The sequence below is a fragment of the Bufo bufo genome, chromosome 5 (genome assembly GCF_905171765.1).
Source record: "Bufo bufo chromosome 5, aBufBuf1.1, whole genome shotgun sequence".
Taxonomy (NCBI): Eukaryota; Metazoa; Chordata; class Amphibia; order Anura; family Bufonidae; genus Bufo; species Bufo bufo.
Genome location: NC_053393.1, coordinates 95,307,026 through 95,379,114, shown reverse-complemented (window position 1 = coordinate 95,379,114; position 72,089 = coordinate 95,307,026). Strand labels below are relative to the sequence as shown.

At 46.9% G+C, this 72,089-nt stretch overlaps 1 protein-coding gene across 1 annotated transcript; it reads left to right on the top strand.

The window, feature by feature from the left end:
- Positions 1–18,015: 18,015 nt before the first annotated feature.
- On the top strand, positions 18,016–47,969 carry LOC121000978 (fatty acid-binding protein, adipocyte-like). Its single transcript, XM_040431828.1, has 4 exons — positions 18,016–18,118; positions 35,862–36,034; positions 45,459–45,560; positions 47,787–47,969. The coding sequence occupies exons 1-4, from the start codon at positions 18,043–18,045 to the stop codon at positions 47,835–47,837; spliced, it is 402 nt and encodes a 133-aa protein (XP_040287762.1). The 5' UTR covers positions 18,016–18,042; the 3' UTR covers positions 47,838–47,969.
- The last annotated feature ends 24,120 nt before the right edge of the window (positions 47,970–72,089 follow it).

The following is a 72,089-nucleotide window of genomic DNA, read 5'->3' as shown; positions in this document are numbered from 1 at the left end:
GGTCCGGAACAGTTACACGTCTCCTGTCAGCCATTCGTTTATACCTCTCACCCATCCTCTCCAAATTCCCTTGAATCCTCCGCCAGATGGAGGATAAGGCAGAAGAGAATCTCTCCTCCTCTGGCATCCCAGAGGAACCAGACCCAGAAAAGGTACCAAACTGAGGATGGAAACCGTATGCGCCACAAAAGTGCGACTTACCTGTGGACTCCTGCCTACGGTTATTCAATGCAAATTCTGCTAAGGACAAGAATGAGGACCAGTCCTCCTGATTCTCAGCCACAAAGCACCTCAAGTAGGTCTCCAGGTTTTGATTAGTACGCTCCGTCTGACCATTCGACTGCGGATGAAAAGCCGAAGAGAATGAAAGTTGAATGCAAAGCTGAGAGCAGAACGCCCTCCAAAACCTGGAGACAAACTGCGTGCCCCTATCAGAGACCACGTCTGAAGGAATACCATGCAATTTCACAATATTATCCACAAAAATCTGCGCAAGAGTCTTAGCGTTAGGCAGATTCGTTAGTGGTATAAAGTGAGCCATTTTACTGAAACGGTCAACTACCACCAAAATCACTGTTCTCCCGGAGGAACTCGGCAGATCCGTAATAAAGTCCATAGACAAATGCGTCCAAGGACGAGACGGAATAGACAATGGAAGAAGTGAACCAGGCGGTCGAGTATGAGCAACCTTTGACCGAGCGCAGGTTTCACAAGCTGTCACGTAATTCTCAATGCTCTTACGTAACCCTGGCCACCAGAACCTCCGGGATACTAGATCACAGGTGGACTTACCACCAGGATGCCCAGCGAGAACAGTATCGTGATGTTTCTTGAACACCTTGTATCGTAGACCCTCAGGAACAAACAACCTCCCTGGGGGACAAGAACCAGGAGCCCCCTCCTGGGCTCCCAACACCTCCATCTCCAATTCAGGGTACAGAGCAGAGGCCACCACCCCATCCGCCAAAATCGGAGCAGGATCTTCTGAATCACCTCCCCCAGGAAAGCTGCGAGACAAGGCATCTGCCTTGACATTCTTGACCCCTGGGCGAAAGGTAACCACAAAATTGAACCTGGTAAAAAACAGTGACCATCTGGCCTGCCTAGGGTTCAGACGCTTGGCAGATTGCAGGTAAGCCAAATTCTTATGGTCAGTATACACCGTAACGGGGTTAGACGCCCCCTCTAACCAGTGATGCCATTCCTCAAAGGCCAACTTGATAGCCAACAACTCTCTATCTCCAACATCATAATTCCTCTCGGCGACCGAGAGCTTCTTGGATAAGAAGGCACACGGGACCCACTTGCCAGGAGATGAACCCTGAGACAGCACCGCCCCGACCCCCACCTCTGATGCATCAACTTCCACTACGAATGGTTGAGACACATCCGGCTGGACCAGAATGGGAGCAGACACAAAACGCTCCTTAATAGCCGAAAAGGCCTGCAATGCCTCATCTGACCAGACAGAGACATCGGCGCCCTTCTTGGTCATATCAGTAAGAGGTTTTACTATGGTAGAATATTTCAAAATAAATTTTCTATAATAATTTGTAAACCCCAAGAACCGCATCAAAGCTTTCTGATTCTCAGGTCGGTCCCACTCCAGAACCGCCCGGACCTTTTCGGGGTCCATACGAAAACCGGAATCAGAAAGCATGTATCCCAAGAACGGAAGCTCTTGCACCGTAAACAAACATTTCTCTAATTTGGCATACAACTTATTCCCCCGAAGGATCGTCAAAACCTGTCTCACATAATCCTGATGGGTCTTCAAATCAGGAGAATAAATCAAAATGTCATCCAGGTAAACCACCACGAACCTCCCCACCAAGTGATGAAAAATGTCATTGACGAATCGCTGAAACACTGCTGGCGCGTTCGTCAACCCAAAAGGCATCACCAGGTTCTCAAAATGACCCTCGTGCGTATTGAAGGCCGTTTTCCACTCATCCCCTTCCTTGATTCTGATCAGATTGTAGGCCCCCTCAAATCCAACTTAGAGAACACCTTGGCTCCAACAATCTGATCAAAAAGAACAGAGATCAAAAGAAAGGGGATATGGATCCCGGACTGTAATACGGTTCAATTCCCGGAAATCCAAACACGGTCTTAGTGATCCATCCTTTTTCTTTACAAAGAACAAACCTACTGCCACTGGAGACTTAGATGGTCTAATATGACCCTTTGCCAAACTCTCGGCGACATACTTTCGCATGACCTCTCTTTCGGGTTGAGAGAGATTGTAAAGCCGAGATTTTGTCAACTTAGCCCCCGGAATGAGATTAACTGGACAATCATAGTCTTGATGAGGCGGCAATTCCTGAGCCCCACCCTCCGAAAAGACTTCCGCAAAATCCGAGAGATACTGAGGTAAAGCCGTAATGGACACACCAGAGATAGATGTGCCAAGACAATTATCCGAACAAAACTCACTCCAACCAATGATTTGTCTCGCTTGCCAGTCTATAATTGGGTTATGTCTAGTCAACCATGGCAACCCCAAAACTAAAGGAGCTGGCAAATCCGTCATGACCAAACAAGAAATAATTTCAGCATGTGAATCACCCACCCTTAAATGAATACCATGAACAATGTGAGTAAGGCTCCTTTGAGAAAGAGGGGAAGAATCAATTGCAAAAACACGAATCTCATTCTCCAAAGTGCAAGTACTTAGTCCTAGGTTTTGAAGGAAAAGAAATTTCAATTAAGTTTACCCCAGCACCACAATCAAGGAATACATCAACAAACACATCTTTTGACTCTAGCGCCACCGTAGCTGGAAGGAGAAAACGGGAACTGCAGGGAGCTTGCATACCTGTCTGCTCCACCACCCCATTCATACTACCAAGTGTGAGGGAAGTTTTTCTTCTCTTTTCTTTTTCTCTTCCACCTGTGGTTTAACATAAGGACAAGAAAAAATAAAATGACCCCTCTTTCCACAGTAGTAACATAGATTGTGCACTTTCCTAAAGTCTCTACTATCAGAATGGCAAGATATCTGACCTAACTGCATGGGTTTCTCCACTACCCCAGAGTTATAAGTAATATCCCCCTGGGAAGCAGGTAAGACAAAACCACATGCAGGAGGGATCCCCTGCACGGAGGAACCCTTACACCTCTCTCTGATACGTCTATCCAACCGTATAGCCAAAGACATTGCATTCTCCAGAGTATCCGTGTACTCATGTAAAGCCAGGGCATCTTTCAACCTTTCAGACAACCCTTGACAAAACTGACTACGTAACGCGGGGTCGTTCCACCTCGACTCAGTAGCCCATCTCCTAAACTCTATACAGTAAACCTCTGCAGTACGTTTACCCTGTAGTAAGTTACGCAATATCGATTCTGCCATCGAGACCCGATCCGGATCATCGTAAATCAATCCCAGGGCTTTGAAAAATTCCTCCACCGCCCGGAGGGCCAGAGAAACAGGCGGCAGAGAAAAAGCCCAGGATTGCGCGTCCCCTTTAAGCAGAGACATGATGATATCAACCCTCTGATCTTCATTACCTGACGAAAATGGACGCAGTCGAAAATACGATTTACATGACTCTTTAAAACGGAAAAAATCATCCGTACCCCCTGTAAATTTCTCGGGAAGAGCGACTTTAGGCTCCCCACCAATTTGACCTGTACCTGATGCCAGAAACCTCTGACACTGTGTGACCGAACTACGCAGATCCGCAACCTCTAGGGATAAACCCTGCATGAGGTCAACCAGTGCATCAATTGACGCCATCACAAAACCACTGAGTGATGGCAGTCACAGTATGGCGGATTATAATGTCACGGCGGGCGTGCACTCAGAATAACAGAAAACCTACCAACCAGGCTCTGGGCGAGAGACAGGGGAAGGGTCACCTCCCAGCAACTCCCTGACCTCTTTCCCTGCACTGCTCAACCCACCTACAGACCTTTAAGGTAGGTATGAGGTGTCCCCGTGCCTGGGCTGACAAAACCCTAACTTCCCTGAGATGGTGAAAAGGGGAAATAGGAGCAGCCTGCTCGCACAGAACCAGGATGGAAAAGATGACACAAAATAACTAAACCAGAAATAACACTTATCTCTCTGAGCAGGAACAGACAGAGAACCTTCCTTCCTACCACAATGATTTGTATAATCCGCTCAGAGCACTGGGCTGGTGAGCCCTTAAAACTAATGACCCCACCCAGTGCACCTGATGAGAGGCGGATCCAGCACGGCTCCAAAACAAACACTAAACTCGTGCTGCAATCCTGGCCAACCTCCGCACATCGTCAGAGTGGGGCATGACAGTAATACGATTGAGCTCACGGAAGTCCAGACATGGTCTCAGGGTACCATCCTTTTTCTTTACAAAGAAAAATCCCACAGCCACTGGGGACTTGGATGGTCTAATATGTCCCTTTGCCAAACTCTCGGTGATATACTCTTGCATAGCCTTTCTTTCGGGTTCCGAAAGATTATACAACCGAGATTTGGGCAATTTAGCTCCGGGAATAAGATTGACGGGACAGTCATACTCCCGGTGCGGAGGCAACTCCTGATTACCACTCTCAGAAAACACATCAGAAAATTCAGAAATGAACGAGGGTACAGTTTTAGTGGTAACCATAGAGAACGATGCATTAAGACAGTTGTCCATGCAAAAATCACTCCACTCGAGAATCTGTCTCGCTTGCCAATCGATGTTAGGGTTATGTTTGCTTAACCATGGTAAGCCCAACACCAACGGAGCAGGCAGACCCTCCAACACATAACAGGAGATAGATTCCTGATGCAAATCACCCAATCTTAAATGAATGTCATTCACTACCTGCGACAGGCATTTTTGGGCGAAAGGTGCTGAGTCAATTGCAAAGACAGAAATACTATTCTCTAATGCATTAGTAGTCAACACGTGAATGTGTACAAACTGTCCATCAATCAAGTTAACTCCTGCCCCACTGTCGATAAAAGCTTCAATTTTCACAGTTTTGGACTCTAGCGCCACCTCGGCTGACAGGAGAAAACGGGTACTACCAGTAAAAGACAAAAGTAGGTTTTCTTGCTGCCCACCCACACTACCAATAGTAATTAATGCTGCAAGTACGGTCAAATATTCACAAAATGTCCCTTCTTGCCACAACAAAAGCAGACTCCTTTCACATGACCCAAGCTTTTGCCAGTAGTTCCAGGAGTAGCTCCTCCTAACTGCATAGGCTCATCACAAGGCACAACCACCCGAGTCTCTCCACCATAAGTGTCAAAGGAAGCAGTACCCTTATTGGACAGTACGTTCTGAAGGTGAGGATCCCTAGATCTCTCCCTCAGGCGTCTATCAAGACGTACAGCAAGGGACATAGCTGCTTCCAATGACTCAGGATTTTCATGAAAAGCCAATGCGTCCTGCAGTCTCTCAGAGAGACCCTGGCAGAATTGGCTACGGAGAGCAGAATCGTTCCACTCTGTATCCGTAGCCCATCTCCTAAATTCAGAGCAAAAGGTCTCCGCAGAACGTTCTCCCTGCTGCAAACCCCATAACTTGGTCTCGTCCTGAGAGATCCGATCCGGATCATCATAGATAAGACCCAAGGCTCTAAAGAATTAATCTACCGACCGGAGGGACGGTGATCCAGTCGGCAGAGAAAAAGCCCAAGATTGGGCGTCCTCTTTAAGTAATGAAATAATCATACCCACACGTTGACACTCATCACCAGAAGAGTATGGACGAAGCCTACAGTATAATTTACATGACTCCCTGAAACGGATGAAATTGTCACTACGCCCGGAAAACCTGTCCGGGAGAGCTACCTTCGTTTTGTCTTTTACTTTTTACTAAATAAAAAGAATCTTATTTACCTAAAGGACTGATTTCTATGCCTGCAGCGCCGGATAGTGGTCTGACATTTTTAAGAATTTCTGCATACCTATTTCCCTGGAACCTTTGGATAGGAAAAGACCCAGGCAGCAGCACGGCATCCCCTAATGCTGGTGGGGAAATATACCAGCTAAGGCACATCCAGCTGTTGTGACTATTCACAACAGAATCCGGTAAGCGCAATACGCACCATAATTTTATATTTTATATAAGGCGGTACCGCACATGAGGCGCTGTGTTTTTTGTCTTTTCTCCTTTCTACCTTCGTTTTAGAGCAGGTCTGGAACCCACCACCGGAATCAGCAGCCTGTAGGCTCTGAATCTGCAAAACCATCGCATGGAGGTCTGCTGCCTCCAAAGTCAGATTCTGCATCTGTTCGACCAGTGCAGTCATAGCATCCATAGCTGCACAGTTCAGAACAAAAAATGGCGGTATGGGCTCTGGATAATGTCACGGATGTAGTAGGGGAGAACACCAAAAGACAACAAGACAGATGGGAAAAGACACTAGGCCTCACCGCTAGGGAAGGAAAAGCGTCACCACCTATGGAACCCTGCTCTTGGTTCTAAATCCTATCCATATGGGCACCTCTCGATGGTAGAGATGCCCATACACAGGAACCTAGAAAACCCTGGTGGCCCTCAGATGCCCTAGACTTAATGACAGGGCAGAGACAACCTGCTCCTTCCCTGGTGAAGGAACCAGCATCTCACTGAGGCCTAGTAAACAACAGAGGGGGGGGGGGGGAATACAAAACACATCAAGCAGAACACTTAACTTCTAAGGATGATGGATGATGGATGATCAGGACTTGAACTAGAACCACACTCCAACTCTTCCAACACCAAATGAAGCTATCCAGAGCAAGGAGTGATGGGTGAAGTCTAACTAAATAGGGGGAGGTAAAGGTCACATGATCCACACCTGAACAGGAGGTGTGGACATACAAGCAACACACAGACAAAGTGAAACCAAATGATGCTGTCAGATCACTAATGAGCAGATAATCTTTCAGACCTTCTCAAACCTGTCACCGGTGGGACAGTGGTATCCTGATGCTGCTGCTGCCATATCCACACTATGTCACCTTGCCACTCTGTGGTATCCTGATGCTGCTACTGCTGCCATATCCACACTATGTCCCCTTGCCACTCTGTGGTATTCTGATGCTGCTGCTGCCATATCCACACTATGTCACCTTGCCACTATGTGGCATCCTTATGCTGCTGCTGCCATATCCACACTATGTCACCTTGCCACTCTGTGGTATCCACCTGATGCAGCTGCTGCCACCAACTCCATACTCTGTCATTGTGCCACTCTGTGGCCTTCTCCTGATGCTGCTGCCGCCACCTCCAGGCTCGGTCATTGTGCCACTCACTGGCCTCTTCATACTGCCGCCACCTCTAGACTCCAAACTCCAACTCCAGACTCGGTCAGCTACTGCCCAGCCAAGATCTGGAGGAGACATCCGCCGCTTCCTCCGCTAGGCGGGCAAGTAGTGATGAGGAGAGTGGCGTGGGAGGTGGTGGTGCGAGTGGTCAGGCTCCTGACCCAGAGACAGTTGAGGAGGACATCAGTGACGTGCAGACACTACTCGATAATGATGAAGCCGATCGCTTTTGGGAGCCGGGTGAAGAAGGGACTTCATCAACATCAGGAAAAGAGGGTGGCAGCTTCCCCGTGAGGCATCGGCTGAGCCAGCAAGTCGCTAGCGTGGCCGGGAATCAGCAGAATGGCAGCAGTGGGAGGTTGGGCACCAAACGGGCATGGGGTAGACCACCCGCTTTGCAGCAGCCTACCTGCCCGGAAAGGAGTGGTGCACGGGTTCATGGAAGCAGCGGCGGTAGCAGTCATTCAGTGCGTACTGTTGGGGGTAAAATCCCCTACTTAGCGGTATGGCAGTTTTTTGTTAAAGGGAACTGGTCACAGGGATTTTGGGTATAGAACTGAGGACGTGGGTTGCTAGATGGCCACTAGCACATCCGCAATATCCAGTCCCCATAGCTCTGTGTGCTTTAATTGTGTAAAAAAAACTATTTCATACATATGCAAATTAACATAAAAGAGTCATATCTTACTTGTGTGACCAGAGAAGAGTCATATTTTCAAGCTATGACTCATCTCAGGTTAATTTGCATATGTATCAAATCGGTTTTTATACACAATAAAAGCATAAAAGCACACAGAGCTATGGGGACTGGGTATTGCGGATGTGCTAGTGGCCATCTAGCAACCCATGTCCTCAGCTCTATACCACAAATCCTGGTGGCAGGTTCCCTTTAAGTTGCCGGAGGAGGTGAACGTGGCCATATGTAGAATCTGTGGGCAGAAGGTGAAGCGTGGCCAGGGTGCCAATGTTGGCACTACGGCCCTGCATCAACATATGCAGCATCGCCATCCAGTGGCCTAGGAGAACCGTGGCTCCGATGTGGTAGTCCTGCCTGTCGCAGCAACCGCTGCATCCCCCAGTGGCACGCATTGTCTGCTGTTCTTGATGCTCCTGCTCCTCCTACTCCTTATCAGTCATTCCCTCAGCAAGCAATCACCAAAGCGATTACCAAGAGAAAACAGTATGCGTGCACGCATCCAACAGCGCAGAAGCTGAACGTGCAACTGTCCAAGTTGCTAGTGCTGCAGTCCCTCCTTTTCCAAGTGGTGGACTCTGCACCTTTCAGAGAACTGATGCTTGTGCCGAGCCGAGGTGGAGAGTCCCAAGCTGTCATTTCTTTGTGAAAAAGGCAGTACCAGCCCTGCACAAATATGTAGAACAGATGGTGGTCCAGTCCTTGAGCCTGTCTGTGTCTGCCAAAGTGCATGGCAGCGCCGACGTGTGGAGCTGTAACTATGGTCAGGGACAATACATGTCCTTTACGGCCCACTGGGTTAATGTGGTTCCTTAACAGCCACACCACCAACTTGACCAGGTCACCCCACTTCCTCCTCCAAGTTCTTACGCCGTTGGTCCTGCGACAATGTCCGCCTCTGCCTCCTCATCCTACACCATGTCCTCAGCCTCCACTGCAGGGACAAGTCACAGTGCCCCTCCAGCATACCACATGTGCAGGGCACGACGGTGTCACTATGTTCTGCACCTAGTTTGCCTTAGCGAACGGAGTCACACAAGATTCATCAAGAAATTGAATCCTGGCTTTCTCCGCGACAACTGAAAATCTGAACCATGGTGACCGACAACAGGAAGAACATGGTGTCGGCGCTGCGTCAAGAAAGGCTGAGCCATGCGCCCTGCATGGCACACATGTTTGATCAGGTTGTCAAGTGGTTCCTGAAGTCTTCCACTCATCTGCAAGACATCCTAAAAATGGCCAGGAAACTTTGCATGCACTTCAGCCACTCATACACTGCAAAGCAGCAGTGGCAGAATGACATCCCCCAACATAGGCTGATATGCGACGTTTCCACCCGTTGGAATTCCACCCTCCATATGTTGGACCGACTATACGAACAGAAAAAGGACATCAACGATTTCTTGATGATGCAAGCGTATAGGAGTACTCCCCTGTGTCAGCCAGTGGCAGCTCATGCGTGACACCTGCCATTTGCTCAGGCCCATTATTTGTCAGTCGCCAGGACAACGGGATGAACAACGTCATTCCACTGCTTCATGTCCTGGAACAGATGGTGGTAACAATGGCTGGTCAGGGCACTGGAGACGTGGCGCCTAGATCTCATGGCCACATGAGCCATGTGGGGGCTGAACTGGAGGAGGAGGAGAAGGAGGACATTAATGCACAAGCAATGTGTAACGAAATGGGTGTTTTTTCTACTCAGGTGACAGGAGAGGAGGATCCGGAGCAGCCAGAGGAGCTATAGGGTGATGAGGAAGACGAGACAGAGGACCCAGACACACCGTGGCAGTATGCAGTGGAGATGGAGGCAGGGAGTCCCTCCGAGTCATTTGCACAAATGGCCCGATGCATGCTCACTTGCTTGCGTAGTGACAGCTGAATTGTCACAATTCACCTTGTTGGACCCTCGCTACCGGTCCAAAATGGGGTCTTTCTTACACCCACTGAGAGGGAGGACAAACTGAACTACTACAGAGACATCCTATATAGTCAGTTGGCCACTGCCTATTTGCGCCAGCATCCATCCACTCGCAGGTCTGACCGGGGGGACCCTCTGCGCTCACTTTCCACTGCCATGGCTGCTGGGGAGGAGTGGGGTGGCAGGAGCAGTTCCAGCTCCATCAGCAGCAGCCTGAGTCTACAGTCGCTGATGAGTAGCTTTCTTCACCCGCATAGTGAAGAAACTACTCACCAGCAGCAGCAGGTAGACCTGGAGCAGGACCTGACCCAGCAGGTGGTGGCATACTTCGACAGCACCCTGCCAACTCACATTAAAGATCCTCTGGACTACTGGGCAGCCAAACTGGATTTGTGACTGCAACTAGCTGAGTTTGCCTTGAAAAAGCTGGCCTGCCCGGCCAGTAGTGTGGCATCAGAGCGGGTGTTTAGTGCGACGGGGTCCATAATTACCCCAAGGAGAACTCGCCTGTCCAAAATGTGGAGAGACTGACCTTTGTCAAGATGAATCAGACGTGGATCAGCCAGGATTTCAACCCACCAGTGCCTGATTGTCACGGCCTTTGGTTTGCGCTGTGACACTGTTGCCACACTTGCGGTTGTTCGCGGCATCGTGTTGCTGTGAGAGCATGCGGTGGCAGTGTCTTGGCCTTCTGGGTGATTGCCGTGCCATGGTTGCCACGCATGCTGTTGCCGTTGGTAACATGTGGTTTTGTATGCTTGTGTGTGCACTTCCCCTTTAAGTTGTAGCCTCCCTCTGTCTGGTGCTGTAAGGGTTAACTCCCTGACTGGGTGTGGTCACTTGGCTTATATCTTCTGTGGTTTCCTGGCTGAAGTCAGTTGTACTTCAGCTGTCGTTGGTGCTGGAGCTCTGCTCCAGTCCAGGGTGTTCCATCTGTCCAGTGAGGGCCACCCTTGTGGTCATCAATGTTATCCCAGTGTCTCCTTCCCTTCCTGTCCCTATTTGTATGGAGTGGGTTATGTTCAGGGTGTTTGTATGTCTAGTTTGGTGTTACATGTCTGGTGGTGTTTGGTGTCCAGCATGTTTACTAGACATTCCCATGTCTCATGTTTATTGCAGCTATGGGGGTCCTGGGTCCCTGTGTGGTTTGTGGTGTGTGCTGTGTCCTTTAATGTTGGTGTGGACACCATCACTTGTGCACGGGTTCCAGTCAGTGTGTCTGTGGCAGGTAAGTGTGTTATGGGTTTCGCATACCTGCTATCTCCATATGCTGTATGTGTTCCCCTCTCCTTGCAGCCTGGCCTCAGATAGAGACTACTGTTCCTCCATTACTGGGATGAACAGGTCGTCTCTTCCCTGCTCCTTGGTGAGGGATTACCAGGGCGACTTATGGTTTCTAGAAATCCTGAGTATAAGTCGTCCTACCATCGGGGTCCGCTCATACGGTGAGGAGTCAGGGAGAGGATTAGGGAAGCTGTAGGAGGTGACCCGCTCCCATATTTCTCCTTTTGGCCAGGCTGATCCCCTTTTACCCTTGGACACCACACGGTGGGGGGGTTTCCCCCACTCCCCACTATGACACTGATGCATCTGATTAGATTATCCATGCCGCCTCACCCAAACCTTAAAAAAACTGATCGGTTTCTACTGGCTACCTGCCTCAGCTACTACTATAATGCTGCCCACCGCCTGATGCCACACATCTGATGCCAAGTGCTCCTTCTTTCACACACCTTCGTCAGCGAGTACTGGTATTGACACCCACCGCCCCACTCTGTCACCGGGTCACTTTGTGGTCTCCTGATGGTGCTGCTGCCATATCCACACTATGTCACCTTGCCACTCTGTGGTATCCTGATGCTGCTGTCATATCCACACTATGTCACCTTGCCACTCTGTGATATCCTGATGCTGGTGATGCTTCCATATCCACACTATGTCATCTTGCCACTCTGTGGTATCCTGATGCTTCTGCCATATCCACACTATGTCACCTTGCCACTCTGTGGTATCCTGATGATGCTGATGCTGCCATATCCACACAATGTCATCTTGCCACTCTGTGGTATTCTGATGCTGCTGCCATATCCGCACTAAGTCACCTTGCCACTATGTGGCATCATAATGCTGCTGCTGATGCGGCCATATCCACACTATGTCACCTTGCCACTCTGTAGTCCTCCTGATGCTGCTGCTGCTAGCATATCCACACTATGTCACCTTGCACTCTGTGGTGTCCTCCTGAATGCTGCTGCCAACTCCAGACTCTGTCATTGTGCCACTCGGTGGCCTTCTCCTGATGCTGCCAACTCCATACTTTGTCATTGTGCCACTCGGTGGCCTTCGCCTGATGTTGCTGCTACTGCCGCCACCTCCAGACTCGGTCATTGTGCCTCTTGGTGGCCTCATACTGCTGCCACCTCCAGACTCGGTCATTGTGCCACTCGGTGGCCTCCTCATACTGCTGCCAATCCAGTTTCTGTCATTGTGCTTTTTAGTGGCCTCCCCATACTGCTGCCAACTCCAGATCCGGTCATTGTGCCACTCGGTGGCCTTCTCCCGATGCTGCTGTTGCTGCCGCCACCAAAAGACTCCGTTATTGTGCCACTCTGTGGCCTCCTCATACTGCTGCCAACTCCAAACTCTGTCATTGTGCCACTCGGTGGCCTTCTCCTGATGCTGCCAACTCCATACTCTCACCAAAACACCTATTAGAAAGGCCGGGCAATTATATACATGTGTAATAATGTCGGGAGGACACATACATAGTCACTAAACCAAACAGACATTGGTGTCACGGATGATATTGCAGATAGCTGGAAGTTATGGATAAACATCCAACTGGCTTGATCCCAAACTAAGGAGCATAAAGGTGACCCCTGGAAAACCCTAAGAGCTCACCCTGACTGCTAAGCTAATACAAAGGTCTCAGAGGTAGACGATTGCATGCCCTCGTACCTAGACTGTATGACACCTGAAAACCCTATAATAGTGAGGGGACACGACCACCGGCTCCCTGCACTTAATACGGAGGGAGTCAGGGTCACCTAGAATCAAGCCAGAAAATAAACACAATACAAGAAAGGACTTATCTGAACAAGCAGTAACAGAAGTCTCCAGCAGTGATCACTTCAATCCAGGAAGTAATATAAACCGCAAAGTGAGGCAATATGGGAGGGAATATAAAGGGAGGCAATTAGTGTGAATAGGTGACAGCTGGAAGAAGGAAAGGAGATGACACAGTGAAACCAAAACAAAGAAAATCATGCAAGAGGTAAAGAAGAACGTCTGCCCACCTTCTCAGAGAGCTGGCGGTGACAATTGGACACCTCTACACATAGATATTTTACAAAAATTAGTAATTTATTGAAGATGATATCATAAAAAATATCTGCAACAGCAGACTGTGGTACACAGTGCAAATATCTAAGCAAAATTTTACTTAAAGAATGATATCATATATATAGAGCAGCATAATTAAATATTAGAGTAAGCAGCAGATAAAAACAAACAGTAAAGGACTGATGGACTCAGGGGAGGGCCGAGGGGTCGGCCACAGCAAATATTCTGGCTGAAAACAGAGTGAAAATAATAAACAACATTGCCAGCAAGAGGAAAGAAAACCGAGTTTAAGTAAACCTGTTTCAAAGAAACTAGGAACAAGAATCCACAAGCTGGCAGTCAAAAGTAAACTAACAAAAGAGAATAAAAGTGTATTACCAGATGCTGCGTGTCGGCCCCTCGGTCAAACCCTGCCCAACGTCGTTTCGCCTGTGAAGGCTTCTTCCGGGGATCTCTGTAATTGTGCCACTCGGTGGCCTTCTCTTGATGCGGCTGCTGCCTCCACCTCTAGGCTAGGTCATTGTGCCACTCGATGGCCTCCTCATACTGCTGCCAGACTCTGTCACTGTGCCACTCGGTGGCCTTCTCTTGATGCTGCTGCTGCCTCCAACTCTAGACTAGGTCATTGTGCCACTCGTTGGCCTTCTCCTGATGCTGCCAACTCCAGACTCGAACATTGTGCCACTCGGTGGCCTCCTCATACTGCTGCCAAATCCAGATTCTGTCATTGTGCTACTTGATGGTCTCCCCATACTGCTGACAACTCCAGATTCAGTCATTGTGCCTCTCGGTGGCCTTCCCCTGATGCTGCTGCCGCCACCTCCAGACTCAGCCATTGTGCCACTTGGTGGCCACCTTATATTGCTGCCAACTCCTGACTCGGTCATTGTGCCACTCGGTGGTCTTCTCCTGATGCTGCCAACTCCATACTCTTTCAATGTGCCACTCACTGGCCTTCTCTTGATGCTGCTGCTGCTGCCACCTCCAGACTAGGTCAATGTGCTACTCGGTGGCCTCCTCATACTGCTGCCAACTCCAGACTCAGTCATTGTGCCACTCGGTGGCCTTCTCCTGATGCTGCTAACTCCATACTCTGTCATTGTGCCACTCCTGATGCTGCTGCTACTGCCGCCTCCTCCAGTCTAGGTCATTGTGCCACTCGGTGGCCTCCTCATACTGCTGCCAACTCCATACTCGGTCATTGTGACACTCGGTGGCCTTCTCCTGATGCTGCCAACTCCAGACTCGGTCATTTTGCCACTCGGTGGCCTCCTCATACTTCTGCCAACTCCAGACTGTTATTGTGCCATAGTCGGTGGCCTCCTCATACTGCTGCCAAATCCAGACTCTGTCATTGTGCCACTTGGTGGCGTCATCATTCTGCTTCCACCTCCAGACCCTGTCATTGGGCCACTCTGTGGTCTCCTGATGCTGCTTGATCCTCACCACTACGTCATAGGTCCACTCTGTGGACTTCTCATGCTGTTCCCACGCTCCCCACTTCATGACTGGTCCACTATTTTGGCTTTCAGCCTGGCTGACATCATCATTTATTTTATCTTTCTTCTGATCTTTCGGAGAGAAGGAAAAATGAGACGCACAATGGATCCTGTCTTTGTAGCAGCTGTGAGGCCTGTTCCCATCAGAATTGGCTTATGATTTGGTAGCCAAAAGCAGGAGAGGGTACAAAACACAGAAGACATGCAAATATTCCATTCACGTTTCATCTCTGTTTTAGATCCACTCCTGTTTTTTTGGGCATTACCAATACTAATGTATTAATGCGCAAAGGCTGACCGAGTGAAGGCGTATGCTCCACAGACAGGATCCGTTTTTTTTTTGTAAATCTCTTTTTATTGTTTCAAAGCTTACAAGTGAAAAATAATATGCATAGTTGCTTATGTTATAATACATACATTGAGTGAGCATTAATGCGAGTTACAATGCAAAGCTGAGTACAATCATAAGCATATTTCCTTCAAAATACACAGTCGGTATACAAAATGAACAACATGAGAAGAAACATGGGGGATATAATGTAAAATAAAAGGTAAAAGATAGGGGGAAATAATAAGAGGATAAAAAACGGGTAGGCTCTTTGGTGGCTGGAGATTCATGAACCCTTTAAGGGTAGAGTGTGAAATTAATGAAGGCAAGGCAAATATTATACTGTAAATATAAGATGTATTATGCTTTTCCCATATGTAGTGGTGGGGCATAAATTCCTCAGGCTCAATCTAGAACGGGGGCAGAAAACGCCAAATCCCACCCTGGAAGGGCGCTTTATCAGGAGAATCACTGAAATTCAATAAGAGCTAACTATCAGATCAAACTTCTACTCGGTCTAGAACCTCTGAGTCCCTAACTGCTTGAGACCTTTTCCAGGGGAACCATACTTCAAGATGCCTGAGCCTATTGCCATGGATCCATCCCACCATCTCCTCCATTCTATGTAGCTGGTGCATTTTGTTGAACCACAATTTTAAATCTGGTGGAGAAGTGTCTCTCCATTTTGTTGGAATGAGCAATTTTGCTGTAGCAATCATGTGAGTAGGGAGATCTTCTTTCTAAGGTTGGAAATTGGAGGTAGGGATCCACAAAAACACTAGCTCTGGAGTGAGGGTTATAAATGTTGAACATATGGAGTTAATAGCCCCCTCGACCTCCTTCCAGAATTGTGTTATTAAAGGGCACGACCACCAGATGTGAATCCTGGATTCTACATCTGATTGACATCTCCAACATTGATTTGTGGGAGAAAGTCCTATGGAGAACAAATAAACAGGTGTCTTATACCATCTGGTAATGGTTTTGTAGGAATTTTCCTGGTAGCGAAGTGGAGAATCCCTTTGCATGGGATAGAACGTATGAGGATTCAGTATCCGATAGGCTCCTTCCCAAATCTTTTTCCCATTGATGTATATAGTATGGTTCAGAGACAGCGAGTGTAGTCAATAAGTTGTTATACGTGACTGAGAGTGACTTCTTCAAGGGTGCAGGGAGAATAGTGAAATTTTCAAGCCATGTGGGATCCAAAAACATATGGTCTGAAGCTTTTTCATATTTCCCACATGTCTTTTTGAAATCCCAAATTTGTATTGGGGTAGGAGGCTCTCTACCTAACTTATCATGAACGTCCTCTAAAGATGGGAAGTGATTGGTTTCTGTCACCTAACCTATCCTGAAATTTCCCAAAGAGTGCCACCAACTTTTGTCTCCCCCTCCCATCTTGTTAAATAGGTAAGGTAGTACATCTAGTGGAGCTATTTTTGATACTTTTCTTCCTTTTGGGGAGGCAACTGGGGAGTTGCGATAGCTGACTAGCATACTTTTGGTCAATGTGCACATTTCCTGGCAGAGAGAGAGCGGGACATCTGGTAACCACATTATAGCATGTCTGTGCATACCTAATAAAGTCCTCTCTATATCCAGAAAGGGTGCCTGTATCTTTTCATTTGCTAGAAGCGCCCATCTAGCTAATTGAATGGCCCTATTATATAAAGCCATGTCAGGCAACGATATGCCTCCTTTGTGTTTCCTCTGAGTAAGAAGTGAGTAAGCTAATCTGGGTCTTTTTGTTTTCCATAAAAAGGATGTGAATACCCTCCTAATTTGAGTAAAGAAGGATGCAGGTATATGTATCGGGAGTGCTTGAAATAAATACAAAAGTTGGGGTAAAACAAATGTAGATAATAGATTTTTTCTACCAAACCAGGACATGTATGGTACTTTTAGGGAGATGACAAAGGATCTGATCTTAGAAAGTAATGGGATGTAGTTGATTTTAAACAACAAGTTCAAGTCAGCCGGGACATTAACCCCTAAGAACTTAATTGCTGTTGTGGGCCATTTAAACGGGGAGGAACGTTTGAGTGTGGCTAGGATCTTATTTGGGATGTTGATCTGTAGGGCTTCTGATTTAGAAAAGTTGATCTTGAAGTTAGAGACTACACTATACTGATCAAATAATGACATAATGGTGGGGAGGGCTTCCTCGGGGTTGGAGATTACAATTAAAAGGTCATCCGCAAAAGCTGCGGTCCTGTGATGGTATTGGCCTAGGGAAATGCTTTGTATCTTGCTTGATAGGATCCGTTTTTTGTGAGTTATTGTTCTGACGGACAGGAAGGGCAAATTAATCAGTGACGTCAACACAAACTTACTGATGACACCCTCTCCACTCTGTCAGGGGGGCTCTACTTGTATAAGCGCTTAATTGAAAAGGTTCTGTAGACATCTATGTGGAGTCAGCTGACCAGGGTGTAAAAGGAGTGCGCTTCTTCTTGACGCTAACATCGACCTGTAAGGCTGAGTTGATACTTCAGTTATTTGGTCAGTTTTGGCCCCGTGACTGCCCAAATAAGTGAAGTGTGCAGTGATTCTAAGAGTGACTCCTGTCATCTACATGTCATACTGACTCACAGTATTGTTTCACTACCACAGCAGACTCCCTATGTGTGTTACTGCAAGGCACATTGTTCTACACCCCTATAAAGGCTCTCTGGTGTCCGGAAATACTGTAGCTGTTTTTTAACGTAATTCGCCACGAATAAATTCGGATCAAAGCAAATTGAAAAATTTGGGGAACCGGCCGAATTGAATTTTTGAGAAAATCGCTCGTCTCTACAAATGGCTGTCCTAACAAGCTATTTCTTGTTCAAACAGTGGAAGAAGGGAAGTTGTGTTGTAAATCAGTGCTGAATCAGCGCTGGAGGACGAGGGAGTTTTCTCTCAGCTGAACCACTTGTGGTGACATCACAGCTCAGCACCTCTATAAAGGCTCGTGGGCTCCTTAGAGCTATCCACTTTCTGCACCAAACACCTTGTCTTCTGCTGCCTTTAGCCACAATGGGTGACGCAATGGTGGGTACCTGGACGCTCCCAGAGAACATTGATGATATTGACAAGTTCTTGGAGGAAATTGGTAAGTTGTCTATAGAAATGTGAGAGTATGGCTGGGATTTATCAAGGTCTGTGTGATTGCTCAAGCTTCTGGCTATATTCACATGCGGCAGATTTGTTGCAGGAATTGCTGGTTTCTTATGCATTAATATTTGTTAAAATCCATGCATGTGCTGCAGAACTGTTCAGATGTATGGAATTGGTGTTCAATGGAGCATTATTCTGCTATGTTCTCTGCTGGGTTTTGCTTGTAGAAGTGTGCTCCACTCTTGTTAAGGTGCCTTAAAAGTATTTGGCTATATCCAAGTCGTTCCCCTGCAGCCTTCATATGGAAAGCCACAATCGTTGGCTGTTCTCACGGCTCGTACTCTTGTGAAGCTATAAGATGGAGCCACATTTATACTATTGGAAAGTCGCATCACTAGCAATTTCCTAACAGATTTGGTCTTTATCAAATAGTAAATTTTTTATTTTTTTTAAACCTGGATGGTTACAAGGAGTTTCATGACTCCATACCATACTCTGCAGAATGCAGGTGCCATGAGTCTTTCAATGCAATGAAAGAACTGACTAAATAGGCTGCTTGGAAATGCGCAGGTCACCGAGAGCACAATCTATACGTATGTATATGCTATAATTGTAGCCACATGGCGAAAGACTTTCAGATGGATTGTTTACTCTGCTACCTAAGTCCTAGTAGATGTTCAGTGACCCCTGAGTCATTTAGCCTTATGGCTGGGTTTACTCATTCAGCTTTTTTATGCAGTTTTTGAAGCCAAAGCCGGGAACTGATCATACATGAAGCACACATAAAGGCTGAGCCTTCTCATCCACTCGTTGTTTCGGCTTCAAAAGCTGCAACAAAAAACCCCATTGTGTAAATGCCGCCTAAAGCCTCATTCACACTTCAGTATTTGGTCAGCGATTTCCATCAGTGATTGTGAGCCAAAACAAGGATTGGAGCCTCCACAGACATAAGGTGTAAGGGAAAGATCTGCACCTGTTCTGTGTTTAGATCCGCACCTGGTTTTGGCTCAAATTCGCTGATGGAACCTGTTGACATGTGAATGAGGCGTAAGTTGGAAATTCTCTAGTTACAAATGTAATTACTTGTGGCTGATAACCCTAATGAGATCCTTTAGCAGTGTCTAGATTCCACGATTTCTGTATTTTGTGGGCCATATCCTGCAGTTATAATCCCAATTATTGCAGGACACTGGTCCAGATTTACTAATTCTATAGATAGAGTAAAACATCTAGAACTGCACCAGTTTTATCATGGGGCAGTGGTGGTGAACCTATGGCACAAGGGGCTCTGTGGGCACCAGCACCCTGGAAAAAGTCTATGGTGTACCAATATGCCTTAGACTTTTCCTGCGCTTCATCAGCGCAGGGCGCACTATAAACAGCACAGGCAGCACATTGAATGTAGGCAGGCTACCATAGCTAACTGATAAAGTACATGGAAGATGCACTATATTGGACTGTAGTAGGTTAAATTGCTGTGTTGGCACTTTGCTAAAAAGTAGGTTTTGGGTTGCAGTCTGGGCGCTCAGTCTATAAATGGTTTGCCTCACAGGCTGATTTTAATTAGCATGAGTACATAGTTTGCTCAGCATGCATGCTGGTATTTGTAGTCCCTGGATTCAATGGAGGCCATTTTGGCACCACACAGATATAAACCAAAAGGGGCCCAGCATGCATGTGGGACCTGCACTTCCTGAATTTCATGGTCGCTGTCATGGCACATAACAGGTGAGTTTTAGTGTTAGGACCCATCTTATAGAGATCGCCTTGGGCTCAAATGATTTTGTACAAAATGTATTTGCTAAGCATCTCTAAATTATTAGCATAGCATTTGCAATATAATATACCTTTGTACTTTATGCTGTCACTGTCATAGGGGCTTAGGCTGGATGATGAATCTGGTGCAGGGGTAGACACTCTTCTGACTCTATTCCAACTATTTATTGGCTTATTTTGAGACCTATTTTGGTGCATTTTAGACCCTACCCCCTTGTCGCATGGAAAAAGTGTTGAAACCCTAGATTCGCCCATTTTTAGACAGATTTTTCGGACACGCTAGTACAGTTTGAGAAAAACCAAGTTTAGCATCACCTTTTCTGTACAGAAGTCTTCATGCACTCAGTCAATATTTCAGTCCATAAACATCTGCAAACTACAGATCCGTTCCATATTTTTCTCAATCCCATGAATAGAAAGGGCTATGGAAATTAATAGGACATGTACTATAATCTGTGGGACAGCCATCACGGATCCGCAAATATATGGATGTATGCATTGAGCGCATGAGAAGCCAGTGCATTCTCTTTGTTTAGTGCAGACTATAACTTGTGACACATCCAGCAGTGTAATTTTTTATTTTTTTTGTCGGCTGCTGCAGACTTCCTGACAAGCAATCCTAGGGTTGAAAATTGGCATCATATCTATCGACCATCAGAGGCTTCTTACTTTTCTAGTCAATTACATGTAAGGGACTGGACTAATGAATTTCATAGCTTAAGAGAATTAACAGATTGCTGGAGAAATAAGAATGTATCCTATGATGAGTTATTGGAAAGGAAGACCTATACTGTTCCTCTACAGAGGTTCTCTGTTGTCTCAAAGCCACTAGTACAGTAGCAATCTATACAAACCTTGGTCTGGTCTCAGTGATTATATTATAGCCGCCAATAATCACTACAGTTTGTCCTGTGCACACTGTTAAAGGGGGGATATTAATCACCAATATTTATGCAAATATTGATAATTAATATTCATAAATAGGAGGAGCCGTCTATTGATAACTCTGCCTATTTATGCCTTTATATAACAATACTTTCGCTATGCTCTACACTGATCGCTATTCTAGCTGCATGCGCCTTACTAACTATCGCCAATAACTACACGTTACACAGATACAAATATAACGGTATTTATTAACAATACACTACGCACGCAATACTAACAATACAGCACTAAATATACAATCCTAAACTACACTACACATTCCCAATTCCACCCATCAACTAACTATACAATTCACACATACAAGTATATAACAACCCACCCCACCTGACTATTCACTGTCCCTACGGGGTACGACGAAGGGTTAATTAATTGTTTGCAGAGCAGAGGCATGCTCTACAGAGGAACCAAGGCAGGGGACCAGGGTAACCACCAGGGGTTAATCAGGGTTTACCAGCAGGGCCACCAGGGTTCAGGGGTCTATGGGGGGTGATAACAGGGTAAACCAGGGGAGAACAGGCACACAGGGAACCAGGGGATGTATAGGGTTCCAGGGGTAACCAGGGGAGAGTCGGGGAACAGGGCACTGAAGGGGTTAACAGGGGACTGGGGAGCAGAGTTGCAGAGCAGGGGACTGTGACCTGGGGCAGCAGGGCAGGGGTTAAGGGCAGCAGCAATGCTGCTGGGATTGCCATTGGGGGACTGCTGGGCACTGAAGGGGTTAATGGCAGGGGGGCAGTGAGATATTTCAGGGCAGCAAGGGTTAAGGAGGAGGCAGGACAGGGAAAGTGATACTTAGACTGTATAACTTCTGCTCCGTCCTTCTGCTCTCCTCCTCAGGGCTGCTCTGGGCTCAACTACTCAGCCTAGTCTCCTCCACTTCTCTTCAGAGCGCTGCCAGCCTTTCGGGTATGTGCAGGAGCGCAGCTCCTTCGCTGGCTGCGCTCTCTCCTCTTAGTGGGGGGGGGATCTTCACTCCGGCATGCAGGGGGTCCACTTCTGAGCGCAGAGCACAGCGCTCTGCTGCGGCAGGCAGGGGTTCTCTATCCCAGCGCCGGGTGCGCTCACCTTCAGGGGGGGGGGGGGGGGACCGAACTGTCAGAGCGCAGTGCTGCTGGGGTATTTAAACCCTGCAGCACTCGCGCCCGTTTTACCGCCCTGCGCCAGCCCGCTCTCCCAGGCAGGGGGATCCTTTGATCCTCCCGCCTGTGGAGATATCGCACATCTCTGGCGCTGTAATTACAGAGCCGGAGGTGAGCGGCAGACAGGGGCATGGGAACTCTGTTCCCATGTCCCTGTTAGGCATACCATCTCCAGCGCTGCCGGAGATGGTGACAAAGGGCAGAGGATCTTTTTGATCCTCTGTCCTTTGTAGAGGCCGACGCTGGACATAATTGTCCAACTGTCTGTCTCCTCCACCCACCCAGCAGGCGCATATGAGCGGGATTCCGGCCATATATGTCCATAGATGCTTGGGGCACATCTATAAGCATATATGAACGGACATTATTCACATAGGGGCAGGAATAAGCCCTCCTATATAATTGTATAGGGGCACATATATATATATGATAAGGGGGCATATATTAAGGGGGATTATCTAAGGGGCCACATTCATATATAAGGGGGCACAGATAAGGGGGCACAAGCCCCTACAATATAAGAGGGCACAAGCCCCTACAATATAAGAGGGCACAAGCCCCTACAATATAAGAGGGCACAAGCCCCTACAATATAAGGGGGCACATATTTCCCACAGGGGCCACCATGAGCCCCTGGGGATCACCATGGGCAGACGTGCGCAGATGCTGGGCACATCTGCGCACATCGTCCCATGATGCTATGGCTAATGTATGCACATATATACCATACATGCCCGCACGTGTTTGCAGGCATGCATGGATATATATGCATATGTCTCAACCGTTCCTCAACAATCCCCCTGTTGTCGGACTATATAATACGACAATATAATGGGGGAACGGGTTGAGATATATTTGCCCCCCTTCAACCCCATCTTTGGTGGAAGTTCAGGAAGAACTGTAGTGCACACTGATCTTTAGGCACTTAGACATCCGTCTTCCTCCGACCTGCCCTTCACCGTAACTTACTCCTCCGTCCACAGGATACACCGTCTTCTTCTTGATACCACACACCCACAGTCTCTTTAACAGTCTTTTCGTGTCGGCCACCCCCACTTTGGAGTGACCACACCCCCACAGTCTCTAGGTAATTGCCGATCTTCAGGTGTCGTCGTCCCCCCCCAAATCTGGAGCGGGTTCACTCTTTGCAGTCTTTAACTGGCCTTTCTTTAACAGACTTTTAGTGTCGGCCACCCCCCACTTTGGAGTGACCACACCCCCACAGTCTCGGTAGTTCTGCCGATCTTCAGGTATGGCCCGCCTCCAAGGAATCTGGAGCGGGTTCACCCTCACAACCTCAGTCCCAACTTTCTTCAATCACCACTTTCATCCAACATCTGTTTCCATCTTGATGGGTGCGGTTCTCCCGTGGACAGATTAATAGGTCTTTACAAGGCAGGTCAGACTCTCAAGCGGCGATGTCACAGTACCTAAATTCTACTGCGGAGAACACCTCCGCCACACTACACCTCCAGCCCTTCCCTTAAGAACCTCACCGTTCCAGGGTTCAAGGTGGCAAATGAATGATGCCTGTCCCTATCGTGACCTAACCTTATCCCCATTCACACAAAACACATGTCACATCCCTCCCAACACCACCAAATTCCATTAAATGTGTGTACCCATAGAGACTCATGCAACCTGGCATATCTCTACACCTCCAAAGACACAGGTAGGTCGCAGACCCCTGTGTCAATGGGAAACGACTATAGGATGCAAATGTGTACAGCCAAATTATAACTCACCGCAATGCGTTGGGCGAGTTTCCCTGGGTGTAGGCTGTCACACATTTGTACCTAGAGTGTCTATGGGTACACAATCAACCAACAAACATAATCAATATATATACAATACAATGTGCTATGGGGTTTCAGGGTAGTACATGTTATACGTTCCGAACCCTCATAGGAAACAAAGTGTCCATAAAATATTTGGCTACAGGACAAAGTTGGAGTTATGTCCTGAGCCTCCTCCTCCGGATAGTTCTGTAAAGTTCTGTCTGGTTCTGGTGTATTTGGTCAGTAAGTCCCTTGACCCTCCGATATTACGATGACCAGAACCAGAAGAAGTTTCACTGGGTGAAACAAGTGAATAAGTTCTTCCACCCGAACGTCTCCCAAGTCTTCCTCCAGAGCCTTAAATAATGCTCCCGCTGGATTGTGGCACAGTCTTCTCTAGAACACCTCTAGGTAGAGGTCGCTTAGTTGCCAAAATCCAGTGGGATCCTCTGGAGCTTCACAACAGTGTCAGGGGGAATAGCTGGTCTCTTCTGTGGCGTCTCCTGGGTTTTTCTTCCGCTCCATATAAAATCACACCTATGGCAGAAGAAAATACCAGGCGCTCCCAGGGGAATTTCTCCCCTAACAGTGCAATTAATGTGAAAATTTCCAGCACCAATACCTTTGACCCATGGGTAGAGAAAGGCATTGAGCTGCCCTTTATCTCACAGGACCCCTCGTCATCCCAACACTGGTGTCTGAACATCCTACCTTCAGAGGAGCGTGTCCCTCTGCACCAACAGATAAGGATGGCCACCCTACTAGGTTAGGATAACTGGAGCTCTGTGGACAAAGCACCATCTTGTTATTGATGGCACCGTATCCCCGTCCGCTCGTGTGTACCCAGGCCGATTTCCCCCTGTGATCCCATCTTGTGGAGGCCCGCAGAACCAATGGCATAGGCATGCCCTGGCTCCCCAGGACCCCACAACACAAGAACACAGTCCACATTCTGCTGCCAAACACTCTGCGTCCAATCCCTATCAGAGCTGTGCTACCTGACCGGACTAGAATTAAGTGCGCAGCACAACATTACACCAATGTTGTCTGTCCGCCCCAGTCCCCAGCGCAACACAGTCCTACCGAAAACCTTGAGCAAAACAGTGCTATCTGTATCGATCTGAGACCCTGGTTGCCCAGAATAAAATCACATCATCCTTTGTGTAGGATTTCCCGTGTGAAATTATCTGCTCGCAAGCCTATGCGTTCTCGATCCACAGTATAACACTGTTCCACTCCAAGGGGACACAGAATGAAACAGACAGCAGATGGGACTTACACCACTACATAAATCAGCATGGTAGAACACATCCGCAGACAAGGACTACCACCATCAACATCAAGAAAAACTCAAACAGATAACAAAAACACACAACATGGACATACACAGGGAACAAACGGTGTAACAAATCGTACAGGGGTGTCAAATGTTGCCTAGCCTAGCTTGGCCATTCTGACCCCTCAGCAGCTGGTTATGCTGCCGAGAGGTAACCCCGTTATGGCCAGGCTGACTAGACCCCACTGCACAATTTGTTACCTGGCTGATACTGTTGGACACATTGCAATTACCTGCACAAGGGCAATTCCTTGCAATGTGTCCTTTGTTCCCACACCTGAAACACGTGACTTGGTTTCCTGTCCTGTGTGTTATGTTCCCATCTGTTTCGCAGTGTCTCGCTATGTGACCTAGGCCACCACATGCAAAACATCTGATGTTTGCTCTGCATGACCCAGGTCCATCTACACTGCAGCCGTGCTCCCTTCTCCTGAATTGTTCCATCCTCAGGGACGCACTCTTCACCACAGTTGTTTTTCCCAAAGTCAGGGAAAAATCTCTGTTAGTCTGGACCGGCTTGACCTGATGATCAGACCGGTCACAGACTACTCTCCCCCCTTGTGGCCCTGCACAGGGCAACGTTTTGGGAGATTCCAACCCTGGCTTTACGGAAAAAGAAAGGGCCGGCACCAACTTGGTGATAACCTGTTGCATGCCAGACATTAGCTGGGACCTTACAGCAACCTGAGCCTTCAATTTGGCTACCGTCACGTCAGTAGAGGCAGTCCGCTCCTTGAAGGCCTTGACTTCAGTATAAGACTGAGTCAACTTAGCCTCAATTTCCTCCTTCTGCCTCTGCAGCTCTACCAACTGTGACTCTATCCTAGCCACCTGCGCATCTCGGTCAACAGTAGACTGCACATTCTCTGCCAGCTGTGCCCGCAATGCCGAAACCTGGTCCGAATTACTAGCACAGCATTGGCAGTGAATGGCCGGAGGAATTGTCTCCGTTGACTGAGACACCAGCGCCACTTCCTTTGGCTTGCAGATGCTAGCCTCAAACGTATGAACGAGTTTGGCGAGCATCCGAAGCCGTTTGGTGGCCTTGTTCAAAACCATCCGTTTGTTAACACAAAGCTTGTCATAAGTACAAGCCTGTGCTAACAAATTGGACCACAGCATTTCTGCTGACTTGTATGTAGTGGGGAGGATGGGGTTAAATGTGCTGTGTCTGCTCAAGTGTTGCAGTGTGGGGAAGTCCATACTCACCGTTTGATGAGTGTCCATCTTCTCCTTGGCGTCGTACCTCGCAGCTGCTTGGAAGAAGTCCATTTTCCCGGATCGCCTCTTCCCGACCAGCCTGACTTGTACGCCGCTCCCACGAAGATGGATCTCCTTCAGTGACGTGTCTTCTCCCTTGCAATCACTTGAGCGATGCAGTGACATTTTTCTGAGCCTCCATCTTCTTGTTGGTGCTGTCTTCTCCCAGCGACGGTGACCGTGTAAAGCAAATACAAAAATATTAGTACACAGAACAATTGTAGATTCTCTGCAAAAGATTTTGTTTTATTTCCGGTACTCTAAGGGAAGTATCGCTTCTCCTGTACGAATTATCGGGTACTAGACGCTCAGACACTCCGCTCACCGCGTCTCTCCTGCCCGCCCGCTAATTCACAGTACTAGCGACCCTCAACCTTAAGACCAAAAATAAGCGCAAAATCCACGCAGTGGGCCTGGCTCGCCAATGTTAAAGGGGGGATATTAATCACCAATATTTATGCAAATATTGATAATTAATATTCATAAATAGGAGGAGCCGTCTATTGATAACTCCGCCTATTTATGCCTTTATATAACAATACTTTCGCTATGCTCTACACCAGGGGTGCACAACGTTTCCTGGTTGGGGGCCACATTGCCAGACTGAACCAATGACGAGGGCCGAAATAAGAATTTAAAGGTGTATTAACAACTGAAATATTGTACTTATGGCATATTGAAAACACATTATATAACATTAATATCTAGTTACACTTCCAGGACTCCCATCTAATGGGAGAAATACATGAAAAATACATGTGAGCAGCCACAAGACATAGGCATACATGTCTGTTACCAGATGGTTGGGGGCCGCACAGAATGGTATCAAGGGCCGCATGTGGCCCCCGGGCCGCAGGTTGTGCACCCCTGCTCTACACTGATCGCTATTCTAGCTGCATGCGCCTTACTAACTATCGCCAATAACTACACGTTACACAGATACAAATATAACGGTATTTATTAACAATACACTACGCACGCAATACTAACAATACAGCACTAAATATACAATCCTAAACTACACTACACATTCCCAATTCCACCCATCAACTAACTATACAATTCACACATACAAGTATATAACAACCCACCCCACCTGACTATTCACTGTCCCTACGGGGTACGACGAAGGGTTAATTAATTGTTTGCAGAGCAGAGGCATGCTCTACAGAGGAACCAAGGCAGGGGACCAGGGTAACCACCAGGGGTTAATCAGGGTTTACCAGCAGGGCCACCAGGGTTCAGGGGTCTATGGGGGGTGATAACAGGGTAAACCAGGGGAGAACAGGCACACAGGGAACCAGGGGATGTATAGGGTTCCAGGGGTAACCAGGGGAGAGTCGGGGAACAGGGCACTGAAGGGGTTAACAGGGGACTGGGGAGCAGAGTTGCAGAGCAGGGGACTGTGACCTGGGGCAGCAGGGCAGGGGTTAAGGGCAGCAGCAATGCTGCTGGGATTGCCATTGGGGGACTGCTGGGCACTGAAGGGGTTAATGGCAGGGGGGCAGTGAGATATTTCAGGGCAGCAAGGGTTAAGGAGGAGGCAGGACAGGGAAAGTGATACTTAGACTGTATAACTTCTGCTCCGTCCTTCTGCTCTCCTCCTCAGGGCTGCTCTGGGCTCAACTACTCAGCCTAGTCTCCTCCACTTCTCTTCAGAGCGCTGCCAGCCTTTCGGGTATGTGCAGGAGCGCAGGTCCTTCGCTGGCTGCGCTCTCTCCTCTTAGTGGGGGGGGGATCTTCACTCCGGCATGCAGGGGGTCCACTTCTGAGCGCAGAGCACAGCGCTCTGCTGCGGCAGGCAGGGGTTCTCTATCCCAGCGCCGGGTGCGCTCACCTTCAGGGGGGGGGGGGGGGACCGAACTGTCAGAGCGCAGTGCTGCTGGGGTATTTAAACCCTGCAGCCCTCGCGCCCGTTTTACCGCCCTGCGCCAGCCCGCTCTCCCAGGCGGGGGGATCCTTTGATCCTCCCGCCTGTGGAGATATCGCACATCTCTGGCGCTGTAATTACAGAGCCGGAGGTGAGCGGCAGACAGGGGCATGGGAACTCTGTTCCCATGTCCCTGTTAGGCATACCATCTCCAGCGCTGCCGGAGATGGTGACAAAGGGCAGAGGATCTTTTTGATCCTCTGTCCTTTGTAGAGGCCGACGCTGGACATAATTGTCCAACTGTCTGTCTCCTCCACCCACCCAGCAGGCGCATATGAGCGGGATTCCGGCCATATATGTCCATAGATGCTTGGGGCACATCTATAAGCATATATGAACGGACATTATTCACATAGGGGCAGGAATAAGCCCTCCTATATAATTGTATAGGGGCACATATATATATATGATAAGGGGGCATATATTAAGGGGGATTATCTAAGGGGCCACATTCATATATAAGGGGGCACAGATAAGGGGGCACAAGCCCCTACAATATAAGAGGGCACAAGCCCCTACAATATAAGAGGGCACAAGCCCCTACAATATAAGAGGGCACAAGCCCCTACAATATAAGGGGGCACATATTTCCCACAGGGGCCACCATGAGCCCCTGGGGATCACCATGGGCAGACGTGCGCAGATGCTGGGCACATCTGCGCACATCGTCCCATGATGCTATGGCTAATGTATGCACATATATACCATACATGCCCGCACGTGTTTGCAGGCATGCATGGATATATATGCATATGTCTCAACCGTTCCTCAACAATCCCCCTGTTGTCGGACTATATAATACGACAATATAATGGGGGAACGGGTTGAGATATATTTGCCCCCCTTCAACCCCATCTTTGGTGGAAGTTCAGGAAGAACTGTAGTGCACACTGATCTTTAGGCACTTAGACATCCGTCTTCCTCCGACCTGCCCTTCACCGTAACTTACTCCTCCGTCCACAGGATACACCGTCTTCTTCTTGATACCACACACCCACAGTCTCTTTAACAGTCTTTTCGTGTCGGCCACCCCCACTTTGGAGTGACCACACCCCCACAGTCTCTAGGTAATTGCCGATCTTCAGGTGTCGTCGTCCCCCCCCAAATCTGGAGCGGGTTCACTCTTTGCAGTCTTTAACTGGCCTTTCTTTAACAGACTTTTAGTGTCGGCCACCCCCCACTTTGGAGTGACCACACCCCCACAGTCTCGGTAGTTCTGCCGATCTTCAGGTATGGCCCGCCTCCAAGGAATCTGGAGCGGGTTCACCCTCACAACCTCAGTCCCAACTTTCTTCAATCACCACTTTCATCCAACATCTGTTTCCATCTTGATGGGTGCGGTTCTCCCGTGGACAGATTAATAGGTCTTTACAAGGCAGGTCAGACTCTCAAGCGGCGATGTCACAGTACCTAAATTCTACTGCGGAGAACACCTCCGCCACACTACACCTCCAGCCCTTCCCTTAAGAACCTCACCGTTCCAGGGTTCAAGGTGGCAAATGAATGATGCCTGTCCCTATCGTGACCTAACCTTATCCCCATTCACACAAAACACATGTCACATCCCTCCCAACACCACCAAATTCCATTAAATGTGTGTACCCATAGAGACTCATGCAACCTGGCATATCTCTACACCTCCAAAGACACAGGTAGGTCGCAGACCCCTGTGTCAATGGGAAACGACTATAGGATGCAAATGTGTACAGCCAAATTATAACTCACCGCAATGCGTTGGGCGAGTTTCCCTGGGTGTAGGCTGTCACACATTTGTACCTAGAGTGTCTATGGGTACACAATCAACCAACAAACATAATCAATATATATACAATACAATGTGCTATGGGGTTTCAGGGTAGTACATGTTATACGTTCCGAACCCTCATAGGAAACAAAGTGTCCATAAAATATTTGGCTACAGGACAAAGTTGGAGTTATGTCCTGAGCCTCCTCCTCCGGATAGTTCTGTAAAGTTCTGTCTGGTTCTGGTGTATTTGGTCAGTAAGTCCCTTGACCCTCCGATATTACGATGACCAGAACCAGAAGAAGTTTCACTGGGTGAAACAAGTGAATAAGTTCTTCCACCCGAACGTCTCCCAAGTCTTCCTCCAGAGCCTTAAATAATGCTCCCGCTGGATTGTGGCACAGTCTTCTCTAGAACACCTCTAGGTAGAGGTCGCTTAGTTGCCAAAATCCAGTGGGATCCTCTGGAGCTTCACAACAGTGTCAGGGGGAATAGCTGGTCTCTTCTGTGGCGTCTCCTGGGTTTTTCTTCCGCTCCATATAAAATCACACCTATGGCAGAAGAAAATACCAGGCGCTCCCAGGGGAATTTCTCCCCTAACAGTGCAATTAATGTGAAAATTTCCAGCACCAATACCTTTGACCCATGGGTAGAGAAAGGCATTGAGCTGCCCTTTATCTCACAGGACCCCTCGTCATCCCAACACTGGTGTCTGAACATCCTACCTTCAGAGGAGCGTGTCCCTCTGCACCAACAGATAAGGATGGCCACCCTACTAGGTTAGGATAACTGGAGCTCTGTGGACAAAGCACCATCTTGTTATTGATGGCACCGTATCCCCGTCCGCTCGTGTGTACCCAGGCCGATTTCCCCCTGTGATCCCATCTTGTGGAGGCCCGCAGAACCAATGGCATAGGCATGCCCTGGCTCCCCAGGACCCCACAACACAAGAACACAGTCCACATTCTGCTGCCAAACACTCTGCGTCCAATCCCTATCAGAGCTGTGCTACCTGACCGGACTAGAATTAAGTGCGCAGCACAACATTACACCAATGTTGTCTGTCCGCCCCAGTCCCCAGCGCAACACAGTCCTACCGAAAACCTTGAGCAAAACAGTGCTATCTGTATCGATCTGAGACCCTGGTTGCCCAGAATAAAATCACATCATCCTTTGTGTAGGATTTCCCGTGTGAAATTATCTGCTCGCAAGCCTATGCGTTCTCGATCCACAGTATAACACTGTTCCACTCCAAGGGGACACAGAATGAAACAGACAGCAGATGGGACTTACACCACTACATAAATCAGCATGGTAGAACACATCCGCAGACAAGGACTACCACCATCAACATCAAGAAAAACTCAAACAGATAACAAAAACACACAACATGGACATACACAGGGAACAAACGGTGTAACAAATCGTACAGGGGTGTCAAATGTTGCCTAGCCTAGCTTGGCCATTCTGACCCCTCAGCAGCTGGTTATGCTGCCGAGAGGTAACCCCGTTATGGCCAGGCTGACTAGACCCCACTGCACAATTTGTTACCTGGCTGATACTGTTGGACACATTGCAATTACCTGCACAAGGGCAATTCCTTGCAATGTGTCCTTTGTTCCCACACCTGAAACACGTGACTTGGTTTCCTGTCCTGTGTGTTATGTTCCCATCTGTTTCGCAGTGTCTCGCTATGTGACCTAGGCCACCACATGCAAAACATCTGATGTTTGCTCTGCATGACCCAGGTCCATCTACACTGCAGCCGTGCTCCCTTCTCCTGAATTGTTCCATCCTCAGGGACGCACTCTTCACCACAGTTGTTTTTCCCAAAGTCAGGGAAAAATCTCTGTTAGTCTGGACCGGCTTGACCTGATGATCAGACCGGTCACAGACTACTCTCCCCCCTTGTGGCCCTGCACAGGGCAACGTTTTGGGAGATTCCAACCCTGGCTTTACGGAAAAAGAAAGGGCCGGCACCAACTTGGTGATAACCTGTTGCATGCCAGACATTAGCTGGGACCTTACAGCAACCTGAGCCTTCAATTTGGCTACCGTCACGTCAGTAGAGGCAGTCCGCTCCTTGAAGGCCTTGACTTCAGTATAAGACTGAGTCAACTTAGCCTCAATTTCCTCCTTCTGCCTCTGCAGCTCTACCAACTGTGACTCTATCCTAGCCACCTGCGCATCTCGGTCAACAGTAGACTGCACATTCTCTGCCAGCTGTGCCCGCAATGCCGAAACCTGGTCCGAATTACTAGCACAGCATTGGCAGTGAATGGCCGGAGGAATTGTCTCCGTTGACTGAGACACCAGCGCCACTTCCTTTGGCTTGCAGATGCTAGCCTCAAACGTATGAACGAGTTTGGCGAGCATCCGAAGCCGTTTGGTGGCCTTGTTCAAAACCATCCGTTTGTTAACACAAAGCTTGTCATAAGTACAAGCCTGTGCTAACAAATTGGACCACAGCATTTCTGCTGACTTGTATGTAGTGGGGAGGATGGGGTTAAATGTGCTGTGTCTGCTCAAGTGTTGCAGTGTGGGGAAGTCCATACTCACCGTTTGATGAGTGTCCATCTTCTCCTTGGCGTCGTACCTCGCAGCTGCTTGGAAGAAGTCCATTTTCCCGGATCGCCTCTTCCCGACCAGCCTGACTTGTACGCCGCTCCCACGAAGATGGATCTCCTTCAGTGACGTGTCTTCTCCCTTGCAATCACTTGAGCGATGCAGTGACATTTTTCTGAGCCTCCATCTTCTTGTTGGTGCTGTCTTCTCCCAGCGACGGTGACCGTGTAAAGCAAATACAAAAATATTAGTACACAGAACAATTGTAGATTCTCTGCAAAAGATTTTGTTTTATTTCCGGTACTCTAAGGGAAGTATCGCTTCTCCTGTACGAATTATCGGGTACTAGACGCTCAGACACTCCGCTGACCGCGTCTCTCCTGCCCGCCCGCTAATTCACAGTACTAGCGACCCTCAACCTTAAGACCAAAAATAAGCGCAAAATCCACGCAGTGGGCCTGGCTCGCCAATGTTAAAGGGGGGATATTAATCACCAATATTTATGCAAATATTGATAATTAATATTCATAAATAGGAGGAGCCGTCTATTGATAACTCCGCCTATTTATGCCTTTATATAACAATACTTTCGCTATGCTCTACACTGATCGCTATTCTAGCTGCATGCGCCTTACTAACTATCGCCAATAACTACACGTTACACAGATACAAATATAACGGTATTTATTAACAATACACTACGCACGCAATACTAACAATACAGCACTAAATATACAATCCTAAACTACACTACACATTCCCAATTCCACCCATCAACTAACTATACAATTCACACATACAAGTATATAACAACCCACCCCACCTGACTATTCACTGTCCCTACGGGGTACGACGAAGGGTTAATTAATTGTTTGCAGAGCAGAGGCATGCTCTACAGAGGAACCAAGGCAGGGGACCAGGGTAACCACCAGGGGTTAATCAGGGTTTACCAGCAGGGCCACCAGGGTTCAGGGGTCTATGGGGGGTGATAACAGGGTAAACCAGGGGAGAACAGGCACACAGGGAACCAGGGGATGTATAGGGTTCCAGGGGTAACCAGGGGAGAGTCGGGGAACAGGGCACTGAAGGGGTTAACAGGGGACTGGGGAGCAGAGTTGCAGAGCAGGGGACTGTGACCTGGGGCAGCAGGGCAGGGGTTAAGGGCAGCAGCAATGCTGCTGGGATTGCCATTGGGGGACTGCTGGGCACTGAAGGGGTTAATGGCAGGGGGGCAGTGAGATATTTCAGGGCAGCAAGGGTTAAGGAGGAGGCAGGACAGGGAAAGTGATACTTAGACTGTATAACTTCTGCTCCGTCCTTCTGCTCTCCTCCTCAGGGCTGCTCTGGGCTCAACTACTCAGCCTAGTCTCCTCCACTTCTCTTCAGAGCGCTGCCAGCCTTTCGGGTATGTGCAGGAGCGCAGCTCCTTCGCTGGCTGCGCTCTCTCCTCTTAGTGGGGGGGGATCTTCACTCCGGCATGCAGGGGGTCCACTTCTGAGCGCAGAGCACAGCGCTCTGCTGCGGCAGGCAGGGGTTCTCTATCCCAGCGCCGGGTGCGCTCACCTTCAGGGGGGGGGGGGGGGGACCGAACTGTCAGAGCGCAGTGCTGCTGGGGTATTTAAACCCTGCAGCACTCGCGCCCGTTTTACCGCCCTGCGCCAGCCCGCTCTCCCAGGCAGGGGGATCCTTTGATCCTCCCGCCTGTGGAGATATCGCACATCTCTGGCGCTGTAATTACAGAGCCGGAGGTGAGCGGCAGACAGGGGCATGGAAACTCTGTTCCCATGTCCCTGTTAGGCATACCATCTCCAGCGCTGCCGGAGATGGTGACAAAGGGCAGAGGATCTTTTTGATCCTCTGTCCTTTGTAGAGGCCGACGCTGGACATAATTGTCCAACTGTCTGTCTCCTCCACCCACCCAGCAGGCGCATATGAGCGGGATTCCGGCCATATATGTCCATAGATGCTTGGGGCACATCTATAAGCATATATGAACGGACATTATTCACATAGGGGCAGGAATAAGCCCTCCTATATAATTGTATAGGGGCACATATATATATATGATAAGGGGGCATATATTAAGGGGGATTATCTAAGGGGCCACATTCATATATAAGGGGGCACAGATAAGGGGGCACAAGCCCCTACAATATAAGAGGGCACAAGCCCCTACAATATAAGAGGGCACAAGCCCCTACAATATAAGAGGGCACAAGCCCCTACAATATAAGGGGGCACATATTTCCCACAGGGGCCACCATGAGCCCCTGGGGATCACCATGGGCAGACGTGCGCAGATGCTGGGCACATCTGCGCACATCGTCCCATGATGCTATGGCTAATGTATGCACATATATACCATACATGCCCGCACGTGTTTGCAGGCATGCATGGATATATATGCATATGTCTCAACCGTTCCTCAACACACACCTTCTGCATAAGTCTTGCTCATGCTCTTTCTAACCCATTATTGGTTCTTCGGAGTTTAGCTTTGCTGTCTCCCATTTCCTTTTTTGGGGTTACTTTTCATTTGTCTGGTTAAGGCTACTTTTACACTAGCGTTTCCATTTTCTGGTATTGAGATCAGTCATAGGGTCTCAATACCGGAAATAAACTCTTCAGTTTTGTCCCCATTCATTGTCAATGTGGACAAAATGTAACAACAGAACGGAGTGCTCCAAAATGCATTCTGCTCTCATACCGGAGAGTAAACCACAGCATGCTGTGGTTTGCTTTCCGTCCTGGGATGCGGAGCAAGATGGATCCATCAAGACCCACAATGCAAGTCAATGGGGATGGATCCGTTTTCTCTGACCCAATCTGCCACAATAAAAAAATGGATCAGTTCCCCCATTGACTCTCAATGGAGTTCATGATGGATCCGTCTTGGCTATGTTAAAGATAATACAACCAGATCAGTTCATAAAAGATGCAGATGGTTGTATTGTCAGTAATGGAAGCGTTTTTGCTGAAACCTGCTGGATCCAGCAAAAAACGCTAGTGTGAGAGTAGTCTTAGACAACTCCTCGTTTTTAGTTGCTGTATCATCATAAGGTCCCAGCTCACGAATAAGCTGAACATTCAGGGTGTATATTTGCATAGTGTGCACACATGTATATTTCATTTTCTGCTGTTCCATATTTGAGGTGTATTTTCTATGTGCAGTTATTAGTAATCTATTATACATTATGAAGTATTGCTCTGCTTTGGTCTAAATGCAAGTTTGCATGCCCTATAAAGTTCTTTCTTCCTGCAGGGGTGAGTTTTATGTTACGACAAGCTAGAAGACACTTGAAGCCTGATGTGATCATCTCTGAAAATAAAGATCAGTGGTCAATAAAAACATTGAGCACCTCTAAGAACACAGAGCTGAAGTTCAAATTGAATGAAGAGTTTGATGAAATCACTGCAGAAGGCAGAAAGGTTAAGGTGAGTGTAAAATCCAAGTGGGGTATAATTCACTTGGTATACAGAAGACTAAAAAAGTCACTATACACAGATTTTTTTTTTTTTTTAGGCTCTCACTACTTAGAGTAGGTCATGCCTAAAGAGGCACTCCCACAAAAATGTTTATCCGTTGGTAAGGTATACAATGGGAAGAATAGTGCAGGTAACCTGCTTTGTGACTTGATTTCTGTCCTGGTTTTCTGGCACCTCGTGCCCAGCCCTTGGGCTCACAATCTAACAAGGTTGTGTGGAAGGAGGTCAGTTTCACTGTCCATGCCAATAAGACATTGAAGTGACATCTCATAGGCATGCATAAAGAAATTAACTTGTGGTCCACATATGAGACACTGTAAGACTTGGCTTGCCTGTCGCATTGTACAGTGGAGACTCTTGGAGCTCAACTCACAAAATTAAACCACTGATAAACAGATTGCCTGCATGAATATATGTAGAATTTTTCCTCTACCAGTTGTTTTCAATAATCCTTGAATAGTATATCTTAAAATCGCCATAAGGTACAGTACCATCAAATCTCAGATGAAGTTCTCCGTACTAACCTTCATGAATTATCACTCTACTAACACAAACACCCTGCCAGACTGTGCCACAACCTCTCATTTATTGGGTCGCTGCTGGAATTGAATATGGGGGATTTACACAGATCTTCTTAGAAGTCTATACAATTAGCCAGCTGAAGTGGGGCCCCAAGACCAATAACTACATTGTACCATAGGTCTCATTCGATCTAATGGTTTGAGACGCAGAATCCTTAAGTCTCCCACATGGGGGAATTTCCATGCCCCCCCTCCCCTTTTTTTTTTTTTTTTTTGAATAATGGGCACATGGTGAAGAAAATTTCAAATGGGGAGTATGTACAGTGCAGACCAGATGGCCATCCGTACTATAGAGGGTTAGCTAGGGCGTTGCCAACGTCCCATAACAAGAGAAGATGGTCATGCTCATAACTTTTATGGCCCAAAATCAACTCAAGTCCTTGTGAACAGTCCAAAGGAAACACAAATCTGAAAGTGAAGCAAGCATTTGTGTGGTATACCACAAGCGGACAATTGCATCTGTACATATCTTATATCTTGCGGCTTATCTGTCTTTTGGGGGGGTTTCGCACCCCGTCACTCAATTTATAACTTGCAGGAGTAATTATGTGGTCTACTTGGTCACTTGCCAATGCGGAGCCTTCTATATAGGCAAAACTATCGGCCCCCTATTTAAGAGGTTTAGGGAACACCTAAATTCTCTCAAAACAGGAAAAGGTTGCACTAGGCTCATTGAGCATGTATGTAATGAACATGGAGGCAATCCACAGTGCCTCTTTTGCTGGGATAGAGCAGGTGCCAATTAGGTCCCGAGGTGGGGACAGACACCGGGCACTCCTGCAGAGAGAATCCGCAAGGATTATAAGAGCTGTAGAGATGTCCCGAACTATTCGCCGGCGAACAGTTCCCGGCGAACATAGCTTGTTCGCCGCAGCGGGCGAACATATGCGATGTTCAGTCCGCCCCCTATACATCATCATTGAGCAAACTTTGACCCTGTACTTCAGTCAGCAGACACATACAGCCAATCAGCATACCCAGCCTCCCAGACCCTCCCACCTCCTATCAAAAAGCAAGGACAGCATCCATCTTAGATTCATTCTGAAGCTGCAGTGTCACAAATTTGACTAAGTTGTAATCGCAATGCGATTAATACAGGTTATATTAATCGCATTGCAAATTCAACTTAGAGCTGGGTTCCTAATGGTTGTATTGCTAGAATATAACGAAGATTGAGAATATAGTGCTATATTCGTCAATTCTAGCAATACAACCATTTGGAACTCAGATCTAAGTTGTAATCGCAATGCGATTAAGGCTGAGTTCACACGGGCGAGTATTCCGCGCGGGTGCAATGCGGGAGGTGAACGCATTGCACCCGCACTGAATCTGGACCCATTCATTTCTATGGGGCTGTGCACATGAGCTGTGATTTTCACGCATCACTTATGCGTTGCGTGAAAATCACAGCATGCTCTATATTGTGCGTTTTCCACGCAACGCAGGCCCCATAGAAGTGAATGGGGCTGCGTGAAAATCGCAAGCATCCGCAAGCAAGTGCGGATGCGGTGCGATTTTCACGCACGGTTGCTAGGAGACGATCGGGATGGAGACTCGATCATTATTATTTTCCCTTATAACATGGTTATAAGGGAAAATAATAGCATTCTGAATACAGAATGCATAGTAAAATAGCGCTGGAGGAATTAAAAAAATAAATAAAAAATAATTAAACTCACCTTAATCCACTTGATCGCGCAGCCCGGAATCTCTTCTGTCTTCATCTTAGCTGTGCAGGAAAAGGACCTGTGGTGACGTCACTCCGGTCATCACATTATCCATAACCATGGTAAAAGATCATGTGACGGACCATGTGATGACCGGAGTGACGTCATCACAGGTCCTTTTCCTGCACACAGCTAAGATGAAGACAGAAGAGATGCCGGGCTGCGCGAGCAAGTGGATTAAGGTGAGTTTAATTTATTTATTTTTTTTAACCCCTCCAGCGCTATTTTACTATGCATTCTGTATTCAGAATGCTATTATTTTCCCTTATAACCATGTTATAAGGGAAAATAATACAATCTACAGAACACCGATCCCAAGCCTGAACTTCTGTGAAGAAGTTCGGGTTTGGGTACCAAACATGCCGATTTTTCTCAAGCGCGTGCAAAACTCATTACAATGTTTTGCACTCATGCGGAAAAATTGTGCATGTTCCCGCAACGCACCCGCACCTTTTCCTGCAATGCCCGTGTGAACTCAGCCTAATACAGGTTATATTAATCGCATTGCGAATTCAACTTAGAGCTGGGTTCCTAATGGTTGCTAGAATATAACGAAGATTGAGAATATAGTGCTATATTCGTTATATTCGTCAATTCTAGCAATACAACCATTAGGAACTTAGCTCTAAGTTGAATTCGCAATGCGATTAATGCAGGTTATATTAATCGCATTGCAAATTCAACTTACCACACTCTGCGCCAACTACGTAATTTTCCATGGGAGTTTTGCCATGGATCCCACTCCGGCATGCCACAGTCCAGGTGTTAGTCCCCTTGAAACAATTTTTCGATCACTATTGTGGCCAGAAAGAGTCCCTGTGGGTTTTAAAATTCGCCTGTCTATTGAAGTCTATGGCAGTTCGCCCGTTCGCGAACATCTGCGTAAATTCGCGTTCGCCGTTCGCGAACGGAAAATTTTATGTTCGCGACATCTCTAAAGAGCTGACGCCGTGGGTCCCTTGGGACTTAATGACAGGAATGACCTGAGTGTGTTCATTTAAATTTCCAGTCTTACCGCTGTGTGTGTGTGTTAATTGTATTCAGCTGGGCTAGACCGTATGGGCGGTAGCAAAGAAGTCTAAGCGTAGTGGTTGCTATGACGACTAGACGCAGTGACGAGTATAAGATGCACCTGTGAGCGCTACCCAGTCACTGGCCTGATGATGTGCAAGCTAGCGCGAAGCGGCCGTCGCCGCTGACCTCAGCTGTGTCTTACCGCACCATATGCTCCAGCCCAAAGTGCCTTTCTTTTAACTTTTATATGAATAAAGAACAGTCTATCAACGCTGGTGAGTGCCGCCTGTTCTATCATCTTCCACATTTGTATACTTATACTACTGAGGTTGTGCACCACCGACAGTGTTAAAGTGACAGGTGCTGGGGACCGGGTAATCATTACATATGTGACGTCTGGCAGTGCCGCCTATGTCTCTTTCTCAAATCCCCGCATATCTTGCGGCTTATGTTGGCTCTTATCAAATTAAACGTGACAATTTTTAGCTCCGTTCATGCATTTACAGCTGTAGTGTGGTGTAAGAACCTAATGTTGGTATTACAAGGCACTCATTCAGACATGCAAACCTGAGGATGTCTATGTAATAAAAGGAATGTTGGTTGGGGGGGGTCAGGTTGAGTGCTTGTTTGGCTTGGGTCCCAGTTAAGCGCTAGAATGGGGACTTGCGTTCCCCTGTTAGAATTGAGCAGCAAACACACAATGGCAAAGGACAAAGGAGAGTTCTCAAACTATGCTCGAGCATTATCTTGGTAGATAATTGCATGATTTTCCTATCCTGTGACGTAAAGTCATGATTTTATTAAAGACACAGAGGCGAGTATTGATTTCTCTTTCTTTACTAAGACAAATAGCAGCAAAGAAAAAATACAACCCAAACAAGTCGCCAAGGCAACAAAACCCTCCCACATATGACCCAGTATAATAGGTCTGAATCCCAAACACTCCTCCTCTTTCTTTGATGGTGATTCTCCACTTGAAAACTGAACATTCCAACTTGAAGACCTAATACGAAATCCTCATGGAAACGGAGCTGTTGAGCTGGAGAACGAAAAAGTAGACACTGTAGTCAGCAGTTGTAGCACAAGTAGTAGATTCATCCTATGAAAAGAAAAACATAAAGACAAAGGGTCATTGACCTTGTAAGGGGAGTGAATAAAGCAAAGTTTAGTAAGATCGTCACCAAAATGACTAAGTTCAAGTACAGTATGAGATATTTAAAAACAGTATAAGGAAAACGCACTAATTCCAGAAAACAATAATGACAACCTCCGTGTCTTTAATAAAATCATGACTTTACGTCACAGGATTGGAAAATCATGCAATTTTATTACAACTGAGGAAAAAACATGAGAAGGAGGACAAAGAACTCGCGAAATGTCGAAACCCGGGACCAGTCTGCAAGCCGCATAATGTCCTCCAATCGTGCTCTGGCGACTGCCATGGAAGTTGCAGCAGCACCTCTGGTGGAATGTGCGGTGAAAACCGCGGTATCAATTCCTGCTTGGGACATAATCCATTTAACCCATCGAGCCAAGGTTACGCTGGTAACAGGGTGAAAAGGACGGCGGTAAGATAGGAAAAGCTGAGGGCAAGAGGAAACACGATGAGAAGCAGTGCGAGATTCATACTCTCTGACAAGCGACCGGACAGAGAGACGGAGTATCCGGAAAACACGGATAAGACACCGATCGAATATTGGTTTTGGTGCGGCGAGTGATAATAAATACCACACCCTCCGGAGTAAAAGAACGAGCGTCGAAGTCCAAGGCTCTAACGTCTGAGACTCTTTTACAAGAGACCAAACAAAATAGTGAAACCAACTTAGCGGAAAGCTGTCACAAGGATAGATCTGAGTTGGGCGGCCAGGATGAGAAAAGAGATAGGACTGAAGATACGTCCCAGGTGGACGAAAAACGAGGCCTAGGAGGGCGCGAAAGGCGGAAGCCCTTAAGAAGATGACATACCAAAGGGTGTTGACCCGCAGGAACTCCATTAAAACCTAGATGAGAGGCGGGAATGGCTGAACGATACAGATTGATCGTACGTTAAGCCCTACCCTTATCAAAAAGAAATGTGAGGAATTCCAGAATCTCCGTTACAGGTGCTGAAAAGGGATCCACGTCCCTAACCACGCACCAGTCAGCCAAAGATTTCCAGGCCGCACGATAGGATCGTCTGGTTCCGGGAGCCCATGCGTCTTCCAAAAGACGTGTAGCTGAGTCCGAAATTGCAGAGACATGCCAGGGTTCCCCGAGACCCTGCAGGCAAGGAGCTGCAGAGATCCCTCTAGTATGAGGGGATGTTGAAGACCCGAAGGATCTAATAAGAGGTCCGGAAACATTGGGAGAAGTAAAGGGCACTGAATCAGGACTTCCAATAGCTGAGGAAACCAGGATTGTGTGGTCCAGAACGGGACAATCAGAACTAGTTCGGCCCTCTGATGGCGAATCTGAGCCAAGACTCGGGGGATCAGAGCAAATGGTGGGAAGGCATACATCAGATGTCCCAACCAGTCCTGCAAAAGGGCGTCTATTGCTTCCGCGTCTGGATCCGGACGCCAGCTGTAGAAACGGAGAAGCTGAGAAATCAAGCAGGACGCGAAGAGGTCCAAATAGAAGGGTCCCCAAAGGGAGGATATATGAGCGAATACCGTCGTGTCCAGCCTCCAATCGCTGGAGTCGCAAAGAAAACGTGAACTCCAGTCCGCGAGGGTGTTGTGGAGACCGGGTAGGTATTCCGCCACTACGGTGATGTCCCTGGAGATGCAGAAGGTCCAAAAATCCCGAGCCAGATGGGACAGTCGACGAATGCGTGCCTCCCATGGCGTTGACATAGCGAACTGCCGTCACGATGTCCATCCGTAGTTTGATGCAGGTCCCGGTTAATCCATTCGTAAAACTGCGAATCGCGAAAGTGCCCGCGAGAAGTTCCAGGGCGTTGATGTGTAAGGTAGATTCCTCCGTAGACCAGCGTCCTCCGGTGGTCACTCCATTGCAGAAGGCTCCCCATCCCAGCAGACTTGCGTCCGAATCGACTGTAAAATCCGGACGAGGGGCGAAAATCGCCTTGCCGTTCCAGAGCTCCAAATTGTAAATCCACCAAGTCAACTCGACTCTGGCTGCCTCGTCCAGGGTGATCAAGTCCGAATAAGAGAGGCCTGCCTGAAGGTGGGTGTTCTTGAGGCGTTGCATGGCACAGTATTGCAGGGGAGCTGGAAAAACCGCCTGGATAGAGGTCGAGAAGAGGCCAGCTGACGTAGTGAGACCTGAGGGAGGGAAAGAGCCCGACAAAGCTCTTTGCGGATCGCTTGGACCTTGGAAGACTGAGAGTCTCTGTAACAGAACTTATCGTGAAACCCAAAAATTCCATCTCCTGACCTGGAGTCAGAAAGGATTTCTCCAGGTTGAGCAGGAACCCAAGACTGGATAAGAGGTCCATAGTCCAGTCTAAATGCGTCAGTAGGGTGGCTTGGTCTTGAGCCATGAGTAGGATATCATCTAGATAGATAATTAGACGGATCCCTCGGCTGCGGAGACAAGATACAACAGGGCGTAGTAATTTGTAAAGGCCCAAGGAGCTGAGGAAAGCCCGAATGGAAGACAAGTAAATCGCCATGTTTCCGTGTCCCAACGGAACTGAAGGAGGTCCCTGGAAGCTTCGGACACAGGGACCGTGAGATAGGCATCCTTCAAATCTAACTTGACCATGCAATCGCCGTGAAGGAGCATGTCCCTCAAGAGGTGGATACCCTCCATTTTGAAATGGCGGTAACGGACGAAGGCGTTTAGCGGCCGAAGGTTGATAACCGGGCGCATCTGGCCCCCTTTTTTGGCCACTAGAAGCATGTTGCTGAGTACTCCCATGGAGGAGGATGGGGCCGGTTCTATAGCGCCTTTCAGGGATAGAGCCCGTAATTCTTTGTGTAAAAGAAGTTTTGGCGTAGGGAGGTGGTAAGGTACAGGAGGGGGAATGTAAATACGAGAGTTGATTAGTTCTATCTGGAAACCGTGAACAGTCCAGAGAACCCATGGGTCCGAGGTAATTGTAGCCCAAACGTGGGAAAAAAGACGGAGTCTGCCCCTATCCAAGTTATTGAAGAAAGGGATGTGGTTGGTAGACTTACCGAATGGGCGTCTTGAAGTTGAAAAACCTCTGGAACCTCTGGATCTCCAAGCCGGACCACGTGAGGGGAAAAAAGCAGACGGCTGTCTGGACTCTTGGTTGGAGCCTCGGTACATGAAGGAGCCTCGACCCGATCCGCGGGTCTGGAATGATGAACGGACGGACAGGCGGCCCCTAGAGCTGCCGTCCCTGGTGGAGACCCGACCCTGAAAAATGCATCTCATAGACGTTTGTGCCTTATCCAAGGCCGTAAAGGCCCCAACAAAACGGGATAAATCTTTTATAAATGAATCTCCAAAAAGGAGACCCTGGGCATCCTTTTCCACTTTTGTTAAAGCCAAATTTGAGAGCTTTGGCTCAATTTTAAACAGTATGTCTTTCCGTCTCTCAATAGAGAGAGAAGTATTAATATTGCGATATACACAGCACGCTGCACCCAACCACGTAGCTCTTCTGGGTCTACCAGCGTGTTTTGAGCTTTAGCGGACTCAGCCAACTCAAATATTTTAGTCAGGGGGCCTAAAATATCCAAGACCTTGTCTTGACAGGCTTTTAGAGCAGATTGAAGCCCTCTGCGGGGATTCCATCCCGACTTGGCCAAATATTGGGACATCTTCGGGTCCACAACAGGGGTCTCACAGACCTTATTAGGGACAATTGGTCTGGGGCATTCAGCCCTTAACTTATTTCTAGCCTCTTTACTAAGAGGTTGGCGCACTCTGGCCTCCAAGTATTTGGCAACATGTTCAGAGGGAAGCCACTCTGCAGACCTTGGATGGTGGAGAGCATCTGGGTCAAAAAGCAGTTCACCAGATGGGTCTAGAATGGCTAAAGAAGGTTCCGAAGGACCGTCAGTATTAGTGGCAAGGGATATGGCCGGGGTAGTAGATGGCCCCTGGGGGTCCATATCTAAAAGGTCCAAACCCTCCTCCCCTGCACTAAGGTAAGACTTTTCCTGATCCTCCTCATCCGAACCATGATCGGAGTCTGAATCTGTGTAATGTTGCGCTCTGGCGCATTTCCAGTGCCTCGCCTTTTCTGCCTGGCAGCGTAGGCTCTTTTGCGCGATCGCGTCGTGCTATCTTGGGTGGCAGGTAACTCACCAACATTAATAGTTCTGGAGGCTGGTACATCAGGGGCAGCCGCCCGTGAGCTAGAGGGCAGAGGGAGACTGCTGGCTTTTGAGGGTGGATTATGTGAAGAAGGGGGAGCAGGACAGACCGGGATATGGCGGCTGAAGTCCCGCGAGACTACGGCCGCCCGGCAGAAGCGTGCAGGGAGAAAAACCAGCAAAGGTAAGCTAGGAGGAAAACAGTAATGGGATAAGACAAACGGACAGGAGCGGGAACCTGGATAGGATAAACCCCGGGACAACCCACTGACACAATAGCAAACTAGGCACTAAGTATAATATAACCTAAGGAAAAAGAAAAAACTAAATCGAAATAAATATACACAGTATACAGTTAAAGCGATAAAAGGGAAAAGAAGATAACAATCCCTAATAACGCTAATCTCCCCCAAAAATTCTGCCCACACAAAAGGTACTTATCTGTGGACAGCAGCAGCAAAGAAAGAGGAGGAGTGTTTGGGATTCAGACCTATTATACTGGGTCATATGTGGGAGGGTTCTGTTGGCTTGGCGACTTGTTTGGGTTGTATTTTCTCTTTGCTGCTATTTGTCTTAGTAAAGAAAGAGAAAGGAATAGGAGCCTCCGTGTCATGTAATAACATTGTATTCCCTATAACTAGCATGTGAGGAAGACTAACAGTCTTCAATGTGGCACCATCCGACTAGAGCACTCTAGCTCATGTAACTGGTCCTCCACTTCCTTCCTTTAACTGTTTGCACTTGTATGACCTTCTTTAAATAAACTTTGATTTACTATTTGTCCCTATGTTGTAATGGTTTGTCTTGTATATTACAGACAAAAATGACATTTGAAAATGGAGTATTAATACAAAAGCAAACATGGGATGGCAAAGAATCTACAATCACAAGAGAAGTGAAAGATGGCCGCCTGATAACAGTGAGTACATAAGTTTTTAATGTAGATTGGTCAATGAGTGATTACCACTTTCTAGAAAGATTGAGAATTCTAAATTCTCCAACCACCTCTGACTTATGAAGGTGTTCGGTGCTAGTAGAATATCTAAGGCTACTTTCACACCTGCGTTAGGTACGGATCCGTCTGGTATCTGCACAGACAGATCCGCACCTATAATGCAAACGCTTGTATTGGTTCAGAACGGATCCGTTTGCATTACCATGAACAAAATGATAATGCAAACGGATCCGTTTTGACTTACACTGAAAGTCAATGGGAGGCGGATCTGTTTTCAATTGCACCTTATTGTGTCAGTGAAAACGGATCTGTCCCCATTGACTTACATTGTAAGTCAGGACGGATCCGTTTGGCTCCGCATAGTCAGATGGACATCAAAACGCTGCATGCAGCGTTTTAGTGTCCGCCTCCACAGCGGACTGGAGGCTGAACGGAGGCAAACTGATGCATTCTGAACGGATCCTTATCCATTCAGAATGTATTAGGGCTGAACTGATCCGTTTTGGGCCGCTTGTGAGAGCCCTGAAATGGATCTCACAAGCGGACCCAGAAACGCCAGTGTAAAAGTAGCCTTACATGGTGCCATACAGCTGCAGTCCTCCTAATGAGCATGACTGAGACAACGGCCCACACTAATTGTGGCCGATCTCTTTTATAACATGTGATAAAATATGGCACAGCTTGATGCAAGTAAGCCAGAAATTCTCGGTACCCTTCCTTCAGAGGAGGTATGGCTTTCTCTCATACCTCGTCTATCTAGCCTCCATTCCTGGTTTTGATTCACAATCACTGGAAATGGAAATCGCTGACCAAAACACTGGCTTGTGAATAAGGCCTTAGACTGTGCCTCTTTCCATTAAGTAAACCAACCTGTGGTTGGTATAAAGTCAGACAAGTCTCTCCTTGGACCAAAGGTATCCTATACCGTGAGCCACTATGATACATTTAGCACATCTTTAGGGTGCACTTACACAACCATAGGTATTGACTGTGGACCCATGGAATAGGCTCTTTTCTTTTTGTCATGGACCTAATGAGAGGTATACAAACCTTAGAACTGCAAATGGAGGTAAAAGCCTAAAGAGCTTGTCCAGGATATACATGATGGAAAGTTCATGGGTTGTGAGAGCTGACTTATAGGGGTATTCCAAGACTTTGATACTATGGCATGGCACAGGGTAGTCCATCTGTATCGGGTTGGTGGGTGTCTTACACACCACACCTCCAGCTGTTTAGTTGTAGTGCTGGAACAACACATCTCCATGTATTGAAGAAATGTGCAGTTACCAGCTCCATCTACCACACGATAGACAGAGCTGTGTAGTTCTGAAACCTACCTCCAGAGCTACAACAGTTGATCTGCTGGGATGAGGGGTATTGGATCCCCACTGATCTGACATTGGAAGCATAACCTGCAAATGGGCTATCAATATCAAAATCTTAGAATACCCCTTTAAAAAGGGCAATGGCAGTTTACCTGGAATGATGAGCATTCTGTTACAGAATGCTTAAGTATTGCATGGGGGTTTAACTTTCAGCGCTTTCGTTTTTGGGATAGTTGGATTTCACCTGTGATCTTAAATATATGGGGCCAGATTTATCATTACTCTGACAGCTCACTCCACTTTCACATATGGCTAAAGTCAGTTTTAGCCAAGTCAGATTTATGATCGGCCTTTTAAGACTGTAATAAATGTGGTTGGACGGTAGCAGTTTATCTGTCAGTAAGCAGCTTTACAAAAGTCGCACATCCTTACGAAAAAGTCGCATGTTCTATTAAAAAGTCTTATAAGATAAGCATGGTCCTCACTGGAGTGAAATTGCGCTTTTTTTGCGACTTTTTTGCGACTTTTTAAATAGTCCCGAATAGTAAATCTGTCTAGAGAGTCATTTACATAAGAAAACACGCCCACTTTCAGAAAACTGGCGAGCATAGTGCAGAGCAGAAAAAAGTTGCAAAGTTGTGCGCAGTTTTAGCGTTTGCACATTTTTTTGCGACTTTTTCACTCCATTATTCTGATTTGAGCTAATGATAAATCTGGCCCATGGACTCTAACAAACCTCAGCCCAGTCTGACCATATTACAAAAAAACATTTGTCATGACTTCTGCCTTGTGTGAACCTGCTTTCATATGCAGTGCAGTAATGTATAGATGTGTGATTTTCTAATCTGTAATATTTGGTTCCTAGACCTGCATTATCGGTGATGTGAAATGCGTACGGATCTACAACAAAAAATGAGCTCTTCAGCGCGTATAATTCGTACTGTAAATGTAAGCTCAGTACACTGGTCCCGAGCCCCTTGGCTGGCATCAAAGCTTATGTGATATCTTGTGGTCATATATGATACGTATACAATAAAGCTTTTGTTCTGCAAATTTCTTGTGTAGATTTTTTTTCCTTAAAACATTCAAACACAAACTCTACATTGGGGTTCACATGGACAAATAAACATGAGCAATCTAAAAGAACAGACCATTGTTTTAATATAGCAATTTAGAGAAACTGTTACTGCCATTACTGATATGCAATTCGCTTGGAGGGAAGCTTGAGGAACTACCAGACCTTGGTGTATCTTGGTTTTGGATGAGGTATAACAATATTGTTGGTGTCCTGTTCTTACAACATGTACCCACGGGGTCTATATGCAGTTCAACAGGCAGATATCACCATTCTACTAGTTAATAAGATGAGACTTGTTTCTGTAATCTGTGGTTTTATTAACCGGCAGTAGATAAGGTAAACTATAAGAAAAAATTAACATACAAGAACTAAATGTACAGCACAATGTACAAAAAGCTTATAAGAAAACATTAATTAATCCCTTACTGACGATGCTTTAGTAAAGAGACACACAATGTGCAGCTGCTCTTTCCAAGAGGTGAAGGAAAATGGCAGAAGGTGCCTGTCTCTTTCCCACAAAGCCCTGCGAGCAGGAAGTCAGGTGACCTAATAAATATGCATAGCTTATAACAAGGCAAACAATGCGCTTACAGCTAAAGGTCACTAGGTGGCGCTGTAGGCACACATATGAACACACATTAACAAAAAACTATGCAATGGCTACTAAAGGGAAGACAGTACACTCCCCGCTTGGCATCAGCCGATGTCACTATTAGAGTCCTCAACAGATAACAGTAGGACTAGCTCGGAAGTGGGTCTGATAAACAGTTTGGTCTCATTTTGTTTAAAAACCTTGACCTCAACTTTACGGACACATCCGTCTCCACTTGGGAATACTTTTGTAATGAGGCCCAAAGGCCAATGATTTCTTTGAGCCTGAGAGTCTTTAACAAGAACAATGTCACCAGGTTTCAGGTTGGGCTTAACTGTGTGCCATTTGGTTCTTGTTTGTAAAGTAGGAAGATATTGCTTTTTCGACCTATTCCAGAAAGTATCGGCAAGGCCTTGCACTTGTCTCCACTGGCGTTTGTAGAGATCTTTGGTGCCAAACTCTCTGGAAGGAGCATTCACTATACCAGTCTTTTGGGTAAGTAGAGAGGCAGGCGTAAGCAGTATTGGATCTCCTGGGTCATTTGATATCGGAGCCAAGAGTCTGGCATTGATAATGGCTGAGACTTCAGCCATAAAGGTTGTAAGGCACTCATGAGAGAGTCTAGCATTGCCCACTTGTATTAAGATAGAGTTCAAGATTCTGCGGGCTATGCCAGTCATTCTTTCCCAAGCTCCTCCCATGTGAGAAGAATGAGGGGAATTGAAAATCCAAGTGCATCCTTGCTCACTGAGGAATCTTTTTACACTGTTACTATCTAGGTTGGAGAGAATCTTTAGCTCATTAGCAGCTACAACAAAGTTTGTGCCTCTGTCAAAGCGGATTTGTTTTACAGGACCTCTGATTCTTAACACTCGGTTGTAAACGTAAACACCTAGTTTGGTTGTAAATGTAGCCCAGGAACACTTTACTGTCTGTATAAAACTCTGTCTCGAATCTCTAGGTTTATCTCTGATGTAATTAATTCAGCTAGTTCAACGGCTAGTACAGCGGCACAGAGTTCTAGCCTGGGTATTGTACTGTATGTTCGAGAAGTGGTGCAAGTTTCGCTTTGCCCATGACAAACCCCTGTGTGGCATTGACCTTTGTTGTCTACAGTTTTAAGATAAGCTACAGTGGCAATTGCTTTGACGGAAGCGTCAGAGAATACATCAAGTCTTTGTGTTTTTACTTCTGTGGATGGCACAGGAGCGTAAGAACGTGGAACATGGAGGCTAGATAAAGTCTTTAGGGAGTTTCTCCACTCTATCCATGTGTTTCTTTTTTCAGGGGGAAGTGGGTGATCACAATCCAATGTCTCCTGAGTTAAGTCTCTAAGTTGTTTTTTACCCTGGATTGTAATGGGGGCCGTGAATCCTAAGGGATCATAAAGACTGTTCATGGCAGACAGGACACCTCTATGGGTAAGGGGCTTCTCTTCCTGGCTGACTTGGAAGGTAAACGTATCTGATTTTAGATCCCAGAGGAGACCAAGGCTACGTTGTATAGAAAGGGAGTCAGTCCCTTAGTCTAAGCTCTGCAGGTCATTTGAGTGGTCTTGAGAGGGAAATGCTTCTATCAGCTGCTTACTATTGGAGGCTATTTTGTGGAGTCTCAGGTTCGAGCATGCAAGCATTTCTTGAGCTCTCTTAAGGAGACTTATTGCATCCTCATCAGTGGGTAGTGATTTTAGACAATCATCTACATAAAAGTCTCTTTCTATGAATTGTCTGACCAATATTCTATTTCGCCTTCCTGAGCAGAGTGTCTGAGACCATAAGTTGCAACTGCAGGGGAGGGACTGTTACCAAAGATATGTACCCGAATGCGGTACTCTGCGATATCTTTTGTGGGGTCATTGTCAATAAACCAAAGAAATCTTAAAAAGTTTCTGTGTTCCTCTTTAACGAGAAAGCAATGAAACATCTGCTGAATGTCCGCCATGAAGGCAACAGAGTCTTCGCGAAAACGAAGCAGTACTCCTAGGAGTCTGTTGTTAAGATCTGGACCTGAGAGCAGGACGTCGTTTAAGGAGACTCCTTCATATTTTGCACTAGATTCAAACACTACTCTAATTTGACCTGGTTTATTTGGGTGGTAAACCCCGAATATGGGTAAATACCAACATTCTTCCGAGTTTTTAAGGGTGGGAGCTACCTCAGCATGAACATTCTCAAATATTTTCCTCATGAAAGTAAAGAAGTGATCTTTCATTTCTGGCTTCTTGTGGAAGATAGTTCTTAAAGAGACAAAACATCTGTAGACTTGCTCTCTGTTAGGCAAACGTTGCCTTTGAGATCTGAAGGGAAGGGGTGTAACCCAACTATTTGTTTCATCCTTAGTGATTTCCCTTTGCATGGTCTCTAAAAACAATCTGTCTTCATGGGACATTGCCACCTGATTGTCCTCCTTGGTCCTTTGGAACACTGAGCAACTTAGGTGGTCTTTGTCACTGTCACAAGCTATGTTGTGGTCTAAAGAACCTACAAAAGAACAAGGTAGGTGAGTACTATGTGGCAATTCCTTTATGAGGAAGTTGTTTTGACATGGTTGGAAGATAGAGGGACGCCCATTATCTAATGTGCTTGTAAGCATGCTATTAATGGAAGTTGGTTTGTGTATGCTTCCTAAGCAGACATCCCCTACTATGACCCATCCTAGGTCATGCCTTTGGGCATAAGGAGCATGATGTTGGCCATTAATCTGTTCTCTGGTTTTATGAACTTGTAAGATATCTCTCCCTAGGAGTAGGATTATCTGAGCGTTCTGGTAAGAGATGGGCTATACGCTCTAAATGGAGGTGATGCATGGCTACCTCTGGTGTAGGGATCTCATGTCTATTATCAGGGATTTGGTTACATTCAGTAATAGTTGGTAAGGAAAGACACGTCTTACCATCTATGGACTCAATCAGGTAGCCACTAGCTCTCCTTCCCTCTGTTTCTACAGTACCTGCACAAGTCTTTAGAGAATAAGGAGTGTTGGGCCCTTTAATGTTGAAAATGTCAAAGAAGGTAGATTTGGCTAGTAACGCATTACTTTGGTCATCTAGGATGGCGTAAACATTGATGGCTTTGTCTCTGCTGCCCTTTGGGTATACTTTTGCTAGGCAGATTTTTGAGCAGGACCTGCCACCTATGAGTCCTTTGCAGACTTCAGTGCATTGTGAAGTAACTGCTGGTGGGTTAGCTTCAGAGTTACTTTCCTCCCCGCCATGCTCTCTGGCACTGTTACTCTGTGATAAGGTCCATGGGAAAGGCCCAGGATGTAGGGCCGTGTTGTGATCTGAGTTGTTGCATTCTGTGCATTTTACACTAACCTGACAGTCTTTGTCTGTCACAGCTGAGGATGGGGGAAAATCCTCAGCCATGCGATGACGGAAGATGGTGGTCGCTGCTTGGCCAGGAGCACAGAATTAGGGAGCAAGTCACCTCCTATCGCATCCCTAATCTGACCCTGACTCCTAGCTGCATGAGCCGACCTTGAAGGTAGGAGGGCTCATGCTCCGGAACCTCGGATCCCTAGTAACCCTCCGCAGATCCCTAAAGCTAGGAGCAGGGTAAGACGACCTGTCGCTCCTAGACACGGAGGAACAGGAGTCTCACAGGCCAGGCTACAATAAAGGGGAACATATACAACTTATGGCAATGGCAGGTAAATGCCATAAGCACAACACCCACCTGCCACAGACACAAAGCCTGGAACCCATGCGCAAGTCCTGCTGTCCTAAAACACAAACGGACACAGCACACACCACACATCACACAGGAACCCAGGACCATAAGCTGCAATAAACAAGCATACCACAGACAGATCTTCATAACATCAAACAAGATTTATGACCACAAGGGTGGCCCTCACTGGCTGATGGTATAAGGGACCAGGAGAGTGCCTCCAGCTTACAAACAAGGCTGGAGTACCCCTCAGCTTCAGGTCTCCACTGAGGCCTTATAGCCCAAGTAGCCACACCCACACAGACACACCCGGTGTTCACACACACAGAAGGGAATTAACCCTTCTCACACCAGGGAAGGGAAGACAGCCACTTAAAGGAGAAAGTGCACACATAACTAAAACCCTGTGCACACCAGACATACAAAAGACACACCTAACAAAGATAGGTTGCCAGGTGCAACCGCATGCACATTGCAGCAAGCTGCCCAGCACCAGCTCAGGCTGCTAAACTGCCACATACATTATGTTGCCAGCGACAACAAGACAAGACCGCAGGCAACTGCATGCGGTTCCAGAAGTCACGGCCATGAACATGGTCGTGACATTGGCAATATGTGATGTTGATGAGCAGCACTTGTAGCAAATGCGGTTCTCCTTGAGGAAGGCTTTGCGATCTCCTATGGACATTTCTCTAAACGCTCTTCACTTCAGAAGAAGGTGTGGCTTCTTGTGTAGAGGGCACTGCTTACCAGGATCTTTGACTGTTTCAGGGTTAGAGGAGCTGTAATACCTGTAAGAATCTGCAGGTGAAATGTTAGTTTTGTGCACTGCCACTGATCCTTTGTGAGGTCTGTGGTCGTAGGGAGTGACATAAGACTGTGATGGATCAAAGCTAGGGTCATTACGAATATTAGCTTCTAGCCTTACAAAGTCGACAAACACACTGAAGGGAGGGAATGGCACATTGTAGGTATGTTTGTACCTTGACCCGTGGGAGACCCATTTCTCCTGCAGGTTGTGGGAAAGCTTTAATACAATAGGCTTGACACCTCGGGCAGTGTCGAGGAAAGCAAGCCCCGGTAAATCACCTTCGGCTTTGGCAACCTGTAATTCCATCAGTAGATCACTTAAATCCCTAAGTTTCTGGAAACCTTTGTTAGATATTTTAGGGAATTCGTCAATAATTTTAAACAATGCATCCTCTATGATCTCTGCAGAACCATAACATTCATCAAGTCTATCCCAGATCATTTTTAGACCAATCTCTGGGTAGTTTATAATAATATCCCTGATTCTCTTGGCATGTTCTACAGAGTCTTTTCCAAGCCGATCAACAAGGAAGTCTATCTCCTCACTACATGACAGACCCAAGTCTTTTGTAATGTTATAATAGGAGGCCCGCCATGTTCTATAGTTTTCGGGGCGATCACTGAACTTCGCCAGTCCCTTTGTAACTAGCTCTCGTTTAGTAAAGAACCTGGCAAAGTCTATTGTGCTATGGTTACTACTAAGGTTAGTTGGAGGTGGAAAGTCACGGTGACAGTGCGGTGGGTGATCATACCTGTATGGAGTCTCTGACTTAGGCCAGCCCATGTCATACCGTCTTGTGGGATAATGTGGCTCTGCAGGCTGGACTGGAAGCTGGCTTCCTTGGTGTGCTGGGAAGTTAGCTTGAGTTTTGTCACGTGGCTCTGTGCTCTCTTGTTTGCAGGACTGGGTTCCGAGCGTGACTCTTTCTTTTGGATGGTATGATTTCTCTGTGGCATAGATGACCTCTTTGGTTCCTGGGAATGGATCAGCATTGCTGTTTGGTCTAGAGTGTTGACGGACGTACTCTGAAGTGCGTCGTACAGGATCTTGCTGGCTGAGTTCTGGGCTAAGCACACTGCCGTGACTTTCAGTTTTCTGGTATTCTATTGCTTCCAAGAACTCTGCTTCAGCTATGGCGGCTGCCGTTTCTTTCTCTACGGCGAGTTTCTCTAGCTTTGCATCTAAGAGAACCTTTTGCATTTCTAGTGAAGCCTGTTGCTTTGCTTTCTCAGCCTCTAACTGTGCCTTTTCTTCTTTCATCTTCCTTTCTTGTTCGGCAAAGGCTGCTTTGACCTTTGCGGCTTCTGCCTTTGCGCGGGCAATGGCAGCTGCATTGCTAACGGAAGACGACTTGAAGGAACCATCCTTCTCTGATCTCGTCTTGTAGCTCGATACTGTGCTTCGCGACATGGTGTTGGTGAAGACACTTAACTGCGTGGAGACTACTGTGCTGTGGAATGCCGGTCGCTGTGCTTAGAGTGGTCATGGTATGCGATCAAATGTGTCTACATTGCTTGAAGCAGCAATCCCCTTGTAGCACTGGACTGTATAGAAGTTGCTGTGGTGTCCGTTTGCAGATATTGCGTGGACCTCTCTCGCTAGAAGATGTCGTTTACTGTCCTGTTCTCACAACATGTACCCACGGGGTCTATATGCAGTTCAACAGGCAGATATCACCATTCTATTAGTTAAGAAGATGAGACTTGTTTCTGTAATCTGTGGTTTTATTAACCAGTAGATAAGGCTACTTTCACACCTGCGTTAGGTGCGGATCCGTCTGGTATCTGCACAGACGGATCCGCACCTCTAAATGCAAACGCTGGTATCCGTTAAGAACGGATCCGTCTGCATTATTCTGTAAAAAAAAAAAAATCTAAGTCTAAGTCAAACGGATCCGTCCTGACTTACATTGAAAGTCAATGGGGGACGGATCCGTTTACAATTGCACCATATTGTGTCAATGTAAACGGATCCGTCCCCATTGACTTACATTGTAAGTCAGGACGGATCCGTTTGGCTCTGCATCGCAAGGCGGACACCAAAACGCTGCAAGCAGCAATTTGGTGTCCGCCTCCAGAGCGGAATGGAGGTGGAACGGAGCCAAACTGATGCATTCTGAACGGATACTTATCCATTCAGAATGCATTGGGGCTAAACTGATCCGTTTGGGGCCGCTTGTGGGAGCCTTGAAACGGATGTGCAGCTGCTCTTTCCAAGAGGTGAAGGAAAATGGCAGAAGGTGCCTGTCTCTTTCCCACGAAGCCCTGCGAGCAGGAAGTCAGGTGACCTAATAAATATGTATAGCTCATAACAAGGCAAACAATGCGCCTATAGCTAAAGATCACTAGGTGGCGCTGTAGGCACACATATGAACACACATTAACAAAAAAACTTTGGCTACTGAAGGGAAGACAGTACAGTTGGTGAGACTTGATGTGTATGTTATCTTAACTTAAAGGGACACTTCAATCAGGAGTTTTTTTTTATTTTTATTATTTCTGGACCTTTGTCACTGCTAATTAAAGATAATATTGTCCTATACAGGCAGGCAATCCATTGTCAGTTTAATGCTGCTGTGAGGGAAAGAGTGAATGGTAATCCTCACTATAGAATAACAGTGATGGCTCTATTCTCTAGACAAGCTTCGCTTTAGATGCCCACAGAAGAGCATTGTGCATGTACTTGTGTGATGCTCTGAGTTGGTCATCCCCCTTCCCTCTACTGTCAGTGAACGGTCTGACTAAAAGTGAAACAAGGCTGTCTGCTGCGCTAAAGAACACAAAGTATAAAATGCAAAGCCAGGACAGGAAGTAGAATACAAGGCACGAATTCAAAAGATTTATATCCAGAAAACCACCCCCTGTGGTTCAATAAGAAAAAAAAATAATGGTGTCCCTTTTTAAAGGCTTTGTTTGACCTCCTTAAATCTGTCTGTTGGTGGCCTGGAACTTAAAGTATGTACTGTGGCTTCCAGGACTACGAGGTGAAGATGCAATTGAAGGCTTCCATAGGAGTTTTAGAAATGAATGGAGTGGCTGCATGCATGCCCAACTGGTTGCACCACTCATTTCAGGGGGAGTGTGGGGGTCCCAATCTCCTAGTTATCCCCCTATCCATAGGATAAGGGGTAACTTCACCCAGAACCCAGAAACCCCTTTGAGCATATGCGGGGGAGGGGAGGGGGGGAGTAGGGGCCGTGATCTGATGTCATGGTGTCCTACCACAGGCTGTCGTTACCTGGGTTTCAATGCAGTGAAAACACTGGAGAATGAGGCCAGAGTTGAAAGTAACAGTCCATTTTGCAAATTGTAATGCTGAACTTGAAATGCATGGAGCAGCAGGCTTTTAGTGTAATTCTCTGGTACCAGCTGCAAAGATATGGTGACAGGTTGGATGGCTGTGCTTCTGCACTTGGGTGTTACTGGCCTAATGGTTGTCTGGTGGGTCGTCTGTAGTCCCTCACCTTACTGCTGTGTCTTCAGTACGATTCTTGAGTTGGATGCTCTGCTAGCTACTTCCCAACTCTCGAGCTATCGGGACAGTATTTTTTTTCCCTCTCTGCCTTGCACTCCCCTGGACTTCTAACTCTTTTAGACCTCCTCCTGGCAGAAAGTTGGACCAGTGGTCTGCGCAAAAACTGCAGGATTTTATAATTGTTTTTAAATATAGATGGGGATATGGTAAAAAAAATAACTAAAATATCTCATGCTATATGTGAAAATGTGACTTAAAATAGGTTATTTTCTGATGACTCATACCCTTTTAAGACAATGGCCCATATTTACTAAAGTGGAACAATTTGGCACACTAAGGGTCAGTGTGTGTGTATAATATATATAAAAAATATATATAATAATAATAATAATAATAATAATTATATATTACAGTCCTGATCAAAAGTTTAAGACCACTGGAAAAATGGCAAAAAATCGTATTTTACATTGTTGGATCTTAACAAGGTTCCAAGTAGAGCTTCAACATGCAACAAGAAGAAATGAGAGACAAAACATTTTTTGAGCATTCAATTAATTAAAAATAACGATTAAACTGAAACAGGCTGTTTTTCAGCTGATCCAAATTTTAGGACCACATGCCTTTTTAAAAGGCCAAATCTGTGCAAAGATGTGGATTCATTGTCATTTTGTGTCAGGTAGTCACACTTTGTGATGGCAAAGGCAAAAAAACTCCCTTTTTGAACGTGGTCGGGTTGTTGAACTGCATAAGCAGGGTCTCTTACAGCGCGCTATCGCTGCTGAGGTGGGACGCAGTAAGACAGTCATTTGGAATTTCTTAAATGATCCTGAGGGTTATGGAACAAAAAAGTCAAGTGGAAGACCCAACAAAAATTTCATCAGCACTGAGCCGGAGGATCCAATTGGCTGTCCGTCAAGACACTGGACGATCCTTGACCCAAATTAAGGTCCTTACTGGTGCTGACTGCAGCCCCATAACCATCAGACGGCATCTGAGACTGAAGGGCTTCAAAAACAAAAAACGTCTTCGAAGCCCTCGTCTCCTTGAACGCCACAGAACTGCTCGTTTGGACTTTGCAAGAGAGCACCAAACATGGGACATTCAAAGGTGGAAGAAAGTTTTATTCTCTGATGAGAAAAAATTTAACCTTGATGGTTTCCAACATTACTGGCATGACAAGCAGATCCCACCTGAGATGTTTTCTACGCGCCACAGTGGAGGGCCATAATGGTCTGGGGTGCTTTTTCCTTCAGTGGAACAATGGAGCTTCAGGAAGTGCAGGGGCGTCAAACGGCCGCTGGCTATGTCCAGATGTTGCAGAGAGCATTCCTCATGACTGAGGGCCCTCGTCTGTGTGGTAACGGCTGGGTTTTTCAACAGGACAAGGCTACAGTACACAATGCCCGCAGGACAAGGGACTTCTTCCAGGAGAATAACATCACTCTTTTGGCCCATCCTGTGTGTTCCCCTGATCTAAATCCAATTAAGAACCTTTGGGGATGGATGGTAAGAGAAGTTTACAAAAATGGACAACAGTTCCAGACAGTAGATGGCCTTCATGCGGCCGTCTTCACCACTTGGAGAAATGTTCCTACTCACCTCATGGAAACGCTTACATCAAGCATGCCAAAACGAATTTTGGAAGTGATAAACAATAACGGTGGAGCTACTCATTACTGAGTTCATGTTTGGAAGTTGGATTTTTGTTTTGGGGGGGTTTATTTTTTTTTTTGGAGGTGTGGTCCTAAACTTTTGATCAGCTGAAAAACAGCCTGTTTCAGTTTATTCGTTGTTTTCATTAAATTGAATGCTCAAAAAATGTTTTGTCTCAATCCCATTTCTTCATGTTGCATGTTCAAGCTCTACTTGGAAGCTTGTTAAGATCCAGCCATGCTAAATATGATTTTTTTGCCGTTTTTCAAGTGGTCTTAAACTTTTGATCAGGACTGTATATATATATACAGTACAGAATCACCAAAAAAAATGAATGAAAATAACTTACATATGTATGAAGATCCAAACAACTTTATTGTAAGTATATATAAACATATAAACAATACATACATATATAATAAAACAGGCAGCACAAGGCGGGACACACAGATGAGTAGCAGGACCCAAGGAGAGGCCGGGAGATCGATGCACGAAATAACAGGGAAAAAGAATGCTAGCTGAAAGAGCATACCTTAAAACCTCATAGCAGCAACGCCCCAAACAAAGTGCAAAGGAGGCGATTGTAGAGATTGAGGTTGAAATAAAAAGGACAAAGTATAAACATACCCTGGATGGTGCAGAGATCTCTCGGCCGACTCCTGACCCAACGCCGTTTCGCCAGCAGATCTGGCTTCTTCTGGGGAAGACCACCGAGTGGCACAATGACCAAGTCTAGAGTTGGCACCAGTATGAGGAGGCCACCGAGTTGCACAAGGACTGAATATGGAGTTGGCAGCAGTATGGGGAGGCCAACAAGTAGCACAATGACAGAATCTGGAGTTGGCAGCAGTATGAGGAGGCCAACGAGTGGCACAACGACCGAGTCTGAAGGTGGCGGCAGCAGCATCAGGAGAAGGCCACCTAGTTGCGCAATAACAGAGTATGGAGTTGGCAGCATCAGGAGAAGGCCACTGAGTGGCACAATGAATGAGTCTGGAGTTGGCAGCAGTATGAGGAGGCCATCAAGTGGCACAATCACCTAGTTTGGAGGCACCGGCAGTAGCAGCAGCATCAAGAGAAGGCCACAGAGTGGAAAAATGATAAGAGTATGGAGTTGTCAGCTACAGGAGAAGGCCACCGAGTGGCACAATGATCGAGTCTGGAGTTGGCAGCAGTATGAGGAGGCCACCGAGTGGCACAATGACCGAGTCTGGAAGCGCCGGCAGTAGCAGCAGCATTAAGAGAAGGCCACCAAGTGGCGGAAGAAGCCAGATCTGCTGGCGAAACGGCGTTGGGTCAGGAGTCGGCCGAGAGATCTCTGCATCATCCAGGGTATGTTTATACTTTGTCCTTTTTATTTCAACCTCAATCTCTACAATCGCCTCCTTTGCACTTTGTTTGGGGCGTGGCTGCTATGAGGTTTTGAGGTATGCTCTTTCAGCTAGCATTCTTTTTCCCTGTTATTTCGTGCATCGATCTCCCGGCCTCTCCTTGGGTCCTGCTACTCATCTGTGTTTCCCGCCTTGTGCTGCCTGTTTTATTATATATGTATGTATTGTTTATATGTTTATATATACTTACAATAAAGTTGTTTGGATCTTCATACATATGTAAGTTATTTTCATTCATTTTTTTTGGTGATTATTATGACTCCTTGGGGGTCCGATGTTTTTGATATTAATCTGTCCGGTTAATATTGGTTGACTATATACAGTACAGACCAAAAGTTTGGACACACCTTCTCATTCAGGGGATTACTGAATGCTATATCTCAATAAGGTGACCTGACATCCCCACCCTCCAACAAATGGGGGACAGTGTCTCGATATACAGTACAGACCAAAAAGTTTGGAAACACCTTCTCATTCAAAGAGTTTTCTTTATTTTCATGACTATGAAAATTGTAGATTCACACTGAAGGTATCAAAACTATGAATTAACACATGTGGAATTATATACATAACAAACAAGTGTGAAACAACTGAAAATATGTCATATTCTAGGTTCTTCAAAGTAGCCACCTTTTGCTTTGATTACTGCTTTGCACACTCTTGGCATTCTCTTGATGAGCTTCAAGAGGTAGTCCCCTGAAATGGTTTTCACTTCATAGGTGTGCCCTGTCAGGTTTAATAAGTGGGATTTCTTGCCTTATAAATGGGGTTGGGACCATCAGTGGCGTTGAGGAGAAGTCAGGTGGATACACAGCTGATAGTCCTACTGAATAGACTGTTAGCTGCTTTTTTCTTGCCATAATAAAAATTCTAAGTAAAGAAAAACGAGTGGCCATCATTACTTTAAGAAATGAAGGTCAGTCAGTCAGCCGAAAAATTGGGAAAACCTTGAAAGTAAGGGCTATTTGACCATGAAGGAGAGTGATGGGGTGCTGAGCCAGATGACCTGGCCTCCACAGTCACCGGACCTGAACCCAATCGAGATGGTTTGGGGTGAGCTGGACCGCAGAGTGAAGGCAAAAGGGCCAACAACTGCTAAGCATCTCTGGGAACTCCTTCAAGACTGTTGGAAGACCATTTCAGGGGACTACCTCTTGAAGCTCATCAAGAGTGTGCAAAGCAGTAATCAAAGCAAAAGGTGACTACTTTGAAGAACCTAGAATATGACATATTTTCAGTTGTTTTACACTTGTTTGTTATGTATATATTTACACATGTGTTAATTCTTAGTTTTGATGCCTTCATAGTCGTGAAAATAAAGAAAACTCTTTGAATGAGAAGGTGTGTCCAAACTTTTGGTCTGTACTGAATATATAGTTGCAAGAAAAAGTATGTGAACCTTTTGGAATGATATGGATTTCTGAACAAATTGGGCATAACATGTGATCTGATCTTCATCTAAGTGACAACAATAGACAATCAGTCTGCTTAAACTAATAACACACAAAGAATTAAATGTTACCAAGTTTTTATTGAACACACCATGTAAACATTCACAGTGCAGGTGGAAAAAGTATGTAAACCCCTAGACTAATGACATCTCCAAGAGCTAATTGGAGTGAAGTGTCAGCCAACTGGAGTCCAATCAATGAGATGAGATTGGAGGTGTTGGTTAGAGCTCCCCTGCCCTATAAAAAACACACACCAGTTCTGGGTCTGCTTTTCACAAGAAGCATTGCCTGATGTGAATGATGCCTCGCACAAAAGAGCTCTCAGAAGACCTACCATTAAGTATTGTTGACTTGCATAAAGCTGGAAAGGGTTATAAAAGTATCTCCAAAAGCCTTGCTGTTCATCAGTCCACGGTAAGACAAATTGTCTATAAATGGAGAAAGTTCATCACTGCTGCTACTCTCCCTAGGAGTGGCCGTCCTGTAAAGATGACTGCAAGAGCACAGCGCAGACTGCTCAATGAGGTGAAGAAGAATCCTATAGTGTCAGCTAAAGACTTACAAAAGTCTCTGGCATATGCTAACATCCCTGTTAGCGAATCTACGATACGTAAAACACTAAACTAGAATGGATTTCATGTCAGGATACCACAGAGGAAGCCACTGCTGTCCAAAAAAACATTGCTGCACATTTACAGTTTGCACAAGAGCACCTGGATGCTCCACAGCAGTACTGGCAAAATATTCTGTGGACAGATGAAACCAAAGTTGAGTTGTTTGGAAGAAACACACAACACTGTGTGAAGAAAGAGGCACAGCACACCAACATAAAAACCTCATTCCAACTGTGAATTATGGTGGTGGGGGCATCATGGTTTGGGGCTGCTTTGCTGCATCAGGGCCTGGATGGATTGCTATCATCGAAGGAAAAATGAATTCCCAAGTTTATCAAGACATTTTGCAGGAGAACTTAAGGTCATCTGTCCACCAGCTGAAGCTCAACAGAAGATGGGTGTTGCAACAGGACAACGACCCAAAGCATAGAAGTAAACCAACAACAGAATTGCTTAAACTGAAGAAAATATGCCTTCTGGAGTGGCCCAGAGTCCTGACCTCAACCCGATTGAGATGCTGTGGCATGACCTCAAGAAAGCGATTCACACCAGACATCCCAAGAATATTGCTGAACTGAAACAGTTCTGTAAAGAGGAATGGTCAAGAATTACTCCTGACCATTGTGCATGTCTGATCTGCAACTACAGGAAACGTTTGGTTGAAGTTATTGCTGCCAAAGGAGGTTCAACCAGTTATTAAATCCAAGGGTTCACATACTTTTTCCACCTGCACTGTGAATGTTTACATGGTGTGTTCAATAAAAACATGGTAACATTTAATTCTTTGTGTGTTATTAGTTTAAGCAGACTGTGATTATCTATTGTTGTGACTTAGATGAAGATCAGATCACATTTTATGACCAATTTGTGCAGAAATCCATATCATTTCAAAGGGTTCACATACTTTTTCTTGCAACTGTATATATATTACTAGCAGAAGGACCCGGCTTTGCACGGGTATATTTAATCTATTTAATTTCATGTTTCCGTGTGTCGTAAAAAGATATCAACAGTATCCCCCATAACAGTGACCTCTACAGTGCCCACCATTTTAACAGTGACCACATCTTTAACAGAGATCTCCACAGTGCCTGACCCTTTAACAGAGATCTCCACAGTGCCTGACCCTTTAACAGAGATCTCCACAGTGCCTGACCCTTTAAAATTGACCACCCCTTTAACATTGACCACCCCTTTAACAGTGAACTCCACAGCGGCCGCCCGTTAAATAGTGCCCCCCCATGCATGTAGCAGTGTAGTTGTGATGTCATATTACTGAATATTTAAGGACCTGCGAACTGCTAAAACCTGTGAAAGGGCTCTTTCACACTTGCGTTGTTGTGTTCCGGCATAGAGTTCCGTCGTCGGGGCTCTATGCCGGAAGAATCCTGATCAGGATTATCCCCATGCATTCTGAATGGAGAGAAATCCGTTCAGGATGTCTTCAGTTCCAGAATGGAACGTTTTTTGGCCGGAGAAAATACCGCAGCATGCTGCGCTTTTTGATCTGGTCAAAAATCCTGAACACTTGCTGCAAGGCCGGATCCGGAATTAATGCCCATTGAAAGGCATTAATCCGGATCCGGCCTTAAGCTAAACGTCGTTTCGGCGCATTACCGGATCCGACGTTTAGCTTTTTCTGAATGGTTACCATGGCTGCCAGGACACTAAAGTCCTGTTTGCCATGGTAAAGTGTAGTGGGGAGCGGGGGAGCAGTATACTTACCGTCTGTGCGGCTCCGGGGGCACTTCAGAGTGACGTCAGGGCGCCCCACGCGCATGGATGACGTGATCGCATGGATCACGTCATCCATGCGCATGGGGCGCTCTGACGTCATTCTGGAGCGCCCCGGGAGCCGCACGGACGGTAAGTATACTGCTCCCCACTACTACTATGGCAGCCAGGACTTTAATAGCGTCCTGGGTGCCATAGTAACACTGAACGCATTTTGAAGACGGATCCGCACCTCCGGCAAATGGAGTGCACGACGGATCCGGACAACGCAAGTGTGAAAGAGGCCTAAGCCCACTCGGGAAGAGCAGAGTGTATCAACCGCTGTGCTCCACCTTACTATAAACCTTCCTTAATATTGGACAATCTCTTTAAGTTGGTCATATGCTTACAATGGGTGTAAGATGAATGCTTGTTTGATCATCAGATTTTCCTCCTGATTCTACCATATTCCCATTCATATAAAATCTCAATTTGGGGGATGAGTATTGTGTGAATAGGGCTGCTAGAGGGCAGTTTTACTTCATTAAATCAGTTCCCAATGGGCAAAGTTGATCTTTATGAAAATGTGTTAAAAGGGTTATACAAGACTAAAAAACATCTACAGAGTGGTTGGACCCAGGGTGGGGTTTATACTTAACTAATCCCTACTGCATTGGTCCACATCTCTGGGAATCAACATCCTGTTGATGGGTCTCACATGACGTCACCACTGCAGCCAGTGATCGGCTGCAGTAGTCATTTGATGCCTGTCAACTATATGTTGATTCAGAGACTTGGGACCTGCTGAGGCAGCCATGGAGCGATGTGGCGGGGACCAGGTAGGTATGATCCCCACCGCAGGTCCAGCCTTTCTGAAGGTCTGTTTAAAAAATAAAAAAAAAAGTATTGTTGTCCCTCACATACTCAATTTGAAGGGGTATGATATATTTCTGACCAGGAAAATACTTGTTCTATAATTTGTGTTTAAATAGCAGATTAGTAGATTGCCACCTTTACCATATGGCTGAGCCACTTCCTCTGGATAATCATTTCCGGCTTGTGTGCTATGTAGAGAATAGGTTTCCTGTATCTACTGTGCTGGAAGTAAAGCCAAGTATTATTCATATTTGCACAGCCTCTAAACATATTGCCTGGATCTGTCATCAGTTTATGTTTTGCCAGTTTGGAAATGTTTGACGTGTATTCTGCCAACTACATGTACATATCTTTGTATCTCCTAATTCAATGAATGTTGGCTCTGATGTCACAATGATGGAAGTGCTGTACGTAAGTTAAATGAGGTTAGGTGAGTAGAATATTAGTAGGGTAGAAAACCCTTATCTTCAGAATGACACCAAATCATAAATTCTAACAGGGGCGGACACAGACAGCAGAGGGCCCCTGGGCAAAGAATGTGCCTGCCCCCCTCCCCCCCCCAAGCCAAATTCCCAACATAACCTATTCCGTCCTAACATTACTTATAGCAATACAAAACATGCAGGGTAAGGCTACTTTCACACCTGCGGCACTAGTCTCCGGCCACCTGATCCGGCAGAGAATGCATGGAATTGGCCGGACACAAACTCAGTCATGCAGCTGTTTGTGTCCTGCTGATTCTCTGCATTTTTGCCAGATTGTGGCCGATCTCTGCCAGACCTATTATAGTTAATGTGGCCGGCGGACATTCTGTCTGCATTCAGCAGTGCTGGAGCATGAAGAGGGAATTGGCTATATGTTCGGTCCCTTATCCCCACATAATGTCACTCCTTCCCAGCCCCATATAAATGAACACACAACACCACTGCTTGGATTTAATCGGCCACAGCAGCCGTTTATTAAATAAATACATAACATAACTTAATAAATTAACCAATGACGGGGGAGGTCCTAGAAGCCCCAATTCCCTCATAAACACTGTAACAAACCTGCAACTCCATCTTGCCCCCAGCCGTTGAACCCAGCTCGGAGGCAGCAACTGATGGACGCCTAGTTTGTTAGTACCGGCTCCTCCATGAGAGTCCAGTCCCTACCGCGGGGCCCTCCCATCCTCAGATACCACCATATTTTCCACTTCCAGGACCTCCCCCGCCTCCATGACTGCTATGACGAACACTCCTGACCTACCACCCTTCCTTGACAAGCGTCATAATCTCTAACCCCCCATTCATCACCATCACTCCCCCATTCTCCACTATACATCCTATTACACAAACCCCATTCCCACTATTACATTTTTTATTTTTATTTTTTTTATATATCCATCACCGCCAAAAACTAGGGACGGGAGGGTGGGCGTTTGCTTTCCCTGGCCGAATGCCTCTGCCCCGGCCTCCTCCTCACTCTGACCAGCCGCCCCTCCCCCTCGTTCTCATGGCTACTCCCGCCCTTACTAACTTCCTACCTCTGCACCTTAACCCTTAACTCACCTGTCCACTCACACCCAAAACCCTCTTCATGACCGGCCTCCCCTTACCGCTGTGCTTCTTGTCCGGCCTCACTTTTCGGCAGGCTGTTCTCTGCCAGAATCATTAACTCAGCTGTGAAGGTAGCCTAATACAGGTCCACATACCTCTTACATCCAGGGACGTCTTCGTTGATGTAGATGTTCTCTGTCCTCATCTTCTTGTTTCAGACCATACCGCCATAATGATTTCTTTCAGTCATCTCTTCTTTCTGCAGGGTTTGACAGACAGACATCTTAGTTTCCTAGTTTTCCATCATCCTCCCACCTAATCAACACCCCTCTAATACTGTGCCTGCTGTGCTCCCTATACAAGTTACACACAGATAGTTCCCCTTAACCTGCGGTTTGTGACTTTTACCTGCGGTTGCGGCGGGTGTCGGTGGTGCCATCGAGTCCCCATGCGGCTGTGGGGGGGACCCGATGGCATGGAAGGCAGCGCGATGTCTAAGGAAGGCAGCGCGATGTCTAAGGAAGGCAGCGCGCTGCCTTCCGGTGACTAGCCTGTGAGATCCAGCCCCCTGGATCTCACAAGCAGGAAGCTGTATGAGTAATACACACAGTATTACTCATACAGCCAATGCATTCCAATACAGAAGTATTGGAATGCATTGTAAAGGAATATACCCCCCAAAGTGGGACAAAAAATAAAGTGAAAAAAAAAGTTTAAAAAATAAAGTTTTCCCCCCCAAAAAATTAAAGTTTCAAGTAAAAATAAACAAAAACGTCATTTTCCCCAAATAAAGTAAAAAAAAAAAAGTTAAAAATAGGGGGGGGGGAAAGTATACATATTAGGTATCGCCGCGTCCGTATCGAGCGGCTCTATAAACATATCACATGACCTAACCCCTCAGATGAACACTGTAAAAAATAAAAAAATAAAACTGTGCTAAATAAACCATTTTTTTGTCACCTTACATGACAAACAGCAAGCGATCAAAAAGGCGTTTGCCCACCAAAATAGTGCCTCTACCTGAGACAATCGCCCAAAAAATAAAAAAACTATGGCTCAGAATATGGAGACACTAAAACATCATATTTTGAAAAAGGCTGTTATAGTGTAAAACTTACATAAATAAAATAAAAAGTATACATATTAGGTATCGCCACGTCCGTATCGACCGGCTCTATAAAAATATCACATGACCTAACCCCTCAGATGAATGTTGTAAATAACAAAAAATAAAAACTATGCCAAAACAGCTATTTCTTGTTATCTTGCCTCACAAAAAGTGTAATATAGAGCAACCAAAAATCATATGTACCCTAAACTAGTAACAACAATACTGCCACCCTATACCGTAGTTTCTAAAATGGGGCCACTTTTTTGGAGTTTCTACTCTAGGGGTGCATCAGGGGGGCTTCAAATGGGACATGGTGTCAAAAAAACCAGTCCAGCAAAACCTGCCTTCCAAAAACCGTATGGCATTCCTTTCATTCTGCGCCCTGCCGTGTGCCCGTACAGCTTTTTACGACCACATATGGGGTGTTTCTGTAAACTACAGAATCAGGGCCATAAATATTGAGTTTGGTTTGGCTGTTAACCCTTGCTTTGTTACCGGAAAAAAATTATTAAAATGGAAAATCTGCCAAAAAAGTGAAATTTTTAAATTGTATCTCTATTTTCCATTAATTCTTGTGGAACACCTAAAGGGTTAACGACTAGGGATGAGCGAACCCGAACTGTATAGTTCGGGTTCGCACCGAATTTTGGGGTGTCCGTGACACGGACCCCAACCCGAACATTTTCGAAAAAGTCCGGGTACGGGATCGGTGTTCGGCGCTTTCTTGGCGCTTTTTGAAAGGCTGCAAAGCAGCCAATCAACAAGCGTCATACTACTTGCCCCAAGAGGCCATCACAGCCATGCCTACTATTGGCATGGCTGTGATTGGCCAGTGCAGCATGTGACCCAGCCTCTATTTAAGCTGGAGTCACGTAGCGCCGCACGTCACTCTGCTCTGATCAGTGTAGGGAGAGGTTGCAGCTTCTGTTAGGGCCAGATTAGACAGTGATTAACTCTGCAAAAACACTTAATTCAGTGATCGATCTACAGCTGTGGATCATTGAACTGCTGCTATTTAATTGCTCACTGTTTTTAGGCTGCCCAGAGCGTTTTTATGTCACTTTTTTCTTGGGTGATCGGCGGACATTTTGTGTCTTGTGGTGCGCCAGCACAAGCTGCCACCAAGTCCATTTAACCATCAATAGTGTGGTTATTTTTTTGCTATATCCTACATCAGGGGCTTGGCTGTGCTTGCTATTTTATTGAGGGGTAAAATACAATTGCCAAAATAGCAGTACCCTAAATCTGGTGTTTCAGCTGTGGCTAGCCAATTGTAATACTGTCTGCTGTCTGCCGAAGCACAGTTTTTGTTCTGGGTTGAATACAATTCCCAACTTAGCAATTCCCTAAATAATTTTTTTCTGCTGTATCAGACCAAGTTTAAATTGATCCATAAAAGGGTATATTAGATTTAAGGTGCGGATAGTGTCATCCTCAATAACTTCACACGCTACCGTGCATTTCCAAGTTTAATTCTGCCCGTAAACGTATACCTGTCACCCAGCGCCTAAATAATAGGCCTAAAATTTATATTCAGCTAAATCTGTGTTTATTGCTGAGGCTGGTCAATTCATTTAGTGTCCGCCAAAGCACAGTTTTTGTTCTGGGTTGAATACAATTCCCAACTTAGCAATTAAGTCAATAGGGATACCTGTCATCCAGGGCCTAAATACTAGGCCTACAATTTATATTCAGCTAAATCTGTCGTTACTGTTGTGCCTGTATTAGTGTAATACGGTACCTAAATAGATAGCCAGATAGTGTTAGGTGCCTGTAAAAAAAGGCCTGAATTTGAATTCAATACATTGGGCCAAATAATTTTTTTCTTATTGTGGTGAACGGTAACAATGAGGAAAACATCTAGTAAAAGACGCGGACGCGGACATGGTCGTGGTGGTGTTAGTGGACCCACTGGTGCTGGGAGAGGACGTGGCCGTTCTGCCACAGCCGCACGTCCTAGTGAACCAACTACCTCAGGTCCCAGTAGCCAGCAGAATTTACAGCGATATTTGGTGAGGCCCAATGCCGTTCTAAGGATGGTAAGGCCTGAGCAGGTACAGGCATTAGTCAATTGGGTGGCCGACAGTGGATCCAGCACGTTCACATTATCTCCCACCCAGTCTTCTGCAGAAAGCGCACAGATGGCGCATGAAAACCAAGCCCATCAGTCTGTCACATCACCCCCATGCATATCAGGGAAACTGTCTGAGCCTCAAGTTATGCAGCAGTCTCTTATGCTGTTTGAAGACTCTGCTGCCAGGGTTTCCCAAGGGCGGAAGAGATAGAATGCACTAATGCACAACCACTTATGTTTCCTAATGATGAGGACATGGGAATACCACCTCAGCACGTCTCTGATGATGACGAAACACAGCTGCCAACTGCTGCGTCTTTCTGCAGTGTGCAGACTGAACAGGAGGTCAGGGAGGAAGACTGGGTGGAAGACGATGCAGGGAACGATGAGGTCCTAGACCCCACATGGAATGAAGGTTGTGCCACTGACTTTCAGAATTCAGAGGAAGAGACAGTGGTGAGAACGAGCCAACAGCGCAGCAAAAGAGGGAGCAGTGGGCAAAAGCAGAACACCTGCCGCCAAGAGAGTCCGTCTGCTATTGGCCATCTGGGACCCAGCACCCCAAAGGCAGCTTCAAGGAGTTCCCTGGCGTGGCAGTTCTTCAAACAATGTGCTGACGACAAGACCCGAGTGGTTTGCACGCTGTGCCATCAGAGCCTGAAGCGAGGCATTAACGTTCTGAACCTTAGCACAACCTGCATGACCAGGCACCTGCATGCAAAGCATGAACTGCAGTGGAGTAAACACCTTAAAAACAAGGAACTCACTCAGGCTCCCCCTGCTACCTCTTCTGCTGCTGCCGCCTCGGCCTCTTCCTCCGCCTCTGGAGGAACGTTGGCACCTGCCGCCCAGCAAACAGAGGATGTACCACCAACACCACCACCACCTCCGTCACCAAGCATCTCAACCATGTCACACGGCAGCGTTCAGCTCTCCATCTCACAAACATTTGAGAGAAAGCGTAAATTCCCACCTAGCCACCCTCGATCCCTGGCCCTGAATGCCAGCATTTCTAAACTACTGGCCTATGAAATGCTGTCCTTCAGGCTGGTGGACACAGACAGCTTCAAACAGCTCATGTCGCTTGCTGTCCCACAGTATGTTGTTCCCAGCCACCACTACTTCTCCAAGAGAGCCGTGCCTTCCCTGCACAACCAAGTATCCGATAAAATCAAGTGTGCACTGCGCAACGCCATCTGTGGCAAGGTCCACCTAACCACAGATACGTGGACCAGTAAGCACGGCCAGGGACGCTATATCTCCCTAACTGCACACTGAGTAAATGTAGTGGCGGCTGGGCCCCAGGCGGAGAGCTGTTTGGCGCACGTCCTTCCGCCGCCAAGGATCGCAGGGCAACATTCTTTGCCTCCTGTTGCCTCCTCCTCCTACTCGGCTTCCTCCTCCTCTTCTTCCACCTGCTCATCCAGTCAGCCACACACCTTCACCACCAACTTCAGCACAGCCCGGGGTAAACGTCAGCAGGCCATTCTGAAACTCATATGTTTGGGGGACAGGCCCCACACCGCACAGGAGTTGTGGCGGGGTATAGAACAACAGACCGACGAGTGGTTGCTGCCGGTGAGCCTCAAGCCCGGCCTGGTGGTGTGCGATAATGGGCGAAATCTCGTTGCAGCTCTGGGACTAGCCGGTTTGACGCACATCCCTTGCCTGGCGCATGTGCTGAATTTGGTGGTGCAGAAGTTCATTCGCAACTACCCCGACATGTCAGAGCTGCTGCATAAAGTGCGGGCCGTCTGTTCGCGCTTCCGGCGTTCACATCCTGCCGCTGCTCCCCTGTCTGCGCTACAGCGTAACTTCGGCCTTCCCGCTCACCGCCTCATATGCGACGTGCCCACCAGGTGGAACTCCACCTTGCACATGCTGGACAGACTGTGCGAGCAGCAGCAGGCCATAGTGGAGTTTCAGCTGCAGCACGCACGGGTCAGTCGCACTGCGGAACAGCACCACTTCACCACCAATGACTGGGCCTCCATGCGAGACCTGTGTGCCCTGTTGCGCTGTTTCGAGTACTACACCAACATGGCCAGTGGCGATGACGCCGTTATCAGCGTTACAATATCACTTCTATGTCTCCTTGAGAAAACACTTAGGGCGATGATGGAAGAGGAGGTGGCCCAGGAGGAGGAGGAGGAAGAGGGGTCATTTTTAGCACTTTCAGGCCAGTCTCTTCGAAGTGACTCAGAGGGAGGTCTTTTGCAACAGCAGAGGCCAGGTACAAATGTGGCCAGACAGGGCCCACTACTGGAGGACGAGGAGGACGAGGAGGAGGTGGAGGAGGATGAGGATGAAGCATGTTCACAGCGGGGTGGCACCCAACGCAGCTCGGGCCCATCACTGGTGCGTGGCTGGGGGGAAACGCAGGACGATGACGATACACCTCCCACAGAGGACAGCTTGTCCTTACCTCTGGGCAGCCTGGCACACATGAGCGACTACATGCTGCAGTGCCTGCGCAACGACAGCAGAGTTGCCCACATTTTAATGTGTGCGGACTACTGGGTTGCCACCCTGCTGGATCCACGGTACAAAGACAATGTGCCCACCTTACTTCCTGCACTGGAGCGTGATAGGAAGATGCACGAGTACAAGCGCACGTTGGTAGACGCGCTACTGAGAGCATTCCCAAATGTCACAAGGGAACAAGTGGAAGCCCAAGGCGAAGGCAGAGGAGGAGCAAGAGGTCGCCAACGCAGCTGTGTCACGGCCAGCTCCTCTGAGGGCAGGGTTAGCATGGCAGAGATGTGGAAAAGTTTTGTCACCACGCCACAGCTAACTGCACCACCACCTGATACGGAACGTGTTAGCAGGAGGCAACATTTCACTAACATGGTGGAACAGTACCTGTGCACACCCCTCCACGTACTGACTGATGGTTCGGCCCCATTCAACTTCTGGGTCTCCAAATTGTCCACGTGGCCAGAGCTAGCCTTTTATGCCTTGGAGGTGCTGGCCTGCCCGGCGGCCAGCGTTTTGTCTGAACGTGTATTCAGCACGGCAGGGGGCGTCATTACAGACAAACGCAGCCGCCTGTCTACAGCCACTGTGGACAAGCTGACGTTCATAAAAATGAACCAGGCATGGATCCCACAGGACCTGTCTA

Excerpts from the sequence above, each read along its gene's own strand:
- LOC121000978 (XM_040431828.1), top strand. The coding sequence starts at position 18,043 with ATGGGTGACGCAATGGTGGGTACCTGGACGCTCCCAGAGAACATTGAT. Across the intron at positions 36,035-45,458 it reads CAGAAGGCAGAAAGGTTAAG|ACAAAAATGACATTTGAAAA; the intron begins GTGAGTGTAAAA and ends TGTATATTACAG. Across the intron at positions 45,561-47,786 it reads AAGATGGCCGCCTGATAACA|ACCTGCATTATCGGTGATGT; the intron begins GTGAGTACATAA and ends TTTGGTTCCTAG.